Source organism: Saccopteryx bilineata, chromosome X (genome assembly GCF_036850765.1).
Source record: "Saccopteryx bilineata isolate mSacBil1 chromosome X, mSacBil1_pri_phased_curated, whole genome shotgun sequence".
Classification (NCBI taxonomy): Eukaryota; Metazoa; Chordata; class Mammalia; order Chiroptera; family Emballonuridae; genus Saccopteryx; species Saccopteryx bilineata.
The window spans coordinates 52,072,135-52,144,223 of record NC_089502.1 but is presented as its reverse complement, the minus strand read 5'-3'; the positions used below and the strand labels follow the sequence as shown (position 1 = coordinate 52,144,223).

At 35.0% G+C, this 72,089-nt stretch overlaps 2 protein-coding genes across 3 annotated transcripts; one reads left to right on the top strand and one right to left on the bottom strand.

The window, feature by feature from the left end:
- Nucleotides 1–12,653: 12,653 nt before the first annotated feature.
- FAM133A (family with sequence similarity 133 member A) lies at nucleotides 12,654–48,302 on the bottom strand. 2 transcript variants are annotated; one of them, XM_066250208.1, is made up of 3 exons: nucleotides 48,221–48,302; nucleotides 42,839–42,908; nucleotides 12,654–15,611 (listed from the first exon to the last, which is right to left on the bottom strand). In XM_066250208.1, exon 3 carries the CDS (start codon nucleotides 15,507–15,509, stop codon nucleotides 14,781–14,783), a length of 729 nt encoding a protein of 242 aa, XP_066106305.1. In that variant the 5' UTR covers nucleotides 15,510–15,611; nucleotides 42,839–42,908; nucleotides 48,221–48,302; the 3' UTR covers nucleotides 12,654–14,780. The 2 variants fall into 2 exon arrangements, with proteins under 2 accessions (XP_066106305.1, XP_066106304.1); XM_066250207.1 differs by lacking the exon at nucleotides 48,221–48,302 and adding an exon at nucleotides 43,700–43,763.
- On the top strand, nucleotides 43,964–46,572 carry NAP1L3 (nucleosome assembly protein 1 like 3). The gene has a single exon (XM_066250135.1). It carries the CDS (start codon nucleotides 44,274–44,276, stop codon nucleotides 45,753–45,755), a length of 1,482 nt encoding a protein of 493 aa, XP_066106232.1. The 5' UTR covers nucleotides 43,964–44,273; the 3' UTR covers nucleotides 45,756–46,572.
- Nucleotides 48,303–72,089: the final 23,787 nt, after the last annotated feature.

Below are 72,089 nucleotides of genomic sequence, written 5' to 3'. Positions count from 1 at the left end.
ACCTCTGCTCCCCATCTCCTTCTCTCTGCACAAACTCTGCACAAGCTGGCTTTTCCTTCAGCACTCCACCATCTTGACTGTCTCTCCTCTGCAATACTTATGGCAAGAACAGTGTGAGAGAACCCCTGGTCTGCCTTATGTATAGTGTAGAAATTAAAGCCTTTAAGCCAATATACAAATAAGGAAATCTCTGATACAAAGCTACTTATCTGAGGCATAAATGGGATTTGTCATAAGAGTGCACCATCCCCCATCATGCAACAGTCAAGGGTGTGGGGAAAAGCTTAGTTTTGAGAAGATCTTAGTATTAGAAGGACGTTGAAATGATCTTAGTATTAAAAAGGTGGGAAAGGCTTAGTCTTAAAACTAAGCCTTAGGCTATAAGGACTTTGCCAGATTATAGCCTGTCTCCCACATCCAATGCAAACTATAAGCGAGCAAACATTTACATCATATTTACAAACTTATTTGACCAACAGTAGTCCGGCATTATCAGCTTAACCTGGAGACTTGTTAGAATGCAAATTCTTAGGGACCACCTAGTCTTATTTACTGAGAAGCTTTTTGCATAGTACACAGTAATATGTGTTTTAATAAACTTTCCATGTAATTCTGATGCACACTGATGTTTGAGAACCACTGTAATTAGAGGAAAGAGGTCAAAGTCCTGGATAAATGGAAATGTTGGGATGAATTTATTATATGTAATCTTCTCAATTCTGTAGAAGTTGAACTCTGGAAGTCAAAGACAACAATAAGGAATGTTGTAGTGTATTTGGGTTTCCTGATGTCAATGGCAATAATAGGATACTGGTATGGTAGAGGTGCAGTAGCAATATTTAAGTATCACAAACAATGTGTTGCAATTTCTCAGTAAAAGAAGAAATGTAATAATAATCAGAGTATTTTGGCATACAGCAAACCGTGGCCTAGAAATTAAATAGACTTACAGCCTATTAAGTTGCTAGTGGATAATAAAGATGAGAAAATGTCAAATCTATTTACTAGTCTAACTTGAGTCACCAAAGTGGGGACCATGACTTCTCCAAATTCTCAACTTGAATTGGGTCAAAGCCGTGACCGCTTCTTCTCCAATGATACCCACAGCCATTAACCCAAAAAACTACACTGAGGGAAGAAAACTACTCTGGCTTTTTTACATTAGTAGCTACTTGCCTGGGATTTTGGCTGATGCCTAGAGACAAAATTGCCAGTATAGTTTACATGTCAAAGTAGGAGCCTCAATGAAATCAGGGGAGGAATAGATTCTTCTCCAACATCTATTTCACATTACACCTATTTAAAATGAAAACTTGTTCTGTTATGTCCCTGGCTGCAGAGTATATAGATAGCAAGAATAGCTCTATTAAATAACTGGCAGAATTTTTCAGTGGCTTCTTGTCTCATGGAGTTAAGTGGAAATACTTTATAGAATTGATCGAACTATAAAGTGAGGTTATGTCAAGTGAGAAGGCTATTGTGGTAGAAAAACAGCCTCATGGAGGACTATAATTGTAGAAAAAGTGAAGTGGGAGCCTCTTCTAAGAAAACAAAATAAAAATCCTTGAAGAATTTATAGGAATTAATGCCTTCATCAAAAAATTTAGAGATGCAAAAAAAAAAATTCATATTACACTCCCATTTATCACACTTATTTGACTGGTCCAGAAGCTAGATGGATCATAAAAAAATTACTGTTGATAATTGTAAATAATCAGGAGGTGATGTCAACTGTAGCTGTGGTTTCAGATGCCATACATTTACTGCAGCAAATGAACAAAACCCCTGGAATCATGCATACTGCTACTGACTTGTAAAATATTTTCCTTTATCTTCTAATAAGTTAAGAACACCAGAAACTGTTTATATTTACATGGAATAGACAATGATACATTGCTTGGTGGTTCTCTTTGCATTTGGGAGGTTGCTTTGATTGATCTTTTGGTAATCTGTAAAGCTTCTAATTTTAACTAGGTTCTAGAAAAAAAAGCTTTCTACATCATTTCCAAGTTTCAGTGCAACATGCTTTATAGCTAAGGCTGTATTATCAGAGATCCTAAAGGTATGAGAAGTTTCTGTGACAGAAAGAGATGTTAGCCTCTGGCAAACCCCAATGGGAAGATAATGGCTCAGAGCCCATTGGTTTGGGAGAAAAATCTTACACCAATTCATTTTTCTCTTAAAAACAGCTTCTGGATTAAGCATGGGCCCTAGAAGAAAATTCTTGTTCATATGAACTGGTGCTATTTGATTCGCCCAACCATGAATTTGGATGTTCACAGAAGCATTTCATTTCAAAAGGGAAGTCATATATAGCTGGGCTAAACAGATCTGGAATAAAATGTAAAAATTTTGTGCAGATAACTTAATCATGTGATAATTAAATAGAATACATGTACTTATGTTCATTGCAGCATTATTTATAATAGCCAAGATTTGGAAGCAGTCCAAGTGCCCATCAGTAGATGAATGAATTAAAAAGTTGTGGTATATTTACACAATGAAATACTATTCTGTTTTAAAAAGGAAATTTTTACCTTTTTTGACAGCATGAGTGGACCTGGAGAGTACTATGTTAAGTGAAATAAGCCAGTCAGAGAAAGACAAATACCATATGATTTCACTTATATGTAGACTCTAATGAACAAAATAAACTGACAAACAAAATAGAAATAGACTCATAGATATGGAGAACAGACTGACAGTTGTCAGCGGGCATGAAGGTTTGGGAGATGGGTGAAGAATGTGAAGAAATTAAGCAAAGAAAAGAAACTTCAAAGACCTAGACAATAGTATGGGGATTAGAAGAGAAAAAGGGGATAGGAGAGATAGATGAGAATAAAGGGGAGATTTATTGTGATGGAAAGAGACTTGACATGGGGTTGTGAACACACAATACAATATACAGGTGATGTATTATACTATTGTACCACTGAAATATATATATAATTTTATTAACCAATATCACCCCAACAAATTCAATAAAAAAGTATGTCCACACAAAAACTTGCACACTGATGTTTATAGCAACTTTATTCATGATAAGCAAAACTTGGAAGCAACTAAGATATCCTTCAGTAGGTGACTGAATAAATAATTTGTGAAACATCAAAAAACAAAGTATTATTCAGCGATTAAAAATAAATGAACTCTCAAGCCTTAAAATGCCTATTACTAAGTAAAAAACACAATCTGAAAAGTCAACATACTATATAATTCCATGTGTATGTCATTATGAAAAAAACCAAACAAACATTCTATGAAGACAATGAAAAGTCAGTGGTTTTCAGGAATTGGGACAAGGGGAGTAATAAGTTGGCAGAGCACAGAGGATTTTTTGGGTAGTAAAACTACTCTGTATAACATAAAGGTGGATATATTTCTTCAAATCCACTGACTGTACACCAAGATTGTCATCTAATGTAAACTATGGGTAATAAAAATGTGTCACTGTAGGTTCATAATTGCAACAAAGTACCATTTTTGGTGCTGGATGTTGACAATTGGGGAAGTTGTGTGTGTATATGGCGACAGGTGGTATACGTGAAATCTTTCTCCTTCCAGTCAATTTTGCTGGCAACTTATAACTGATTTACAAGTCTATTAATTATGAGTAGATATCAAAGATGCTTTGGGTACCTGGTTATATGCCTTTACCACCTCTCCCTCAAACACATCTACTATCTTATGATTAGTTAATAAGGAGGAAAAGCATAGGCCTGATCGGAGTGGTATGCAATACCACACAAAACAGTGGTTTTAAATCTTTTTATCCTTGAGGACTGATGAAAATAGGAGAATTATTTCAGGGACCGTTCAGGCAGAAATCATCCTGAGCATAAGTGGATTTGACTAAGATCATTGGGTCTATAATTTTTATACAACATTAAGGTTGTTAACTATTTCACAGACTGGCAAGAAATTTCTGACAGACCGGTTCACAGACAAGAGATTGAAAAACACTGACCTAAAGGATTGTTTGTGAAAGTCACTTGTGAAGGGAAATCTTTTCAGTGTGCAAAATATTCTGCAGCATATTAGACTTTGTATAACGGTGGAGAAATGAGAATAGGGAAATCAGTGACAAGGGATTCACATTGCAGGTTGGGGAGCAGTATTTGCACAGACCTCTATAAGTGAGCTAAGTGTGAAGAAATTCATAGCTTATGCAAATAATGATCAGATAATGATCAGAGGGCATCTATAGTAGAGAAGGGTCTAACTAATCATATGAGCAAAATTATCTGCTCTTTTGTTTTATTTATTTATTTATTTATATTTTTCTGAAGTGAGAAGCAGAGAGATAGACAGACTCCCACATACACCCGAGTAGGATCCATTTGGCATGCCCATCAGGCTGTGATGCTGTGCCCATCTGGGGAGTTGCTCCATTGCAACCGGAGCCATTCTTGTGCCTGAGGCAAAGGCCGTGGAGCCATCCTCAGTGCACAGGCCAACTTTGCTCCAGTGGAGCCTTGGCTGCAGGAGGGGAAGAAAGAGACAGAGAGGAAGGAGAGGTGGAGGGTAGAGAAGCAAATGGGTGCCTCTCCTGTGTGCCCTGGTCAGGAATCGAACCCAGGACTTTCACATGCTAGGCTGTTGCTCTCCCACGGAGCCAACTGGCTAGGGCCTATGACCGACTCCATTGATTAGTCAAGCACTTTCTCCAGTAACTCTTATGCATATTCAACAGGTCTATGTAGAAAGTATACATGGTGATTGGAATAGTGACTATATAAGGGTTCAAAAATGTGATATTTTCTGTACCAGACTTGACTTGGTTACCACCACTTTTGAGTGCCCAACCTGCTCACAGAAAAGACTTATAATAAGCACTGAATATGGTAAAATTTCCAGTGCATGAACAGGCTGTCTGATACCAGAGTGATTATACTGAACCACTCCTCTTATGGAGGAGACAACACTTTGTCCTTGATGGGACAGGCAAATATTCTAGATATTGATTTCTCTGTCTGTAAAGATTGTGCCAGAACAACTATTCATGGACTTATAAAATGCTTTAATTTATTGACATGGTATCTCACATAATATTATTTCTAACTAAGAAATACATTTTATAGCAATGAGCTCATTCCCGCAGAATTCACTGGTTTTACTATGTGCTTTATAAGATTGGCTGAAGATTCATTTGTTATGACAATTAGGAGAAGACAACATGCAAGTTTAAAATGCTTTCCTAAAAGGTGCCATATATACTCTAAACCAGTGGCCAGTAAATGGTGTTTTTCTTCCATAGTTAGGAATTAAGTGGTGGGTGGAGGTGGCCTTTCCTACTATTAAAGCTCATAACATATTAAAAAAAACCCACTTGATTCCATTCCTACAATTATGCTTGGTACATTTCAAAATCCCAGTGTACAATGGAATGATATTTCCACCAGGAAACAAATTCATGGATGGGAAGCTGAGCCCACTTTGTAAACATTTTTAAGCTCTTTATGCCACTAAACTAATAGACAATGAAGAGAGTTACTGTATTGGACTAGGTAATTAATTCTAATTTTAAGGGGAAAATGGGTTGCTGCTACACGTGGGTCAAAGAGAATTATGTTTGGAATCCAGAGGCTTCACAGTTGGTCAAGTGTGTAACAAGAAGTGGTACCTCTAGTTACTCCCCTGCCCAACTATCCTCATAAGTGGACATTGCAACAACTGGAAAAAGGAATGACCACGTGACTCAGATCCTTCAGGAATAAAGGCTTGTGACACCCAAACAGATAAAGAACCTCATCCATCCAGGTGCTGAAAGAAGGTAAAAGGAGCACAGAAAAGGACAGGAAAGGCAGCTATGGTTACCAACTGAGCCTCATGAATAGTTAGAGAGGGGGAAATGTAGCACTAAGCTTTATGTTTTTTTTTTCTCTTTCCCTACATATCACTACTATTTTAATAAATAACATTTGTAGTGGTTAATGTTTTTAGGTGAAGTATTATCAAAGTGATATTACCTGCAATATGTTAGCTTGTGTGACTTCACTCACTCCCTTTGGTGGAGACATAAAATTTTCACTCAGAGGAAGGACCAGAGGGGATGCTGAAGTACAAAAGAAGTGGGCAGTGCTAAGTAACTTTCATTTGCCCCTCTACCTCCACCCTCCACCCTTCTTAATTTGCTCTGTGTCCCAGGAGGCTGACCTATATGGACTATATTAATGAGATCCTATGACTTCTGATTTCCAGTTGGATTCAGCTAATGAGAAACCACAATAGGTAATCAGAAGCAAGGAAGGAAATGAGATAAGGGTATCTGTTCTCTGAAATGTTAGCCCAGGCTGACTATGACTATTCTCTGCTCGTGGTGGCCTTCTATACACAACTCTCACCTTCACAGTTCTTGTCCCTACGGGCATAGAAGGAATAACTCATTGGTAATAGCTCCAGTTTGCTGCACTATGTCTTGTGGTTCACTTAAACACTGTCAACACCTTTATAAATAGCCTTTTATTAAATAAGCCCTTTCAGATCATCCTAATTTGTGTGTGTCATTTGTTAAATGATTTGGTCCCTAATTGATACAATTCTCCTTGGTAGTGCTCTTTGTACATCCTAATATCTATGGCAGGGTGGATGTGAGCCATATATCTATATGCAATTTTCTATACATGTGCATATATAAATATATATTAGGGATAAATAAAATTTGTCCTGTTACTTGATTACAAGTGTGTTTTAGAATTTTATTGTTAAAGATTTATACAAAACTACTGTTGGGCATATAGAAAACATACTTATGGGAGTCTTAGTTAGGTCTAGAAATATGTGACAATCAGGCAGAAATTGACTGCTTAATAGCCATAGAATATTTTAAGTTTCAAATTTTGGTAAATATTTATTTCTCTATTTTTACTTTGTTTACATGTACTGAAATATTATTGAGATTGTTTTGAACTATACTTAGTCATGGATTTTATTTACTCATTTGTGATATATTTAATGAGGATTTTAACTACTGTTGACTGGTAAAATTTTTACTGAGTAAATAGGTTATAATAAAGGAAAACATGTTCTTATAGATTTTATCTGAAGATCTAGGTAAATTAATCCTATGAAGGTTGAAGTAGAAAGTAAATGTAATACATTTCAAAACAAATTTAGCTAAACTAATTGAATGTAGATAGGAATATGATGTGGATGGGTTGAAAAGAATATATATTGATAACAAAATAATTATGTTTTGTTCGGTACAAAATAAGAGGATTACAGTTATCTCTGTAGAAGGAGATAATCCGTATCATGAAGAGAAGACAAGAGAAAATGAAGTCTTAAAAAATACAGACTTATTTTACTATTTGCATTTTGGTGATAGATCAACATGAATACCTACACACATATGTAGGGGGTGCAATATTAGGATGCCAGATATATTTGTTGCTTTTAGAAATAAAATAAGTAGGAGTGGTTTAGGAGCTGAAGTTTAAAACCTAAATTTTTCATTAATTATCTTGTTTGATTGTAGGGTTGCTTGAGACAACCTGTCTCCAAGGCATGCACATTTAATCTCCACATGTTCTAAATTTGGCATTACCATTTTGCACCTAAGTTTGCAAATAAAGTTCATGAAAGAATTGCAGCATCAATTAATCAAAACCCAGTAATTTAGGCCATACCCATTTAATAACCCTTACTGGTATATCATTAATGGCAACTATATAACTATGTTTATGTAAAATGTTTTGCATCTATGATCTGGCATAGATTCTGAGTTGGAATGGGAGGAGCTAATCTTATGGCTATCAATGAACAGTTGCTACTGTTTATGTATAGAAAATAAGCTTAGTAATACCTATATAAGAAGGGAGTACCAAGTCCAGAGACACATAAGTATATTAAACCTTATTTTATATATATGTGACAACAATATTGCCATGAGGTTGGAGAAGAGATAACATGAGATTCCTTTGTTTGGTGTGAGACTTGATTACCTACAGTAGTTCTTCAGAAAATTGGGGGTTGGGTGATGTTGTGCTTTGGCTACACTATGTATTTGAATCCTGTACATTTTGATACAATGCTGTCAAAGGAAAACGAAGGAGCAACAGGTACAAATATTTTAATTTTTAGCATAAACTAAAAGTTTCTGGAGATATTCTTTAAAATCAATTCTGTAAAACAGGTTTTTCAGGAAACTACTTTGTAGTTAGATTTAACTAAAAAAAATAAAATAAATGCCTTCCTGAGTCATTACATTATTATCTAAAGTTCTTTCATGAAATTGCACAGTCTGAAACTATTCAGGCTGGAACACTGACTTCACAATCTGCAGACCTGTCACGCAGCCAATGTACAAACCAAATATCAGTACTCAAACTTCAAAGTTTTTCTCCTTGTATGGAGAATAACCTGCTTTTATAAGGCTATATGTTCACTGGCTATTCTTAGTATTATTTGAAATATTTCATTAAAAATTAAAATAAAGTCTATGCAAATGTCTGATGGCTTGATATAACCATTTTTATTTTTGTTTTGTATTTTTTTTAATTTTTTTATTTATTCATTTTAGAGAGGAGAGACAGAGAGACAGAGAGAGAGGAGAGAGAGAGACAGGGGGAGGAGCTGGAAGCATCAACTCCCATATGTGCCTTGACCAGGCAAGCCCAGGGTTTTGAACCGGCGACCTCAGCATTTCCAGGTCGACGCTTTATCCACTGCGCCACCACAGGTCAGGCTGTTTTGTATTTTTATGAAGTTAGAAGTAGGGAGGCAGTCAAACAGACTCCTGCATGTGCTCAACCAGCTTCTACCAGGAATGCCCACCAGGGGATGATACTCTGCCCACCTGGGGCATTGTTCCCTTGTGGCTGGAGCCATTCTAGCTCCTGAGGCAAAGGCCATGGAGCTGTCCTCAGCGCCCTGGCCAACTTTGTTTCAATGGAGCCTTGGCTGCAGGAGGAAAAAAGATAGAAAGGAGAGGAAGAAAGGTAGAGAAGAAGATGGATGCTTCTCTTGTGTGCCCTAGCCTGGAATCAAACCCAGGACTTCCACATGCTAGGCTGACACTCTACTGCTGAGGCAAGGGGCCAGGGCCTTATAACCATTTTAAGTGATACAAATTTTTACTTTAATGGCTATTCAGTTAGTTTCTAGTTATATTTCATACATTTCCATGGAGCTATGGTATTTTGAATTTTCAGTAAGATAGCAGAATAGGCGACCATTTTGTGGTATATAAAATAATTCTATAAACTTTATTTCAGGTCAAATTCAAGAACAAAATCAAAATTTACTTACCTCACATGGGCAAAAATGCTCAATTAACTAGCAAGAAGATAATTTATAATAACATTATTAATAATGATAATCATTTGATTTTAGTAAACAGTTTCTGAGAAATGATAGCTGAGAATACCATATAGTTCATCTTTTTTCTTTTTTTTTTAAGGTAAGGAAACTGAAGATAATAGTGAGGCAGACTCTCACATGCGTCCCAACCGGGATCCACCAGGCAACCCTATCTTGGACCAATACTCTAGTATTGAGCTATTTTTAGCACCTGAGGCTGATGTGCTTCAACAGAGCTATCCTCAGTTCAATATGGTAATTTATTGGAGTGAATTTTCACATATCTATAGTGTTCTTGAAACTATGTTCTACTGTTGCCAACTTTCTGAGAACAAAATCATACTTACTCACCTTGTGTTGTTATTAGCCTACATCATAAAATTTGGTACAGTTTCTCTCTCATGAATCTTTATTTGAATATTTTATGTCCATAAAACATAATCCCTCAAATAGCCTACAATATTTTAAGCAGTGTAAATCAGTTTAATGATGCCCAACACTTCTAAGTATGGAGGTGCTGTTTCTGCTGATTCCAGCAGAAATTTTGTAGGATGCACTAAATTTTCTTTCATATCATCTTGGTTTACTTAGTCCTTGATACATGCTTCAAAATGAATGAACTCTGAAAATATTATGGTAAGTGAAGGGAATGAAAGAAGAAAACTATAAAAGATCACATCTTTTATAATTCCATTTATATGCAATGTCCAGAATAGGGAAAACTATAGAGACAGAAATATGTCAATAGTGCCTTAGGACTGGGAAGGCCTGGACACAGTAGGGAAGAGAGAATGTGGAGTTTCTTTTAGAGGAGATTAAAATATACTATTACTGATTGTGGTTTTGCTTTTATGCATCTATAAATATACTAAAAAACCATTGATATTTTTATTTTATTTTATTTATTTATTTTGTGGGAGAAACAGAGAGAGGGACAGATAGGGACGGACAGACAGGAAGGGAGAGAGATGAGAAGCATCAATTCTTTGTTGCGGCATCTTAGTTGTTTTGTTCATTGATTGCTTTCTCATATGTGGCCTGACTGGGGTGCTACAGCAGACCAAGTAACCACTTGTTCAAGCCAGCGACCTTGGACTCATGCTGGTGAGCCTTTCTCAACCCAAATCAGTCTGTGCTCAAGCCAGCAACTTTGGTGTTTCGAACCTGGGTCCTCCATGTCTCAGTCCTACGCTCTATCCTCTGAGCTACCACCTGGTCAGTCGCATTGATACTTCTAAAAGATAAATCACATGGTATGTGAATTATAGTCCAATAAGTTGTTTAAAATGTGAGGTGACGGACTTATACATAGCATTTGATATATTGTATTTATTCAGATTCTTTCTTCCAGGGCCTGACAAATTAATTTAGTTTAATGAAAATCATGAAAAGCCTATCAGTGGCAAAACACTGTGCACCATCAATGCAAAAAATAAAAGACGATGGCCCTGGCTGGTTGGCTCAGTGGTAGAGTGTCGGCCTGGCGTGCAGAGGTCCCAGGTTCGATTCCCGGCCAGGGCACACAGGAGAAGCGCCCATCTGCTTCTCCATCCCTCCCCCTCTCCTTCCTCTCTGTTTCTCTCTTCCCCTCCCGCAGCCGAGGCTCCATTGGAGCAAAGATGGCCCCGGTGCTGGGGATGGCTCCTTGGCCTCTGCCCCAAGAGCTAGAGTGGCTCTGGTCGCGGCAGAGTGACGCCCCGGAGGGGCAGAGCATCGCCCCCTGGTGGGCAGAGCATTGCCCCCTGGTGGGCGTGTTGGGTGGATCCTGGTAGGGCGCATGCGGGAGTCTGTCTGACTGTCTCTCCCCGTTTCCAGCTTCGGAAAAATACAAAAAAAAAATTAAAAATAAATAAATAAATAAATAAATAAATAAATAAATAAATAAAAGACAAAACAGCCATTACCTTTAAGGAAGTTAAAATGCAATCGTGATGATGATATAATATTGATGATGCTGATGATGATAAGAGAAAAAACTTAAAATACCATTTATTGAGCACTTACTATGTGCCAGGAACTGTGTTAAATTCTTTCAATGTTATTCTGTCTTATTTATATAATAATCCTAGAAATAGATAATTAAAAAATATTTTTCCTGATTTTGTATCTGAGAAAATTGATACACAATGAGGTTAAAACTAACTTAATTAAGGTTATACATTAAGAAACGATACACCAAGAATTTCAACCTGGTGCTTTGCCAAGAGCCAGTGCTCTTAATAATTATAACAAAATACACAATAGAAGGTAGATTAAGGTAAGAATCATGAAAAAGTCAAGTAAAACTGATAGAGCCATTTGAAGATAGAACACATCTTGTTCGCAGCTCAGTACGGGTTAAGAAAATCAGTTCAGCTCTGAAGTGCATAGCTATGTTTGAATGTTGGGCTACAATTTCCATGATCATGAAGTAGTATTAGCCTACATCATATCAAATATTGTTCTGTAAACTAAATATGGTTAAACAGGAAATAACTACAGAGTTACAATGTCAAATGTATGCTTTTCTCAAGAAGAATTTATAATAAATAAAGGAATTATCACAAGATATAAAACTAGAACCTCAAGTTTTATTCATTCTCTTTATCTCCAATCTAATCCTTTTTCAGCGTGAGATCTTTCAAATTCTTTTTGTGTTTGCAATTACATTCCTAATCTAGATCGTATTGATTTTTTCTCCTCTCACATCTACTTTCTTATTGAGTTTCCTTCTGCTTTCCTTTCCACGGTCTATGTTAGTTGAATGTTCTGGCTAAAGTTATTATTGTTATGATTCACATAAAGCAAATCACTAATAATAATTTTAGTGCTTTTTGCATAAGGGAAAATTATTTTGTCAATATGGAGTTTATATATTACATGTTCACCTAAATCTCTTTAGCCTACTGTTCTCTACATATTTTCATATCACTCTTCTCTGCCATATCACATTGACTTACATCTAAAAAGCAGCATTCCTCTTCTTCATCAAGTCACCACTGAGTGTTTTTCATATTTCCTTCCCAATTCCTTTACTGGAAGATCATTTTGGCTATAATCAGAGAAATAATGAAGCTTTACTTCCTTGTCTGTCAGCATTGCTGATAAACATGAAATATTATGCTAGACCATTCTCTTCTTCAGTCATTACATTAAAAAATGCAAATGAAATTTGCATTTCCTTCTACTATGCAAAAACGATCACCTCTGAATCAATCTCCAGATTACAGAAAGATGTAATGGAAGATTTTATGTGAATAATGAAATAAACATTTTAGAGCTCTATGTTATTATTAGTCAGATTAGGTTAGATGATGTATGTTGTGGTACCAAAAAAGACTCCAAATCTCAGTGGCTTAACACATAACAGTTTATTTACTACTCTGAAAACAATCACTGCAAGTCCATCAGCTCTTCTGGGGAGGTCTTTTATAAACATTGACAAGAGATCCAGGTTGCCTCCATCTTGTAGGTACCCAGTTTGGAGAACGTTGCTTTCAGGTCACAGTGGCAGATAAAGAGAGCTGGAGGTTCCATGCAGGACTTTCTGTGGCTCTGGTATAGAAACGACACATCACTTCTATTTACAATGTCTCTGTAAACCCTCTGCTAGAAGTAATTAAGTGGCATTGCCTAACTACAAAGGGCTGGGAAGTGACAGAAGTACATTTGATAAGCTGTTAATGCCTTTGCCACATTCTACGAATAATATAAGCTTTTTCATATTTTAACGAACAACAACTTTTGAAAAACTCTATATGGATACAAAATATCCCTTAAATATAATAAATTTATCAGCATATAGATATATATATTTTAGAAAACATAATGTTATGAAGCTTCAAGGTGATCTAACATGGTATTACATTTATAATTTTCCACAAACCTTACTGAGAGGTTTTGTTATTTCCACTCCAAACATTTGAGAAACCAATATGTTATTTATCTACTAGACGTCTTTTATATATGTAGCAATTTTAACAGCCTGTGATTCAAGGGAGCTGGCACAAAATCAGCAATTTAAAAAAAATAGCAATTGACTCTCTCATCACAGCAAAATATTTTGTACATATGACGTTACAATTAGCCCATCTGCTGTAACAGAAATTCTTTGTAACATTGATTTATAAATCACATTACTCTGATATATAAAAGTGTAAAGTAAAAATAATTTTCAACTCATTTCAGCTTCAGTGGTTATCATGAATCAGCAACACAAATGAGGCACCAAATCTTAGTAAAATACGACATAGGAAGATCAATTATATTATCTTCCATATTTAACTTCTATTTTAATTCAATATTAATGTTTAAGACAACAAACATTAAATCAGCATATTTACTATAATTGTGGCAGTAGTTTTATGTAACAAGACACAGCATACTAGAGGTCTGGCACTCATCTTGCTTACAATAAACCAGCTTCAATATGAAGGCATTACATATTTTTTAAAAACCTTCTTTTTACATGTTCAATATTTTGGCAAGTGTGAAATTAAACACAGTAATGAAATTAATATAGTAAGATTAAGAAATTACAGACTTGAAACTTGTATTTTAAGAATAAATCATATAAAAAAAGGATTACTGGTTATATAGAATATCCCTGGATAATCAAAAATTAATAATATAAAACATGCAAAATATTTCAGAATCTTTATTAATCAAAAAATACCAGGGTCTATTTAAAATTTTTCCCTTCCAAAGGGTATCAAAGTTAATGCAAACCTTATAACACTCTAATGTTAAAGACTATTCAATACTGTTGAATTAGAGGTAAATTTTATATAATTGGGGGCTTACTTATACTGTTAAGCTGCTGTCTTTCTTGTTCACTTCAAACAGCATACAACGTACAAGAATTTCATTAAGTAAGAAAAGAATGGCTGCTGCACTGGCAAAAATAGAATGTGTAAGGATCAAAGGCACACTATTCAGCTAGCCAAAGTGATAGCAAACTCTTTTTTCCCCCACAAGCCCTTTCCCCATGTAAACAAAAGTTTTTAAGGAGAAAAGTAAAGTAAACTAAACTTATCTTCAAAAGTAAGGATTTTGAGATATCAGTGTTAAGTCTATGCTTCAAAAATGTCAATTATAGTTGTCTGGATATTTTGGATTATATTTAAACATGTGTCCAAATTAAATAATTTTAAAATTAGATATATTTTTGTCAAAATTATTACTAAAACATTTTACTTTAATTCCAAACGTTTTAACCACTAGTATGACAACAGGGTTTTAGCTGTCAGCGCAATTAAACACTGGAAGAAAAAACACACAAAGTCCAATATTTAAGCTACAGGCAACAATTATAGCCTTTTCTGGCACAGTGGCATTTGATTGGCAACTCAAAGCCCAGGAATAGTTCTATTATTAACACAGGGAAACTCATGCATTTTGGTAAATAGGCCTAACATTCACTGTTGAATTTTCTATTAGACCTTACTTTTTTAAAGAAAAATCTTGCTTTTTGTTGTCTTGATGTTATCCTCACTTGTGACTTAACTCGACTTCTTCTTCTTCTTTTTACCATGTTTCTTGTGATGTTTCTTCTTCTTCTTCTTTGCTTTTTCCATTGTTTTTTCTCGGTCTTCATGTCTTCTCTTCTTTTTGGCTTGTACCTCATCTTCATAATCTGATTCTGATGAGGACTCTGATGATAAAGGTTTATCCTCATGGTAAGACTTCTTTCTTTTTCTGCTGGCACTTCTAATATACTCTTCTTTCTCTGTTTCATCCTTTGACTTCTTTTTCTTTTTTTCATATTCCTTGCTATCTGATTCAGAATCAGATGTAGAGCTTTCTGATGATTTGTGTGAATGCTTCTTCTTCTTCTTTCTCTTTTTTCCTCGTTTCTTTTTCTCAACCTCAGAATCTGAAGAACTGCTGGAAGAATCAGAACTTGATGAAGAAGATGAAGATTGATAATACTTCTTTTTTTTCTTTCTCTTTCTTTCTCTTTTTTTGGATGAACCTTCATTTCCACTTAATGCTTTCTCTCTGCTTTGTTCTAGTTCTTTCTTCCAATTCTCATTCATTTTTTCTTCAAATTCTGCTAATGCCTTGGAGCCTTTCTTTTTACTTTCTATTTTTTTCTTCACTTCTTCCCAGGTGGGCCTTGGTCGATTCAGATAATCTTGTATTGTTGGGCCTACAGGTTGAGATGGGCCCCTCCATCTGGCCATGGCTATAGGATTCATATAAGCTACACGATTATCTCGCTTGCCCATGCTGCCAAATGGTTCCACAGAAGACTTTCAGTTGCTAAGGAGAATAAGGTTACACACTCTCCTTAAATTCTTCATCTGCTGGTACACTAAGTGAGCTCTATTCTGTGAGAGAAGCAAATAACATAATTACAAAACAACTTTAATATAAATCAATATAAACACATAAGCTTAATTGTTCATTGCTATCACATAGTACAGTAGAACATTTCAAACTCTTAGAACTTTGGAACAAGTAATATACATAATTAATATTTTTGCATACTTTAGACATTGTGGTACAAATAAACATAAAGTGTTTTATATACCTCACATAAAGTTCTGTTATCTAAATTTTTAATAACTTTTTTTCCTTTCATATTGTATAACATGTACCATTTTTTTGTTATGCTTTACATGGTATAAAAAGAGACAGAAATTTTTATTGCAAACTTCTGTACTAAGCAGACATCTTTGACTTAAAAATGTACAGCACAATCTACTCCATTCTTTAAAAGAAATCTAGAAATTCAGAAACACTTGAAAAAAATCTTTCTCACTCAACTCTCAAATCCAATTTTGCTGCTTAAAACTCCACAGCAGGTCTCATATCCATTCATTTTTCTCCAAATACATTGTTATCAAGTTAATCCAGGCAATATCATCTCTCACTTGGACTATTAATCTTAGTATCTACTAAGTGTTTATTTTCTGCCAGAGACTGCTTAGTGTTTTGCAATGAATTATCTCATTAAATTTCAAGACTAATATCATGAGGTTAATTCTATTATTATCACTAATTCACAGATGGAGAAACTCAGGCTTTGTGAATTTTAGCGACTTACATTAAGTAACAACTAATAAATGTCAGAACTTGAATTCAACCAAGGCAGCCAGACCCTGAACCCTCCACACCTAACACAACATTACATTGCCTCCTTATATCAACTTCTTCAATGATTGCCTTATTTCTACCCTTGCTCCTTTCCATTCCATCAGAAGAATTTTAAAATACTCCAGTGGATTTACATTTTAATAAGAATCAAATTCAAATTCTTTTTGTGTGTGTGACAGAGACAGAGAGAGACAGAGAGAGGAACAGATAGGGACAGACAGACAGAAAGGGAGAGAAATGAGAAGCATCAAGTCTTCATTTTGGCTCCTTAGTTGTTCACTGATTGCTTTCTCACATGTGCCTTGACTGGGGGCTACAGCAGACCGAGTGAACCCCTGCTCAAGCCAGCAACCTTGAGCTCAAGCCAGACAAGCCCATGCTGGTGACCTCGGGGTTTCAAACCTGGATCCTCCACGTCCCAGTCTGATGCTCTGTCCACTGTGCCACTGCCTGGTCAGGCTCACATCCAAACTCTTATAAAGGTCCTATATGAATTGTTCTCTTTATATCTTTTACTTTCAGTCACTCATCTTCTCCAGTCTTCTCTTGCTTTATGGAATATGCTATGATCCAAGCTTAGCCACCATGGCCAGTTCCAACATCATCCTTCGTGTCTACTTTAAATGTCAAGTCATCAGAAAGGCAACTACTAGGTTGAACTATATAGACTGCTAAATCATATAAGACAAACAGTGAAATACCCACAATTTCATATGGCTCAACCTTATGCAAAAGTAGGTTGCCTCTGAATTTACCACTCATCTTCATGATTCTATATCCCAGTTTTTTATTTATTTTATTGATAAAACTTAATAAATTGATGATGATTTTATTTGTGTGACTGTTTGGATGTGTGTTTTGTGTGTGCATCCACTACTAAATATAAGCCCAAGAAGGGTAAAGATATATTTTATTTATCATGGTGTTTCCAGTAAGTAACACAGTATTTGGACTGCACAAACTACTCAATAAATATTTTGTCAATAATAAAAAAATAAGTGGATAGATGGATAGGTAACTCTGGAGGAGAGGGGAATTCAGAAAAGCCTCCTGGAGTTGGTAATGTCTGCATAAGATTTTGAAGATTTACTTGGGAAATGAGAAATGAAGGATATTCCTGGTGAAGAAAATAATATATAAACAAACAAAAACAAACAAACAAACAAAACTGGAATCTAAAAGAAGAGCATGCATTTAATGTTGATAAAGCCTAAAGTGCAAGTGAGCAGTTTCAGGAGGTGAGGTTGCATAGACAGAAAATAGACTGTGGTCATGGAGGCCCTCTTCGGTCATTTTAAAATCTTGGATTTTGTACAATAGTTGTTGGGAAACCAATAAGGTCTTTTAAATGGAAGGAAAAGATAATCAGCTATATCATAATTTTTTTGTCAGTCTCCATATTGAATCTGACCTTTTAAATCAACCAAACATACCTACTTATCATAAACTCAATGCCACAGATGTTACAGTGGCTCTTAATGATAGTGTCATGCATTTCATTTGCTTGTTCATGTTCATTTTCTCCTTCTCCTTCAATTGTGTTCATCTCCTCTTAGGTCTTTCTGTCTTTTTCATTCTTACTTCTACTTTAAAGATCTGTTAAATATCATTGTTCCCTTCACTTGATCAACAAAATCCCTTAAGGTTTTTTAGTTTATATTCAAGTTGCTGGTTCTCTTTAATACTGGAAATTTAGAATTTCATAATCCATTCAAATATCACTTTCTTGAGATTTAGTCCTGATATCAGACAGAAAGATGAGCAGAAACCAGTTTACAAAGGCTTTGAATGCGATGCTAAGGAGGTTCAAATTTGTTCTATGGGATGCATAGTGAAGCTAATAGAAATACATTGACTATTTTAAGCAGGAGTGATACGGTTTGAGGGTCAAAGAGACACTATTTTTATTTTACAATGTGAAAGATGAGTTAGAAACAGTTAAGATTAAGGGCAATGAGATCACTTAAGTATTTACACCAACAAGAGATAAGAGTCTGACCTAAAAAGAGTGGCATTATGAATGAAGATTGAGAAATATGAGACACATTGAGAGTATTCAATTGAAAATAATGACCAATTGTTTACAAAGGCTGAGGGGCAGAAAGGAATCTAGATCAAGGTTCCGGATTGAGAACTAAATAAAAGTCAATGCTGAAAACTAGGTAATATAAGTCTTCGGTTTCATTTCTTTAACCCTGCTAGTAAGTCTGTTTCAGGGCTCGCAGCAGATGACTAACCGCAAAGAAATGTCTGATGTCACAAGCCGAGAACTCCTGGCAAACTTCCATAAAAGACAATTCTTGGTCCAGCAGCCAATGGGCTAAATGCCCCATGACCCTTCCTACCTCCCTCCCCAAAACCCTTAAAACCCGGTCCCAGACTATACCTGGCACATGACTCTCCCTTGCTAGTCAGCCTGGTAGGGTTTCTTTCTTTCTTTCTTTCTTTCTTTCTTTCTTTCTTTCTTTCTTTCTTTCTTTCTTTCTTTCTTTCTTTCAATAAAGCCTGTTACACTGGTCTTTTCAGACTCCCTTGGATTTTAACAATAAGAAATAGCATAGACTTTGAGAAAAGGTCTAAGTTTTGTATTAGATTCATAAAGTTTAAGATGCTTGTGAAACATCCAAATAAATCTTTATGTAGGAAATTGGGTATATAGGTATTGGCAATCTAGAATGTGACCTGAGTTAGAAATATAGGATCAGAAGTTACTGAATGATGGCTAAAGTTGTGACAGAAAATTAATTTACCTTGTGGAGAATTTCAAATGAAAAAGAAGTCAGAACAATTGATGCAATTTAACTACAGTATACAAGAAGTTCGCAGAGAAAATGAAGCCTACAAAAAACACTCTCGAAAATTAGCTAGAGTGCTAACTCTAGGGAAAAAAAGTAATAATGACAAAACTACAAGGGGTAGAATAGCTAACACAAGACCAATGATGTGGGAGGCCTTCAGAAATACAGAATCTGTGTTCGTTTCTCCTAAGCTAAATCACATTGAAACAAGAGAAAAAGTACAACAACAAAGCTCAAATTTTATTTAAGTGTTGTGGCTTACCTTCTTCTTCTATAATAGAAGAAAAACTTGATTGTCTGTATCTCTATTTTATGAACTATGCTAATTTTTTATAAAGATTACATATAAACTGTGACTATCCTATTAGTAATCTGGGTGTTATAATAGTTATTTGTTCATTCATTCCTACAGAAACCCCCTTTTGATCATATTATATTCTGTGCCAGACATCATGTTATAGACCATGGATACTATGGCATTTTAGTAAAGGCAAATAGTCATTACACAAATATCAAATATCAAACAGATGAGTACATAATTATACTCATGTGATTGGAATGATGAAGGAAAAATACAGGATGCTATGAAAGGTACAATGAGGGATCTAATTCAGAACGGATGGTTAACTCTGAGACACTAACATAATCTCAGACCTAATGGATAAACTCCTTCTAGCCAGAAGAAGGAGTTAAATAAGACAGGAATAATTTAAAAAGACAAAGGTGATTGAATGTTCTAAGAAGAAGGAATAGCAGATGTTAAGGCCCTGGAGCACATCTAGAAAATATATAAAATTATTTTAATTAAATCAATTGCATATTAAGTTTGAATTATCTGTTACTTGAGTGACAAATATAAATTATTTACAGATGGTATTCAGCACACTGTGTTGACTACAATGTGACTTCTATGTGACATGGCTAATTCATCATCAACACAGTTCACGCTATGATTATTTCTAAAGTCATAGAAATGAATCTTTCCTTCACACATTTCTGAAACTGTGAAAAGTCTAAGAGTATGTATAGTTTAAAGAAAAGAATAAAGGCCCTCAGGGCCCCTTTACCACTTTGTCCTGGTCAAAAAGCCTTGAACAAAATAATTTGCATAGTGTCAGTGTCAGTGTTTTAAGAAACCTTCTGTAGAAAATCATTGTATACATAAGGACCAAATTTGACTAAGTATACTTCAAGAAAGTACTTATTGTGTTAGTGCATTTGAAAAGTTTTGCATAAGCCCTAGTGATATTTTTGAGTTTAGCTTGACAACTAATTTTGACCTATAATGTATGTTTACATGTGTTAAGATGTAGCTAAGATGATGTAACCAAAATGTCCCAGAAGCACTGCAAATTCCAGTTCTACTAATGAAGGGGCCATCTTGCATTAACCAAAGCTAATTGAAATCTAATTTCTTTCCATATATGTGATATGACTTCTATTAAATTATACCTCAAAAATAAGGTTTTTCACATATCTTTTTCTCATTGATCCAGTTCCTATTTAACAAATGTTTCCTAACCCTTGACAAGATCTCTCAAGTCACAAAGGATGGTACATCAGTGTTTTTATTTGTTTGTTTATTTTTTGTTTTGTTTTATCATTCAGCATGTAAAACCAATTTCATTCACACTAGACCAGGATATAAACAGAATATCATTTACATATTATATATTAGACTTTCAAAGTGAGATAGAACTGTACCTTCCATTTATTCTTTATAATTTTATCTACATTTTAGTATTAAAGTGATATGCTATTATAGGATAATTAGATGCTTCTGGAAACAACAGTGTGTGTATCCAAATTGATTTTAGTTTAAAATCTGTCAACTTTCCTCTAGGATTTAGTTGCACCAGGATATACTTGTCTTCTCTTCTAACAACTTATAAAAAATAAGGTAAGCATAGGTAGCAAAATATCAGGAGAATTTCTTACTATTTTCCTAGAGAACACAGTTTAAAACATATGCATGGCTTTAAATACCATTACCTGATATTACATGTATCAAGTCTTCAATCACTACCTTCTCCACCTTGCCACCCCCCATATAATGTATTTCTAAAAACAGAATAGAGAATGTATGCATTTTTATGAACATATTGGGTATAAAATAACTAAAAACTTCATAGTTATTTATTGACCCTGGGTACAATTACATGTCACATCTCTTCTCACATTAGAAATGACTACATATGTATATTTTCTAAAAATTCAACAGCAAGAGCACATAGACTTCTGTTGAAATAAATAATTTATAGATGCTTATTGAAAACAATAGTAAGGTGTGCTCAGAAATGTCAGACACTGAAAATCTGAATTGCCATTAATTTATTATGCTGAAATCAGAGGGAACTACTGAGTCATGATGCCTGATTTGAAAAAAACTATGTGGAAGAGATAACTCAGAACTTTTCCTCAGGGTGAGAAAAAATAGTTCTCAGTTGAAGAAAGAGCATTGAGTATAAATAGATTTGACAAAGGCAGATAAAGTATCTTAGGAAATTCACTAGGAAGACTATATTAACTTCACTGATGCAGCAAATCATCACTAGAGTTCATTACGATTCGAGTTGAAGGCCCAGCTTCCCCATTTACTTGTTAAGTGCTATCCTACAATAATATAACTTCTCTGTGTCTCAGCTCTCATATCTAAAAATTCAGCTGATATATGATCATTTTTTTTTATAATCCATCTCCTGCTCCCAGGTTCAGTGAAATACTCTTTGGCCATAGTTTGAAAATTGTAAAAGGCTATATAAATGTAAATACTTTATGTTCTTATGATTATTATCATGAATCTTATAATAATAATTATAATTATTCAGTATTCATCTTGAACACACATGTACCATTCCAAATGGTTTACATGAATTATCTCATATAATTCTCACAACTCCATGAATTATTTTCTCTGTTTGACAGATGAGGAAATTTAGTTTCAGGAAGTTTAAATAACTTGTCCAAGGTCTCATAACTTGTACATGCTAGAACCAACATTGGACCCCTAACAGCCTGATATAAAGCCTGCATTATTAAAAAATGTTGTAGTACTCCTGACCAGGCGGTGGCACAGTGGATGGAGCGTCGGGCTGGGATGCGGAGGACCCGCCAGCTTGAGCGTGGGCTCATCTGGTTTGAGCCAGGGCTCACCAGCTTGGACCCAAGGTCGCTGGCTTGAGTGGGGGGTTACTCGGTCCGCTGTAGCCCCGTGGTCAGGGCACATGTGAGAGAGCAGTTGGTGAGCAACTGGGATGTTGCAGCGAGAATCTGGTGGTTGATGCTTCTCATCTCGCTCTGTTCCTGTCTGTTGCTATCTGTCCCTCTCTCTGACTCTCTCTCTCTCTCTCTCTCTCTCTCTGTTAAAAAAAAAGAATGTTGTAGTATGAAAAGTGGCTGGAAATTCTAGCTAAGGAATCTAACAAAAGTAAGATGGTTATTTGTAACCGTATATCTATCCTTAAAGTTCAGAAAGTCACAGGACAAATGCTCCCCTGAAAGGGCAGAAGGAAGTCTTATGTTAATAAGATTTAAGTTGGTTGCAAATATCAGCTTCTATAAATTGGGACCACTGAAGTAGACGTTTCATTACTTTTCCATACTCTGTAAGCTCTACTAAGAGTTTCTTTCTTTTTACTCCAAATTTATTGCTATCTATCTCTTTTCCCTAATATAGTTATATATGTTTCTGCCATTTATATTCGTAGATAGTCATTTGTAATTTCCCTTTTCCTTACTGGATTTCAGATGTCTAAAGAGTAAAAGCTATAACATTGTCCAGACTACCATGCTATATCCACTGCTTCAGTATACATTCTGAGTCTCAGAATTTACTAACCTGACACTTAACATGTCACCACTTATTCTTACCAATTTATTATAACATTGCCAGAAGCAGTTGTCATGCAGTACTCATGAATACAGAAAAGTTTCACATTAGGAAGTTAGCTATTTCAATTAGACTCTACTGACTTTTATTCACCCTTGACTGACATTAAAATGATATATAGTTATTATATATAATTACCTAAATCAGGAATCTGAAGATTCTAATACATTTGTTTGATTTACTCCAAACTGTGAAACTCCAGATACCTGTTTTTCTCTATGGAAGAAGTCAATTCTAACTTGAAATCCCTCAGCAACCCTGAATATGAACACAGAGATTATTTATTCAATCCCTTAAATTTTCTAATAAAGAGATCTATCAAAATCTTTTAATCTATTTGACTTAAAGTATTATAAAATGTATGCTCATAAAATTCTTAATCATGGAAATAAACATGATACCCTAAAAATTAGAGATACACATAAAATGTTTATGGTATGCTGGAATGGAAGAATACTGGCTTTTCATCAGTTTTACTAATCTAGTAAATATTAGAAAAAATCATGGCTCTATAACTTTATTTTGACCATAATATAATTTAAAATAGAAAAACATCTTAAACTAATGTTTAATCTATATAGCATAAAATATACCATCTGAATGTAGGTGATTTAGTTATTTACTCAACAAACATTTATTGAAATCTTACTATGAGGCAGGCACTAGTGTTAAACAATACAGATAATATCCATGATTGCATGAGGCTTACATTTTAGAAGAAAGAGAACTAATCAAGACTTTAATTGAAAATACTGGGCATGGGAGAGCTAGAGAAGCAAATTAAATGATATAATGAAAAAATGCATGGCCAAATCCAGAATGTGGGATGTTCTATAAAACAAACAGTTAATCTTTTCTAAAATTACATGGGGAGAAATGAAGATTGTTCTAGAATAAAGATTTAAAAAGACAAAATAAATGCCCTGTGTGAACCTTGATTTTATCCTGGTTCAATAAAAAAAAAGCTATATGAAGTTTCTTTTTGGAGTAATGAAAATATTTTAAAATTACATTATGGTGGTTATATAACTTTTGTAAATTTGCATTAAATCATTGAATCTTGCATTTAAAATGAAAATTACACTATAAATAGGCTTTTAAAATTTTTGAGTGGAATCTAGGAACACCAAATGTTAATGGGTATTAGATGATACCAGAGAATTATTTTTAATACTTTAAGTGTTATAATAAGGAGATTATGGGAGATAAATGCCCTTACTTTGAAAAGATACATACTGAGACACCTCTCCCCCTTCCTATCTGTCTGTCCCTATTTGTTCCTCTCTCTGTCTCTGTAAAAAAGAAAAAAAACATGCTGAAATATCTGCATATGTAGCATCAAGAAGTCTGTAACTTTCACATTTTGCAGCAAAACAGAAAAAATAAATGTAACAAATTGATAAAATTTCTTGACTCTAGATTGTGGGTATATAGGTTTTCACTGAAAAAGTCTTCCAAGTGTTTTATGTGTTTGAAAACTTCCTAATAAAAAGGTTAGAAAATATACTTATTTTTAAGAGAAAGAGAAAGAAGAAAGAAGACCATTGTAGATTTTTTTTTTTTTTACAGAGACAGAGAGTCAGAGAGAGGGACAGACAGGAACGGAGAGAGATGAGAAGCATCAATCATCAGTTTTTCATTGTGACACCTTAGTTGTTCATTGATTGCTTTCTCATATGTGCCTTGACTGTGGGCCCTCAGCAGATCAAGTAACCCCTTGCTCAAACCAGCGACACTGGATCCAAGCTGGTGAGCTTTGCTCAAACCAGATGAGCCCGCGCTCAAGCTGGTGACCTCAGGGTCTCAAACCCGGGTTGTCCGCATCCCAGTCCGACGCTCTATCTACTGTGCCACCACCTGGTCAGGCACCATTGTAGAATATTAAGGAGTAATATGGTCTTTCTTTTTGACCATCTTACCAAAGAAATTTGACCTACTTACTGTATGATTTGGTCAGTAGAACAGAAATCACTCAATTGCTGAAAACTAAAATACTGATTATGAAGCCACAAATAGACTTGGCCTAATGTTCTAGCTGTAGTTGTTTAAATAGTAGTCATGCAACTCACCTTTTCATTCTGCTTCCTATATGTTCCATCTTTTACATTTAAACTTTGGCTGTTTCACTTTTGTCGTGGGCAACACATAAAATCCCTAATGCTCTTGTTTATTGGATAGAGCGTTGGCCTGACATATGAACGTCCTGGACTTGATTCCCAGACAGGGCACACAAGAGAAGTGTCCATCTGCTTTTCTTCACCTTCCTTTTACCTTCTATCCCTCTTCCCCTCCCACAGCCAGTGACTTGGTTCTTTGGATTGTGAACCCCAGGTACTGAGCCTAGCTAGGTTGGTCCCAGCATATCAGCCTCTGGTGTTTAAAATAGCTAGGTTGATTTTAGCATCAGCCTCAGATGAGGGTTGGGTGGATCCTTCTCGGGGTGCATGCAGTAATCTGTCTCACTATCTCTTCTTCTCTCACTTAAAAAAATGCCCCCCCTAATGACTGTCACCTCAGGGTTGAGTACAACCCCTCAGACAGTGTGTGAGGCATAGTGGCTTTTTCCAGCTCTGCCTTCTTGTCCTCCAGTCTTATCCTGTAGCCACACACCATTCCTGGTACTCATGCAAAGAGTTTTGAACAGAGTAAAAAGAGACATGCTCATATTCATATTTTAGGACAATCATTCTAAAAAAAATAAGAAAAGAAAAATCAGTCTCTCTACTACCTGGAAAATAGATAGGAAATAAGTATGACTGAATACAGAAAGAATGCTAATCTAGGTGAGAGGTGATGTTTACCTTGACCAGGTTGGGGTTCGGATGCCATGGTTTTTAAACAACAACCTTAACAGAGCATCATACTGTATGGCAAGTGTGGAGCAATTGAATTTCTTTTTGACAGAGACAGAGAGAGAGTCAGAGAGAGAGAGAGAGATAGATAGGGACAGACAGACAGGAATGGAGAGAGATGAGAAGCATCAATTATTAGTTTTTTGTTGCAACACCTTAGTTGTTCATTGATTGCTTTCTCATATGTGCATTGACTGTGGGGTTAAAGCATACTGAGTAACCCCTTGCTCAAGCCAGCGACCCTGGGTCCAAGCTGGGGAGCTTTGCTCAAACCAGATGAGCCCGTGCTCATGCTGGCGTCCCCAGGGTCTCGAACCTGAGTCGTCCGCATCCCAGTCTGACACTCTATCCACTGCGCCACCAGCTGGTAAGGCATAGCCACTGAAAATTTTAAGCGGGGAAGTGACATGATCCTATATTCATTTTTACAATATTACTTTGCCCCCTTGAATGGAGAAATGATTAGTGTGCTAAGAAAAAAATACAGGATTATAGTTTAGGTAGTAGTCCAGGTATGATAGTTTATAATGAAGTGGTGGCAATAGATAAAGATGGTCTGGACTAGGATGTCGGCACTAGAGTAGGGGACAAAAAACAGATATGAGGTACTATTTTGGAGGTAGAATGAAGAAGACTCATTGATTGATTGGATATGGGGTAATAGAGAAAAAGGAATCAAGAGTGATTACCAATTATCAGGAATTTGGCAGAAGGAGATGCCATTTATTGAGATGGGACTCACTAAAAAAGATTAATGGTAAAGGGTGGGAGACCAAATTAATTTTTTACATATTATTTTTTAGATGCATGTCAGTTATGCAAGTGGAGATTTGGAACAGGCAGTTGAGTATATAGATGCTAGGTTCAAGAGTCATCTACATTACACTTCAGTTACTTTAGACTCTGACACTAAAGAAAGAATTTCATTACAGCAGTAATAATAATTTGTTATTACCTGTGGTATGAAACACATTAGAGGTGATAAGTATATCTTTTTGTTTATTTGAATTAATGTAGTCAGTTTCAGTCCCTGTTTTCCTATAACTGTAAACACATAATTAATGTAATGAAAAAATATTCATTAATCTATATGCTTTGTCTTTACAAGACTAATGTAGTATAGCATGTGTTTTTGACTGAATTGGCATAGCTGTTATCACCAGGTTTTTGGAGTTAGAAGTACCTGGAATACAAATTTTCATGAAAATATACACGTGGTAGAACTTAACCAGCTAAATGAGAAGATTATGAAATCTTCTCCTCAAAAGGCACTACAAACCTGGATAAAATTAACAGAAGCAACCATGAATTCACTCTGGAAATTAATCAAAACCATAAATCCATCTGAGAAAAAGTTTATTCTTGAAAAATCACTGATGTCGGAGGAGTACAAAGGTAGGAATTAGGTGCTAGAGATGCTGCATAGTCCACACCCCTAGTTAATTCAGCTCAGAGGTTCTGCAAAGACTTATACACTGAAAACCACAAAATATTGCTGAGAGAAATTAAAGAATATATAAATAAACAGAAACATTCCAATCTCTTGGATTAAAAGGCTCAGTATTAAGAAGTCAATTCTCTCCAAATTGATGGATAGACTAAATGCAACCCTTATTAAAATCCCAGACTTTTTTGCAGAAATTTCCATGGACAAGCTAATTTTAAAATTTATCTGGAAATACAAGGGGTCAAAATAGCAGAAACAAACTTGAAAATTTGGGACAAAATTGGAGGAATTACACATCCAATCTCTAAACTCAAAATAAAGACACAATTAATCAAAACAGTATAGTATTGGCACAAAGATTACCATATAAGTAGGACATAATTGAAAGTATAGAAATAAAACCTTACATTTATGGTCAATTTATTTCTGACAAAGGTACTAAGATAATTAAAAGGGGAAAATGATAGTCTTTTCAACAAATGGTGATGGGATCATTGGACACTCATGTTAAAAAAATAAAGAAAATAGACTCTTTCTTCACACCATATATAAAAAAATAACTCAAAATGGATCACAGACCCAAATTTAAGAGTTAAAACTATAAAACTACTAGAAGAAAATTTATGTGAAAAATTTCTTGACCTCAAATTAGGCAGACAGATCTTGATTACAGTAATAAAAGCATAATACATGGAAAAAAAAACTTAATATATTGGACTTTTTAAACTTTTACTCCTCAAAATCACTACTAATAAAAATGTATATATAAATCTAAGATTAAAAGAAAGTATTTGTATATCATAGATCTAATAAATGGCTATAAATACAGAATATTGGAATAACCCTTACAACTCAATAATTATTTGGAAGACAAAAACTCAAAAAATAAGCAAATAATTTAAATAGACATTTCACCAAAAATATATAAATGGCAGAAAAGGATATGAAATGATGTGCAACACCATTAGTGATTTAGGGTAATGTAAATCAAAATCCCAACAAAAAAGTACTGTGTATCCATGAGAATGGCTATAATCAAAAAGACAAATGATACTAAGTGTTGCAAAGATACAAAAAAAGTGAACCACTTGTGCATTGCTGGTAGGAATATAACATGGTACAGCTAATTTGGAAAATATTTTGGCAGTTTCTTAATAAGTTAAACATAAATTTTCCATATAACAATAATTTTATTCTTAAGAATCTAACCCTGAGAAATGAAAATATATGTCCACACAGAGGCATGTATATAAATACACTAGCATTACTCATAATAGTAGGGAAAAAAAAGTAAAAAGTATCCAAACGTCCATCACTTAGCAAATGGATGAACAAAATGTGACATACCTATATAATAGAGTAGTCTCAATCAATTTAATAGAACAAGTTCTTGATACATGCTACAGCATAAATATACCTCAAAAATATGCTTAGTGAAAGAAGCTAGACACAATTGAACATATTGTATGATTCTATTTATATAAAATGTACGGCAAATTTATAAAGAAAAAAACAGAAAAGTATTTGTTTAAGCTTTGGTGTAGAGGCAGGGATTAACTGCTAATGGGTTTCAGAAAACTTTTCTGAATGATGGAATAATTTTAAAAATGAATTATGAAGTGATGGTTGCAGAACTCTATAAATATAATAAATTTATTGAATTATACACTAAAAAGAGTGAATATTACAGTGTGTGTATTATAGTTCAACAACTCTATTAAAAAGACAGGGATATAGTAAATGTAAGAATTTGCTAGACTTCTTTTTAGGCCTCTTTATGCCTATTGTGTGCAGCAATTTTCATAATTCCTCTATCTACATTAGGGGTAGTCAACCTTTTTATACCTACCTCCCACTTTTGTATCTCTGTCAGGAGTAAAATTTTCTAACTGCCCACCGGTTCCACAGTAATAGTGATTTATAAAGTAGGGAAGTAACTTTACTTTATAAAATTTATAAAGCAGAGTTACAGCAAGTTAAAGCATATAATAATAATTACTTACCAAGTACTTTATGTTAGATTTTCGCTAAGTTTGGCAGAATAAATCTTTATAAGACAACTTACTATAGTTAAATCTATCTTTTTATTTATACTTTGGTTGCCCTGCTACTGCCCACCATGAAAGCTGGAACACCCACTAGTGGGCAGTAGGGACCAGGTTGACTACCACTGATCTACACTAATATCCCTTACACACCAATGAATCACAAGCCTATTTCTCCAGCCCAGACTGCTAAGCTTTTTTCCAATTCTAATCTCATATATCCAGTTACCTGTTATACTACTCCTTGGAAAATAATTTACTCTTCATCCCCATCTCTTAATTCAATAAGCTTTGCTTCTCAATATTTCCATAACTAGTAGTGGCACCTATAGCTGTTTCGTATTTCTCACAATTTCAGTGTTGCTTTCAATCACACTACTTTTATTCCCACATTAAATGAGGAACCTATTCAAACTTATTTTTCTCCAAAGCATCTCTTAAATTTTCCCTTTCCACTCTGAAATCAAGCATCTTAGTATGTCTTGCTGACTTTAGATCCTTATATATAGCTACTAAAGCAATCTACTTCAAGACTATTTTTCACATCACTACTATTCTTGAAAACCTATAGCACATATTCAGATGTATGTTTTTCAAACAAAATCATAAGCTGAAAAAATATTTAAACAAATAGCAACCATGAAATATACCATCTACATATAAGCATAGCAAATACCTTGTTGAATATAACTCCTGATCTATTAATGTGTATTTGTCTCCTTTATTTGAAAACAAACTAAATTCATATACACAGTATTTTGTCACCTGTTTTCAAGACTGAAAAGTATATTTTGACCATCTTTCTAAGTCAAAAAAATGTTCATTATTGTGAATAGAAGATTATTGTTCCCTGATGTAGATGGACTTTATTTTATCAAATTATTGCTGTTCTCTCTCATATTAAATCTAAAATTTTAAAGTTCTCTTTCAAAGTTTTTCCAAACCCATATTCGCTGTTACCATCTCTTATTCTTTTCCTAAAGTGAATTCTTCATCAAAGACAAGGCAGTCTATTTTTACCTCACAAATATGTAGTTACTTCTTGCTTTTTATATCTTCATATACCTCTAGCACTAATGTATAACATTTTCACATTATTTTTTTACATATAAATAATTGGTGTATATATTTTTAGTTTTTCTTTTCTATGAACATGAAAACACATATCCATGCACATCCTCTATGTGCAACTATACTTTTTATATAAATGGGATTATACTGAAGATACTATTCACAACTTGCCTTTTTCATTTGACACCATAATGTGGAGAGCATTTGTATATGGTGAGTACCACTATTTTGTTCTCAGTTACCAAGGCAGATGTGTTCTCAAGTTTTCATTTGTAGCATTTTACAAAACAATTAATTGATTCAATAACTGGTTTTAGCAAAAAAAAAAACCCTTGACTTTCTGTGAAGAAATATTTGAATAATGAATTAGGAAATTTGTTTTTGAATATTCTAAAACAAAGGAAAATGCAATGATATGTAGGTGGTGCTTAATTCAAACAACAAAGCTCTGATAACAAAGAAAAAATCTAGTACTTTCAAGTAGCCTATGAAAAGATTAAATTATTTCATTTCATTGAGGTAAGAACTCTTAACATGATATCTATCATCTTAAAAATTTAAGTGTATAATATATTATTGCTGACTATAGATAAAATGTAGTTCAACAGATCTCTAGTGATTGGTCATGTTACTTAATTAAAACTTTATGAGTAGCCATTTTTATGATATCCAGAGTACAATTTATTGAGTGGAGGTACCCTGATATTTTGATGTATATTTCCCTTTAAAGGCCTTTTATTTGTAGACTTTTCAGATATTTATTTCCTAGAAATCTTGCTTTATGAAAGGAAATACAGCTGTTCCCTGGTATCTTCAGGGTATTGGTCCCACCTCTTTCTCCTCAAAGGATACCCAAATGCAGATGCTCAAATCTTTAATATGAAATAGCATAGTATTTGCACATAGCCTGTATTTTCATATAGGCTACACAGCAGGGTATGCTTACACATCATTTCATTCACATGGATTCTGAACAGTGCTCTGCTCAAGGCAAATGCAAGTTTTGCTATTTGGAATTTTCTGGGTTTTCCAAGTATTTTTGATCCATGGCTGGTTGAATCTGTGGATGCAGAACCCACAGATACAAAGGGCTGACTGTATTAATGAAAGGGGAGGGTTAAGTAAACAGAAATTTCAATTTAATGTCAAATACAGATCCTCATTCAATTCCAGAATTTTTCTTCTAATGACTCTACATGGCCTCCGAGCTATTGAAGTTGTCCCATTCAGAAGTTGTCTGCTAAATCACTAATTCTTTAAATACTGACACTCTATTAAACTAATATAGTTTGCTGCATGACAGTGATGCACCAGTAAATTTGGTGTATTGAGGGTACAATTGTTATATAAAAGTAGGATGTAATTAAAGGTTAAAAATTGCTTTTACTTCAGCAGTAACTAAAAACAGTCCTGCTATCAGGAAATCAGAAGTCCATTGTTTTAAGTAGTTAGTTTATTAATAATAAGTGTGTTCTTGTGCATAGCAATATTCTGTGTAAGGATGGAGGATTAGACAGAAGAAAATATCTCAGTCCTTGTGCTAGGATATTTAAAAGACGAAAGATTTATGTGATCTGAAGAGAAACCAGAGTCTTGCACTAGGATATTTAAAAAGTACCTAGGAAAAAAAGATGTATGTGTACAGACAGGAAATGACCAATGTGGCTCTGTTATGTTTATCAAAAAGCCCACACAAACATAATGTTGCCCATGTAAAAATGTTCTAAAGGAAAGGAAGTATTAACTAACTAAATTACATTGGGTATGCATTCCTGGAGAAGATAAATTCAATAATGAAGTTAGAATTCACTCAGCATCTAGCATGTTCTAAGTGTTTTGTATGTATTATATAACTTAAATCTCACTATATCTCTATAAATTAGGCACTATTATTATTCTCATTTTATAGATGAAGAATCTGAGGCAAAGTGTGTTAAAAAAATTTGCACAAAGTCACTGGAAGGTAAAAGACACCGTTTATACTTATATACACTGGTGTGATTCCGGACAGTGGAGTATCATTAATATTTTGAGATTAGAGCAGGGCTGTAAATATTTTTTAGGAAGATTTCTCAAACAATTATGTATAACATATATTAAAAGCTAGAGAATGATTTGGAAGCTGTTGCAAGGAGATTGGTCATTTAGTAAAAATAATTTATGTAATTCTTTCTATTGTTTTTAACCTTTCTTCTAGACAAGGCTAGACACAGTCCTACGATGTCAGCTAATGAAATTGTGCCAATTAGAGCATTTGGTTACATTAAATAGACAATTATTAGTTAGTCATATAAATGAACATTAGTCATAAAAGAAGACAAACAAACCTGCTCATCATTAAAATTTTGAAATTTTGGTACATCCATTTTAAAAGAGTCACTAAAACAAGGTAAAGAGTCTGGAGAACTTATGGTTGCGTTTTTTACTCTTATTCTGTCTTAAGCAGATTTTCTTTTAAATTAATTTTTTATTTTTTATTTATTCATTTTAGAGAGGAGAGGGAGAGAGAGAAAGAGAGAGAGAGAGAGAGAGAGAGAGAGAGAGAGAGAGAGAGGAAAGACAGAGAGAGAGAAGGAGGTGAGAAGCTGGAAGCATCAACTCCCATATGTGCCTTGACCAGGCAAGCCCAAGGTTTGGAACCGGCGACCTCAGCATTTCCAGGTCGACGCTTTATCCACTACACCACCACAGGCCAGGCCCTAAGCAGATTTTCTGATAACTAAAATAGTAATGAGTTCTCTTGGCATCCCACTTAGTCACTTGTAGTCAGTCATGATACAATTTCTTCACTTCTCTTTTATTGTTAAGATAACAGTGAAGTTTCAGTTATCTTCACTTTGAAATTATTAACATTAGATTTGCTGAAGCACTAGTCTTTAAAACATGCCAAGAATATATTTTAATTGAAAAGCCTGCTACAATGGAGAATAACTAAACCAAGGATATTAGTTCTGACTTTAGCAATGAAATATGACTTTGGGTCACGGCAAAATTCAACTTGTTTTCTAAGTTGAAATGCAATGGTGCACATATAAATCACATCAACTGAAGCTGAATGAATTCATTAGCCTTGGCCCTGGATCCTATTTAAATGGGATGGGAATCCTTATGTGGCCCTGTGACTGGTATAATATTAGACAACACATATTGAGCTTTTATGTATCTGTTGAATAATTTACAGTGATTATCCCCCTATATAACAACCTGATGGGGATGTTCTTGTCATTATCCTCTTTTTATAGATAAGGAAACTGAGCGTTGGAGATGTGTGACTTGTCCAGGGTCATATGGACTGTAAGTGGAAAGATTTAAATCCAGGCAGTCTGACCCCAGAGCCTATGCTTTTGTTTGAATCTCACAGGAAAACAGATCTAATCATCATAGTACATCTTTCTGGGTATCAGTTTTACTCAGAGACAGGGAATCTTATATAAAAACTGATGTCAATAAATTGTAAAATGCAAACAAGTCAAATACTGAAAAAAAAGGATAGATTTCAAAAGGCTTTCCTTCTTTCAATGGGTAGCTTCAGACCATATCTTTAGGCTCCTCAAAGTACAGGTTCCTCTGCTGCTAGGTCTACTTAAATGGAAAAATTCTTAGGATATTTTTCATTTACTTGTGGGTTGAATACATTGGTATTTACTTTAAGCTCTGACCTCCCAGTGTTTGGCTGTTAACCAAATAAAGTCATTAGGCATGTTAGAATTAATAAAAACAATCTTTTACATTAAATTAATTTGTCTTAGTAAACTTTGCCAGTTCAACTAAAATTTGTGTAAGCCAGAGGAATCTGAGGACTGGTGTTGCTAAACATATTAATAAGCATGAGAACATAACTATTGCCAGAGAAATGGAAGAGTGGCTATGTCTGCCACTTAATTCCAGTTCCAGCACCTCTGCCCAGCTCATTCACTTTTGTTCACTGAAGATCATATAGTAGAACATTAAGAACTCAACATCTGGTATCAAACACTCTGGTTTCATATTTGGGCTATTCTAATTATAAACTATGTAACCTTCAGTAGGTTATGCACTTAGTATAGAATACTAAGGATAAAAAGATAGTATCTTTTAAGGATAGTATGAGGATGATAATAAAACATTGAATGGATTTGTTAAAATGAAATAGTAAAAGTAAAACAAACATCTGGCCTCACCAGGCAGTGGTTCAGTAGATAGAGAATCAGACTCGGATGCAGAGGACCCAAGTTTGAAGCCCTGAGGTTGCTGGCTTGAGCACGGGCTCATCCGGCTTGAAGGTGGGCTCAAAAGCTTAAGCACGGGGTCGCTGGCTTGAGCGTGGGATCATAGATATTACCCCATGGTCAATAGCTTGAGCCCAAAGGTCGCTGGCTTGAGCAAGGAGTCATTCATCTCTGCTATAGACCCCGGGCCAAGGCACATTTGAGAAAGCAATCAATGAACAACTGAGGTGCAGTGAAGGATTGATGCTTCTCATCTCTCTCCCTTCCTGTCTGTCTATTCTTATCTGTCCCTCTGTCTGTCTCTGTCACATACACAAAAAAGTAAAGCATCTGGTCCAATGTCTGATACATTGAAAGTGATAGTTAATATTATTCAGTGACAACTATGAACGCTTATTATGTAATACTTAGGGTAATGATCAATTACTAGAGGATCAGAGCAATCTTTACTTACTCTTTAGTCTGCCAGCTAAAATCATTAATATTTGTAAAAATGGTTTTTAAATGTGTAATAGTATATGTAAAAATGTGTTAACTGTAGGATTGTTTGTAGTGACAAATACCTGGAAACACCTAGAATATCCATCAATACGGAAGGCCTGTTTCCTCAGTTTGTATAAGAACGTTGGAGATTATCTCTAAAATCCCTTTTGCCTCCAACAAAAACAATATTTTCACACAGCTGTTAGCTAGACTTAAGATTATTATTCTTAGCAATAGAAAAGGAAAATCTAATTTAATAGGTGGGTATTTAAAATTAAGTTACAATGCATAGTAATGTAAACTTAACTAACATAAAATGTTTAAAAACTTATGTTGTTAATATAAAAAAAAGAAGTCATTACTTAACACATTCAGATTTATTATATGAGATATATATATGTATATCTATATATATGTGTGTGTATATATATGTATATAGTTTGTTGTATGCAAATTTTATACTCTCAATCGTCATAATGGGATAGAAAATAAATAGTATCAAAATTAAACATGAGGCCTTGGCCCATTTGCTCAGTGGATAGAGTGTCGGCCCAGTATGTGGAAGTTCTGGCTTTGATCCCTGGTCAGGGCACACATGAGAAGAGACCAGCTGCTTTTCTTCCCTTCCCTCTGCCCCTTCTCTCTCTTCCCCTTTCACAGTCAGTGGCTAAACTGGTTTGAGTGTCAGCCCTGGGAGCTGAGGATAGAGCTCAGTTGGTTAGAGTGTTTGCCCCAGACTAGGGTTGCTGCGTGGATCCTGGTTGGGGCACATGTAGGAGTCTGTCTCTTTATCTCCCCTCCTCTCACTTAAAAAAAATAAAAATAAATAAGTAAACATGAGATACAATAAATTTAAGGTTTAGATAATACAGATTGCATAATTTAGGACCATCAGAAAATTCGAAAGCTCTCAAGAAAGAAAGGGATTACTTAGTGTGTGGTGTATAGTATTAAAATAATACTTGGTTTGAAGTTACATGAAAAATTATGTTCATTTCTTTCCCTTTGAGATAAAATGAAATATTCTGTAGATAGATAATAAGCAGAGTGAGTGGCTATTTAACCTTAGAGCTATCAGAACCTAACATTATTATTATATAAGAGTTGCCAACATCCATGATATTTTCAGCCTGATATATAGTAGAATTGGAAAGTCTTTATTCGTAGATTCTTATCCTGCTTCCAAAACAAAAGTCACAGCTTCATCAGAAAGAAATGTCAAGTGGCTTAAAACTATGTAACAAGAACGATTTCTTCATACACCATCTTATACATAATAATATTAAGAAAAACAGAAACAATATTGAGCTTGAGTTCTATGTTCAGTATTAGACCCATTTTACAGAGGGAGAGTAGAGGTAACAAAAGTGAGGTAACCCAACCAATACAACTAGTAAGTCAAAACCAGAATTCAAGCCCAGCAATTCTGTCTCCTGAATGTGTATTAAAATCACTTGGGTTATAAAGTTTCAAAAAAAGAAAGCAAATGTTCACACTTGATTATTATTGGAATTCTTTTTTAAGCTTAAGAAAAGCTTTTGTGGCCCTGGCCGGTTGGCTCAGTGGTAGAGCGTCGGCCTGGCGTGCGGGGGACCCGGGTTTGATTCCTGGCCAGGGCACATAGGAAAAGCGACCATTTGCTTCTCCACCCCCCCCCCTTCCTCTCTGTCTCTCTCTCTTGCCCTCCCGCAGCCAAGGTTCCATTGGAGCAAAGATGGCCTGGGCGCTGGGGATGGCTCCCTGGCCTTTGCCCCAGGCGCTAGAGTGGCTCTGGTCCTGGCAGAGCGACGCCCCGGAGGGGCAGAGCATCGCCCCCTGGTGGGCAGAGCGTTGCCCCTGGTGGGCGTGCCTGGTGGATCCCGGTCGGGCGCATGCGGGAGTCTGTCTGACTGTCTCTCCCCGTTTCCAGCTTCAGAAAAATACAAAAAAGAAAAAAAAGAAAAAGAAAAGCTTTTGTAAATTGTGTGTATGTTGTTTGATACAAAAATGATCATTACCTCTGAAGAGCTGTTGAATATGTATTTGTTCTCACTCCAATATGTGCAGTATTGTAGGACTCATTTTTTTTTCTCAGAGGGTATACTTAAATATAATTGGATATTCTGGATGAAAATTATAGGAAATATCAATTTGGGCTTCTTAAAATATAATACAAAATTTAGAAATAGTTACTGCCACATGTATATATGTCCATGAGTATTCACCATTCAAATCCTTCAAAATTTTCCTCCCTTTTAGTAGAATTGAATAAAATGCTTCTAAACTTCAATAAAAAAGGTTTCCTTCATTTGAATTTTAGTGTGGGAGTTATTCAAGTGAGTACTATGGGCAAGAGTCTTGAAGGCCTCTATAAAAGTGTTTCTCTGTGATGTGAATTTACATTTGTGGTAAAATTTATGCTATTTTTAAGTTAATAGCTAGCATTAAAACAAACATTTCAATTAACAATTTTTTTTCTGCCATTGCATTAATTGCAATTGCTTTTTTAAACTGTACGCAGTTTAGGCTATAGTGCCAGATATGTAATTTATAAATATTTATTTTAAAAATCAAACGGTATAGCTCTATACTATGTTCTATTCATCTATGTATGTCTTTATTTTTTCAATGATTATGGAACAAGAAAATTTTGCTTTGAAAATCTCAGAGTGAAAGAATAACCATGTTTTACTACTATTCTTTTTTGACCGTTATTTATTAGCAGCTTAAAAATACTTTCTGTTTACTTTTTAGCAAACAGGACTCTCTCATCAGAGGTGAAAAAAATAGTTTATTATTTGTACTCTAGCTACCATTTGGGCTGTAGATAGCCACATACTGGCAACTTCACAAAATAGAAAAGCATTTGTTTCTTGCTTTGATTTAATTTCTAGGTTACAAATGCTGTGGTTTTTTTGTCCCTTTCTCTTAGATATTTGAAAGCAGAAATGAAAGGCTGAGGACAAAGATCCATCTTCTATAACTGTCTCTACTGTAATAAAATTTTGTTATTCTGCAATTTGGCTCTTGTTCCCTCCCAAATATATCTAAAAAATATTTGTCAATTAGGTGATTAAAATAAGTCTACAATAGAACCAAATAGAGCGTCCAACATACATTCACACATATATGGACAACTAATTTTGATGAAGGTGCAAAGGTAATTCAGTAGAGAGACAACAATCTTTCAACAAACAATGCTGGGAAAATTTAATATCCACATGTAAAAAAAATAATTTCAATCTATACCTTGTACCACATACAAAAATAGATCAGATTAAATGTAAAACCTAAAGTATAAAACTTCTAAAAAACATAGAATAATATATTTGTGACCTTGGGCTAGGCAAAGATTTCTGAGAGCTGATACCAGAAACATGATCCATAAAAGAAAAAATATATATATTAAACTTCATCAAAATTGCAAGCTTCTGCTCTTTGAAAAACTGTGAAAGTCACTAATAGGAGGATGAAAAGAAAATCCATGGCCTGGGAGAAAATATTTGTACAATTTACATCTAATAAAGGAATTGTATTGAAAGTATATAAAATATTCTCAAAATTCAATAGTGACACAATAACCCAACAGAAAAATGAGCAAAATATGAATAGACATTTCATCAAAAAAGATATATGGATGGTAAATCAGTATAAAAAAAAAGATGTGCACCATCATTAGTCATTAGGAAAATGCAAAGTAAAACCACAATGAGATACTACTATATACGTATTAGAATGGCTACATTTAAAAAGATTGACCATACCAAGTGTTGACACTCCTGGTGGGAAGGCAAAATTGTACAAGCACTTTGGAAAACAGGTAATTTCTTATAAAGTGAAATACACCTACTGTGTGATCCAGTCATTCCACTCCTAGGTATTTTTTTAAAGAAATGAAAACATATGGTCATACAAAGACTTACACACAAATGAACATAGAAGCTTTATTCGTAGTAGCCCAAAATTTGAAACACAATGTTCATCAACAAAATGTGGTATATCCAAGCAATGGATAACTACTTAGTGACAAAATAAGAAAATGACTCTTCATGCATACAACAACATGGATGCATCTCAAAATGCTAAGTGAAAAAAGACAAGAAAAAGAAGGATATAATGTATGATTCCATTTATACAACACTTTAGAAAATGTAAACTAATCTACAGAAATAGAGATTAGATCATTTGCTGCCTAGGGACAAGGGGAAGGATTACAAAGAGGAATGAAGAGACTATCAAAAACGATGAAATATTTTATTATCTTGATTGTGGTGATGACCTCACTGGTATGTAGATTGATCAAAACTTATCAGATTGTACATTTTATGTGCAGTTGTACCAATTATACTTCAATAAACCTTTTATAAAAAAATTAACTTGTTTAAATCATATAAAACCTGTCTAGATACAGAAACAAAAAACAGTAACATATTTATAAGTCAAAATATAAATGAACTTGCAATGTTTGACTTCTTAAATATCTACCTCAAAAGATAATGCTGCAGCGCTTGTCACTGTGTATTACTTTAGTGTGTTTGTGTGGCAGGGGCGATGGAGAGAACTGTGTAAATGTTCATTACTGTGAAGGTGTCTGAGTATACCAATATATTATGTGTTAGGCATCATTTCATATAGAAGTACAAATATTTCACTCCCCAATATCATAAAATAATGGAACAGAAACCATGTGATTATGTAATTTATAGATAACCTAATGAAAAAAATAAGCTTATTGTCTATGCTAGAACTAATTATTATAAAAATACTTATGGTAGAAATATAAGGTATTATGCATAAATTCAATTCATTATATAAAGAAAATACATATTTTCCTTTAGGTACCTGCCATTATAAAATGAGCAGACTGAAAAAGAGCTACAAAAAATAAGAGTGTTATTAGATTCTTAAGGTAGTGCATACACATTAAAAGCAGACCGTTGGGTTGGAATAATATTCCATTGTATATATGTACCACAGCTTTTATCCACTCGTCTATTGATGGACACTTGGGCTGCTTCCATAGCTTGGCTATCGTAAATGACGCTGCAATGAACATAGGGAGGGGTACATACAGGGGTGGGCAAAAGATGGTTAAATTACCAGCCATCATTACCTAAAAGATAAATTATAAGTAAGGATACAAAATAATAATGATAATAATAAGACAAATAATAAAAAGTAATACCAAAATAATAAATAAATAATAATACAAGAATAAACTCTGTTTCACGTACTCACAACTGTAAACCTACTTTGCCCACCCTTGTATATTCTTTTGAATTAGTGTTTACAAAGGGGAGGGGGGTTAGGGGACTGGGTAAAAAAGGCGAACGAATTGAGAAGTACAGATCGAAGGTTATAAAATAATTTAAAAAATCGTGGCGATATAAACTACAGCATAGGAAATATAGTCAATAATATAGTAATAACTATGTGTGGTCCCAGGTGGGTACTAAAAATATCAAGGGAAATACTTTGTAAAGGATACAATTGTCTAAGTACTATGCTGTACAACTGAAACTAATACAAAATAATATTAAATGTAAGCTGTAACTTTAAAAAAAGTAGACCACAGTGGTTAGAAGAAGTAACATATCATCTCTGGCTTGTGAAAAATAAAAATAAAACAAATTTCCAAATTGAAAATCTGAAAAGTTTATTAATATATTATCTTGTTTTTTTTCTTTTTTTTCCCCATTCCATTCCAAACTTTTCTGTATCAGTTTAAGTGATTAAGTACTGATACTTGAAAAGTATCTAAACAACCTTCTAAGTAAATCATTTTAGCATGAAAGCTGTAATTGAGTAATATTTGTCCAATATCATTAAGTCAAAAAAGAGTATTTTCTAAGAGTCACAATTGCCTCAAAGCACGGTCAACATTATTTTACCTTTAGGATTTCATCACCACTTAATTTCTTTCTTAAATCAGTGGAAAAACAAGCAAAGAATATGATTAGGCAACTTTCAAATGGACAAAAAATATACATATGGAAAGACATTTAATCTTATTACTAATCTAAGAAATACAAATACATAATAATAAAAAGTTAATTTGAAGATGTTTATTAAAAATGTGGATTCTGATCTCTTTTCTGTGTACTCTGAGACACTTTTAATTTCATATTTTGATTTCAATGCACTTCCTGACTTTTTATTCAGTGTATATAATTTTGACAAAATATGAAGTTATTTAAAAACTGTTTCATTATTTGCTTGCAAAAATGTATTCACTAACAGATCAGAAAATTCAGAAACAACCAAGCAATTCAGTTAATATGATAAAGGTGGTATTTCTCATATGTGTAAGACAGAAAGGTTATCAAATAAATGGTACTAAAAAAATTAGCTACCTAATAAAATTATATATGTATATGTATTTTTAAAATTTGGATCCCCAACTAATTGTTTACTGCATAACACTAATTCCTGATGTTACAAAATTTAAAAGGCATTTTAAACCATTAAAATACTATAAAATATAAGAACATTCATTAAAAAGAGAGATCTATCATTTTAAATAAAAATAAGTTGCAGAATAATATTTATGGCATAACTCCATTGATTTAAATAATTGTTTCCATACTATATGTTTTGAATAAAAGTATGAAATGAAGGAATACTCACCCAGTAAATTCTAATCACCGTTAAGTCACCATCCTCTACCACAGGTGCCTGGCACATCCAGGCACAACATATATTAGCAGAATGACTAAATAAATGACCTCATATGATTCTTGGTGGGACTGTAAATTGAGATAACTTTTCTGGAGAGAAGTTTGGGAATACGTATCAAAGAAAAAGAATGAGCATACAATTTATTCCAACACTTCCATTTCTAAAAATTCATCCTATGACTAATTGTCACAAGTGCACATAGTAGGTATGCAGAGCTAATATTTTTACAACAGGGAAAATTGTGTATGTTAGAGAAAAGGTAGTATGGGAAGTATATGCCTTTACAATGGAAATCTGGTCAAATAAAATAAGGTAAATATTTCCATGGAATATGATTTTTTAAAATAAGATAATGATCATTTACCATAAAGATACAGCTAAAATTAATTGATAAGTGACCAGATTACAAACTATAATGTGATGTCACATAGTAAAACAGTAAATTTAAATAGACAGGTATATGTACAAATTAGTTTCAGGAAGGAAATGCATCAAAATGCTAATGCTGGTTATTATTTGTTTGCTAAGACTGTGTATTTTCACCATTACTGGAATTTGCTATATTGTATTTTTCCTTTAAGATGCTTACATACTTTGACAATCAGAAATAAAAAATAAAAGTAAATTCATTTACAAAATAGAAAATAAGTGTTTCCTAACACATACAGGACTAAATGACAAAGCACAAATCCTCTAATAAAGGGTAACATAAAGGTTAATGTAACTTTAATATTTTTATTCACCTGAAATGAATAATTTATTATATTTTATATTTTGATTTACTATTTGTATTCTATGAAGAGGCTTGCTTAGATAGAGGATGTGATTAATTAGGTTATTTTCTACATTAGTATATCAAATCACCTCTGTGGATTTTTCTGCTTCCATAGATATAATAAAACATCATCCAATTAAGTCTTATAAAAGACTACTTTCTGTGAATTTTTATTCATACACAGATAGGTAATTCTTGTTATTCATAAAAATGGGCTAAAACACGTTCCTTACCTTTCAATGAAAAGTAAACACTGGTCTTTTTGGTTGTACCAAGGGAGTTGTTCTGTAGCAGAAAAGAATCCTGTAAATAAAAATAACACAATCCTGTTTTAAACTTCATTTTGCAAAAGCTTATTCACACATTAATGGACTTGTAAATCATACTGCAGTTTGGCTAGAATTTCATAATTTTAGAAGGAAACTGGTAGCAGATGACAATGTCAACTATATTCTGACAGAGGATGCATTTTCACTAGCACAAATTCCCCCTCCCGTCCTCCTGTTCCTGGAATTAAAAACTGCTGCAAAGAAAGTATAGAACAAACAAAACAGTCTGCTTTTAAATAATAGTACCTAACATTTGAATACGCTTTAATTTTATCTACAAGCTTTTAAGCATTGAGAAGGGCTACGTGGCAAGTCAGCAGTAACATTAGGTCCATTATATACCAGCTAGAAAAGAGAAATATAATTTAAAAAAATGGTGTAACTGACTCACGGTAACATAGGTTCTCAAACCTTGTAGATGGATATAAACCAGGCTTGCCAAGCATCACAGACAGCCCTTATTAAAACTGCTACGTGGAACGCAATCTGCCTGGTTTCTAGCCCCTCCTCCTTTGCCCAATAAACGACTGCCCCTTTATTTCAGTGTAAAAAGACATGGTCATAGAATATTTCGATAAAGAGATTTTTAAAAATCATACATAATCACATCACCCAATGATGCCATTTAGAGTATTTTCATCCAATTTTTTTAAAAAAACAGATTTTTGTGAGAGCCCCCTTACAAACCAAACAGGAATTCTGGATGAGCGGATGGGAAAAGGAAACTTCTTTTCCCTTGTTACGAACTATGGCTAGTATTTTTACCTCTTATCTAAGCTTTTTTTAAATATAAATTATATAAAATATAAAGATAGAATTTTGAGGGGAAAAACGTCTTCCAGGGGTGTGAGCCTCTGCTACCAAGGAGCTTCTGGGAAGGTGGGCAGAAACTGGAGGGGTGGGTGGAGCATTTGGACAATCATTGGGCTAAGAGCTTGTCAATCAAGCATGTCCAGCAAGTAAGATGCGAGCTAAAGGCACACTGGGAGCTAAACTAAGGGGTGGTAGGGCAAAAAGGGGAGGGGGCTTGCGACCTGAACGGCGGAGAGATCTCGGGGTCTCACACTGCACCATTCAGCAGCGGCACGCCTCTGTCTGTCGCAGCAGCAATCGGGAGGGGGTTGCCGCCGCTCTCGCCCAGGCCTCTGTTGCCACTGCTGCCGCCGGGTGATCGCCGCTGCCCATCCCCGCCAGCCCTGCGCTGCTGCTGCCTTTGTCGCTGCCGCCTCTTCATCCCGAGCCTCCGCCACCCAAGCATCCGTGAGTCATTTTCGGCCCTTCTCCGGGCGCGCGGTTTCAGCGGTAGTTGCTACCTTAAGAGGCTTGCATACTTGCAAAAATGGCAGAAGCGGATCTTAACTTGGTCTCGGAACCAGCCGCCGAGGGGGTTTCTGAAGAGGTGATGGCTAGCTCGTCTAGTGATTCCGGGGAGGAATCTGACAGCAGTAGCTCTAGCAGCAGCACGGGTTGCAGCAGCAGCAGCAGCACCACCACCAGCAGCAGCAGCAGCAGCAGCAGCAGCAGCACCAGCAGCACCAGCAGCACCGGCGGCGGCAGCAGCTGCAGCCATTCATATAAAAAGAGGTTACCTGAGCCTTCTAGAAGGGCGCGGCGGGCTCGGTCGGGTGAAAGTTTCTTGGATCGGCTGCCTCAGGCCGTTCGAAATCGTGTGCAGGCGCTCAGAAATATCCAAAATCAATGTGACAAGGTAGACGTCTTATTCTTAAAGGCAATTCATGGTCTTGAAAGAAAATATTGCGAACTCAATAAGCCTCTATATGATCGGCGATTTCAAATCATAAATGCAGAGTATGAACCTACAAAAGCAGAATGTGAATGGAATTCAGATGACGAAGTGTTCAGCGGTGATGAGGAGGTGCAGGAAGACAGCCCTAGTGAAATGCCTGCTTTAGAGGGTGACGAAGAAAACGACCCTAAGGAAAAACCCGAGGTAAAGGCTGAAGAAAATGAGATTCCGAAAGAAATTCCGGAGGCAAATGCCGGAGAAAAAGCAGAGTCTAAAGATCTGGAGGCAAAGCCTGAAATGAAGGAAGAGCCTAAAGAAGTCCCCCAGGCAAAGGCAGAAGATAATGAACAGCCTAAAGCAGCAGAGGCTAACGCAGGGGCTGAAGTAAAAGAGGCTCCTAGAAGAGCTCCTGAGGTCAGGCCTAAAGAAAGAGTGAATCTGAAAAGAGCTCGTAAGGGAAAGCCAAAGAAAGAAGATCCTAAAGGCGTCCCTGACTATTGGCTGACTGTTTTAAAGAATGTTGACAAGCTCGGGCCCATGATTCAGAAGTATGATGAGCCCATTCTTAAATTCTTGTCAGATGTTAGCCTGAAGTTCTCAAAACCTGGCCAGCCTATAAGTTACACGTTTTATTTTTCTTTTCGGCCCAATCCATACTTCAGAAATGAGGTACTGACCAAGACATATATAATAAAGTCAATGCCAGATCACAATGATCCCTTCTTCTCTTGGGGATGGGGAATCCACGATTGCAAAGGCTGTAAGATAGACTGGCGGAGGGGTAGGAATGTTACCGTGACAACCACCCACAGTCGCACAACTGCCACAGGAGAAATTGAAATCCAGCCAAGAGTCGTTCCTAATGCATCATTCTTCCATTTCTTTAGCCCTCCTGAGATTCCTGAGATTGGAAACCTGGACCCGAGAGAAGATGCTATACTTGATGAGGACTTTGAAATTGGTGAAATTTTACATGATAACGTCATCCTCAAGTCAGTCTATTACTATACAGGAGAAGTTAAGCGTTTCTATCACAATGGTAAAGAACGTAGAAACAGGAAATACCGAAAATAAAGAGCCTACCTGAAAGAATTTTCAAGGTCTCAAAAGTTTAAGAAAAAAGTGAAACAGCCTTGAAATAAAACCTGCCCTATAACCCCATTAGTATTCTTGACAGTCTTGTGTTTTTGTATTTTCTTGGTGGACTAAAAAATTGTCTTAAAGTGTTTCAGTATCAATTATAATATAACCTGTTGTAGTGTAGTAATAGTCTTCAAAAACTGTAAACTGCTGTTATGTAAAGCATGTTAATTTGGTACTACAGTTTTGATTTTTGTGAAGTCCTTTTGTCATGTTCTTATTCAAATGTATCTGTAACAACTGTCAGAATTGTTAACTGAGAAAAAAAAATATCTGCTTGAACAAAAAAAAAAATTTCTGATGTACTAACGCAAGTGCTTTTTTTTTTTTCCAGCCCGGAACACTAAGGGTTTAAATCTGCTTGCACTAGCTGTGCATTCATTACTTTGCTATAGAAATACAGTACTTAATATTAACTAGAATGCTGCATTGTGAAATTTCACTGCTTGAAAAAATATTAGTATATATTTAAGAATGCCCATCCAGACTATATGTGATATGAGTATAACTTTCTGTAACAGTGGTCTATAAATTTAATCATAATGAAGTAATTGTTTACCTCTGAGGTATTAATATGACAGTATGTTTAAAAGTTTCCTCATCTTATATTGTGCAACTGTAAAGTTACCACATTTTTTTGTAATATGTACTACTTTGCCTTTCACTGAAAATAATCACTTTACATCATTTGATATTTTTCATGTACTTCCATTGCAGCCTAAAATAAATAAATGTCAAATAAAATATATAATGATGCAAAAACCTAGCATTGTCTAATTATAAAAAAATAGTACTTATTGTAAAAAAGTAGAAAGTACTGAAGAAAACGAATTTTAAAAATATAAGTGTTATAGCATTATTCTACATTTCCCCAGATCTTAGCTCTTCTTTGGAGGATACACATTCAAGTGATTAGAAAGATATGGGACAGGGGAGAATATAAGAAAAGGGAGAAAGAAGAAAAGGGAAGGTGGAAGGGGGAGAGAAAATGGAGGAAGGTGGAAGAAGAGAAAGTGGAGAGGGAAAGAAGAGAAAGGTAAGTAAAATGAGGAGGGGGATGAGTAAAAAATGGGAGGGAAGTATAAAGAGAAGAGGATGGGAAGGAGGAGGAAGGGAAAGGGGAGGAAGAGAATAGGGAAGAAAGGGGTGGAGGGGAGAAGGGAGGAAGGGAAACCAGAGGAGGGTGAGAAAAGGAAAGGATGGGAGTGGGTAGGGATGGGAAGAAAGGGAGGGGGCAGGGATGGGAAGAAGGGGAGGGGGCAGAAGATCCTCACCCACAAAGGCCTTCTGTATAAGGTGTTGCTTTTACTTTCAAGAGAAGGATAGGTCCATGACCCAGGACCATGCTCCACCCTGACTGGGGAGCAGGTCACACTGCCAAGTGTGGCATATTTTTGCCTATAGAAAACAGCATCCTCTCACCTCTTCTGCACAATGCAGTTAGTTACAAGGTAATTAGATATTAAGATTTTGGTTTGAAATTAGTGTGAGGCAGAGGGCCCATAAACTCAGTTTACCAGAGGGCTTTTGCACTTGGAACAAAGGCACAGGCACAACAAATAATAAAGTGCTATCTTATTTCACCATTTTCCACATATATTTTCCTTCAAGACCTTACAGGAAAGAGATGTGGTAGGAGGAAGATAGGATTTGGAAATTTCTGGGTCTCTAGGCAATAAAATTACATAACAGTTTTTTCCAAATCCCACCATACATAGTTTACTATTTTGCATTTATCCTTGCTTAATAGTCCCCACTCCCATATCTATAAATATAAAAGTGTTACAAGCCATGATCTATTATAAATGTTTAAATATTTAAGGTGTAAGGATTCATACAAAATCAGGAATCAAGTGATTGGTTTTAGCCATACCATTGCACTTTTTTTTTTTTGCGAGTGCCTTTTTTCCCCTGAGGTTTTTGCATCCATCACAAACAGGTATAGCAGCAGATCTACTTATATGCCAGGCCCAAAACGAAGACTATAATATATATGGTGTGCCTGGCTCACTGCTACAGAGGTTCTCAAGTCAGATATATACTGTGCTTGCCAGACATCACACGCAACAGAGCCCTTAAAAGTTCTATATGCAATGCAACACCCTTATTGCATCTTAGATCACTTACCGATTTATTTTAGCCCCTTCCTTCCCGCTCTGTATTTTCCAATATTAAAGGAACGAGTGCCATTATAGAATATTTGCGAAATAGAAGCAGAAATGCAGAAAATAAAAATCATTCAAAAGCACACTATAGTAAAATCTGCCCTGTAGGTAAATTGATACATTTCCCCCCAGTCCATCTCTTTTATCACAAGTTCATGGCTCAAATCACAATGTGAATTCAAGTTGGGTGTGTGAAAGAAGATAATTGGAAAGACAGCTTATTGATATTTTTACCTTTTCAGTTTAAGCCTGGGGGACGGGGAGCAGGTCCCAGGGATTTTTTCATCAGTAAAGCTAGGATTCCGGAAACGCAAGCGGTTTGTTAGGGGCTACGACCACCTTGGCTATTGGAAGTGGGTGGATAGAGCCCGGGAAACCCGTTGGAGTTACACAATCATTGGGCTACGGTTTGTCCATCATATTTGCTCAACCAATGAATCATGTCAGAAGGAGGAGCCGACTAAGAACACCGCTCATCCAAAGGGAGCCAGGGCATGAGAATACATTTTATGGTCTTTTCCCGCACCTTCTTCCTAGTACACTGATTTTGTTAGCTGCAATTCAAGGCTGAGGTGCTGAATCTTTCACTGCTCCTAACCCTACCGGGGACGTCGTCGTCTCCTCCTGCCCGTCCGCTGCAGTCGTCACCACCTCCCCCTTTGTGAGTTCTTTCCCATCCAGGCGTCCAGGACAGTCATTCTAAAAGTTTACTGTTTTCCTCTAATGTGGCAGACTTGGGTGTCTAGACGCTTTCCTAGGCAGCAGGGGGTAATGGTAGAAAGTGCCGAATTAAGTGAAGAAAGTGACAACACACATAATCAGATGATGCAAATACTCAATTCTGCGACGACCCTAGGGATGCCGATGTCCTTGCCTTCAAAAAGCATCAGGGACCATGGGATAAGATAGAAGCCTGATTTGAAAAGGAATTGCAGCTTTTTATGCCCTCACTTGAATGTAGGATCTAATGAACACAATAAACTGAGGAACCAAATAGAAATCAGAGGCAGGGTCACAGGGAACAGATAGACAGTTGTCAGAGAGAAGGGGAAAGAGGGCTGGATCAAAGAAGGTGAAGAGATTAGCTAAAAAAAATGTATGTACATAACACATATATAGACAACAGGGTAGGAATAGCCAGAGGGAAAGGGGGGTGGATGGAGGGGAAAGGGGAGAAGAGGGGGAATAAGGCTGAGAGAGAGACTTCATGGAACATGGGGGGACATTATTAGTGTGTAGCTGGTGTTATATTGAGTGGGAACCTTGAAACCATGGCAACAACAATACATTGAAATAATAATAATAATTAAGAAAATAACAGAAAAGGAATTGCAGGCTGCTGGAAAAAAGTATAAATCCTCACTTGATGAGGTGTTTGTACCCACTGGCCCATGTATTAAAACAACCTGCAGTATAATAACCTAACAGTTATGCATTACTTCAAATTTTATGTTTTGCAGGTTTTGCAGAGTATATTTTTAAATTTCAACAGTGAAATAATTTAAATATTAAAACATGGAATTTGACCCTGACCAGGCGGTGGCACATTGTGGTACTGGGACGCGGAGGACTCAAGTTCCATACCCCTAGGTAGCCAGCTTAAGCGCAGGCTCATCTAGTTTGAGCAAAGCTCACCAGCTTGATCCCAAGGTCACTGGCTTGAGCAAGGGATTACTCGGTCTGCTGAAGGCCTACAGTCAAGGCACATATGAGAAAGCAATCCATAACTAAGGTGTCGCAAGGAAGAATTGATGCTTCTCATCTCTCTCCCATCCTGTCTGTCCCTATCTCTCCCTCTCTCTCTGGTTCTCTGTCTCTGTCTAAAAAAAAAATAAAGGCAAAAAATGGAATTTGAAGTGGTTTTTTTTTTCAGGAGATACAGAACAAAGCAAATTCTCTAAAGCATCTTTGTTAATTATGTAGTTTAATCCTTATGATGTCTTTTTTCATATAGCTTTTAGATATTAAATGGGAAACTTATTAGAACTCTTCACTAAAGTTAATACTTGGGAGAAAAAAGCATACTTCAAGAGCCTTCTTAAGTGTGTATTTGATCTCCACCTCAGAAACAGGAAGGGTTTAAATCAACTTGCCCCACATGTGCTTTATTTATTATGGTATAATACATTCCAAAACTTTACATTTGAATAAAGTAGCGTTAAATAGAGTTAAGAATAAATAGAGTTAAGAATTTTTAAGTACACATTAACATCAAGTTTTCTAGACTGTGTTTTTGAATTTTGCATGACACAGATTTAAAACTAAAGGATAAACCTAATAAAACTGTTATTCACCCCTGCAGTGCTAATAAAAGTTGGTGTTTTTCTTAACTTTTACTCATGATTTATATAAATTAAGGGGATTAAGTGCATTTTCTTTGCACTACCCTTCACTGACAGTTGTCACTTTATTATTTTGTTTCATCTTCTGATAATCAAATATGTTCATTATAGAAACTTTGGAAAATATACAGAAAAGTATAAACCTTAAAGAATTACATGGACAAGAAATATCTGTATCTACCTTTATTAACATGGTAACTACTATTCCATCCTTTTTGCTTCTCATTTAATATATTCTGGAACCCTTCTATATTAGTTCATGTAAACTTCATTTTTTTTAAACATACACTAAAAATGGATATACATAAATTTATTCCATCGATTTTTTATGATAAGAAATAAGGTTAAGAGCACCTTTTTTATTTTTATTTTTATTTTTGTATTTTTCTGAAGCTGGAAACAGGGAGGCAGTCAGACAGACTCCCGCATGCGTTTGACCGGGATCCACCAGGCACGCCCACCAGGGGGCAGAGGATGCTCTGCCCATCCGGGGTGTCGCTCTGTTGCGACCAGAGCCATTCTAGTGCCTGAGGCAGAGGCCATGGAGCCATCCCCAGCGCCGGGGCCATCTTTGCTCCAATGGAGCCTTGGCTGCAGGAGGGGAAGAGAGAGACAGAGAGGAAGGAAAGGAGGAGGGGTGGAGAAGCAGATGGGAACCCAGGACTTCCACACGCCAGGCCGACGCTCTACCACTGAGCCAACCGGCCAGGGCCAAGAGCACCTTTTTTAATTGATTAGTAATTGTAAGCACTGTCTTTTAATTAAGGGGAAATGTTGCATATGTTGAAACATTTTCCTATTTGATTTTTTCAATATTTTTTTCTTTTTCCATGCAGAAGAGTTTTAATGTTAATATACAGTAGTCACATTTATCCCCCCCCCCACACACACATACGTTATGGATTTTGAGTATTAGACTTAGAAAGGCCTTTCCACTTTAAGATAAATTTCTTTTTAATTTTTCACATTTTCTTACAATATTCTAATGGATTCATTTAAAACTTTAGTCCTTCTGGAATGATTTTGAAGTAAAGATTGAGGTAGCTATACCACTTTTTTTTTTTCTCTCGACACAATTAACCAGTTGTTTCATCATCATTTATGGAATATTGAAGATCCAATGTAATTAGTTTCCGTCTTTACTACATAATACATTTCCTGTGTTTGGGCCTATTTCTGGAGTGTTTAGTTCGGAAGTATTATTCTTGTGTCAGTATAAATCTTTTACACATAAATTTCTCATATACACTTATTTTCCAAAAAAAAATAGTTCTACATAAAACTTGTTTTTAGTAGTTTTTGGTTATTTTTCTCTATTGAGTTTTCCGGATGAACCTCAGAATCACTTTTTTATTTTTTCAGGCTCCACCTTTATTGAGGTTTATTTGAATTTATAGACTCACAGAGAGTAAAGAATTTCATGTTTTCCATCTTCTGATATAAACACAAGATGTTTTTCCATGTAATCAAGCATTTCTTTATATCCTTCAGAAAATTCATAAAGTCTACTTATTAAAATAGGATTTTAATAATATTCAGAACTTTTTAATCAGTTTCTTCTTACTTTGGCTGCATTTTGCTTCTATGTTTTGCTTCTTATTTTTAAATGATTTGTGCTGAAGCTTTGCCCTTTTTTTCTTTTTTAAATTTGGGGGCAACTGTTTGCTGAATGTGAAGAGGTGGAAGGAACTAATCGTGAGTATCTCAGAGCTTCAATTAAAGTTTGCCCCATATCATCCTCTCCAAATTGCTGTATCTTCTGCTGGAAGCCATCTCTCTCCACATATTTACAGCGTTCTCTTCTTAGACTTCACTTCACTATGGCCAGCTTTAGAATAAAGCAGTAGGGCTCCATGACTCAGGGAAATGTCTTGAATGAAAGGTGTTCTGTAGCAATTTTGTATTTAATTTTTGCTCAATTAACTGGCTAGTATCTGTAGAGTTACTTCTTGCTTATCTTGCTTATCTTTCTCTTCATATTAAATCAGATTCTAGAAGATCTCATAAAATGATGATGTGCTGGTATATAATTCCTCCTTTACTCTAGCTTTTGCTTTATTTTATGTTTGGTGCTGGTTCCCTATGGGGTCATTTCTTTCTGCTTTCAATATCTGCCATGGGGTCTAAATCAAATGTTCAGGGCCTGAACATTTAAGGGAATCTGTGCACTGCCTGACACCTGTGAAAGCAAGCAATGACTCATAGTCCCCCATTTTCTTTGGTTTAATATTTTTATTGCAACTGGACAATGCTTTTTCCAGTGTCTGGCTTGGGGTTGTGACTATTTCTTTGATTTGATGATTTTTTCATCAAAAGTGATTCTGAACCTCAGAATCACTTTTTTTCAGGTTCCCTCCTTATTGAGGTTTATTTGAATTTATAGACTCATTTACAGAGTTTTTATTCAGATGATTCTTATGTGCTGGCAGGATTGAGAACCACAGAGCAACGCTGAGGTAAATCTCAAAGAGGGTAGCCTGACTAGGCGGTGGCACAGTGGATAGAGTGTCGGATTGGGACGCAGAGGACCCAGGTTTGAGGCCCCGAGGTCACCAGCATGAGCGTGGTCTTATCTGGTTTGAGCAAGGCTCACCAGCTTGAGCCCAAAGCCACTGGCTTGAGCAAGGGGTCACTTGCTCTGCTGTAGTCCCCCCTAATCAAGGCACATATGAGAAAACAATCAATGAACAACTAAGGTGCCACAATAAAAATTGATGTTTCCCATCTTTCTCCCTTTCTCTCTGTCTGTCCCTATCTGTCTCACTCTGCCTCTGTCAGAAAAGAAAAATAAAGAGGGTAGTATGCATTTTTCTCTAAATGTATTAACTTCAGAAAACTTTTTTTTGAAGTACAGCTATTCAGCTATTAATAACTTTCCTAATTGAACAGTGTTCTTGAAATTGGTAAATTTGATTTTGGCCTAATAGGTTAATTAACCCAGATTTAATAATAGGTAAAAGCATCTTTAATCAACATTTAAAAAACTTTTTAAAATTTTTATACAATTAAATATTGATAAGAAGTATTTTTTTTTTTTAAAGTATAAAAAGTTTATATGTACCCTTCACCCAGATGCCCCTAGTGGTAACAATAACATCTTAAATGACTGCAGGGGTAGTCAACCTTTTTATATCTACCGTCCACTTTTGTATCTCTGTTAGTAGTAAAATTTTCTAACCACCCACCAGTTCCACAGTAATGGTGATTTATAAAGTAGGGAAGTAATTTTACTTTATAAAATTTATAAAGCAGAGTTACAGCAAGTTAAAGCATATAACAAAAATTACTTACCAAGTACTTTATGTCAGATTTTCGCTGTTTGGCAGAATAAATCTTTATAAAACAACTTACTATAGTTAAATCTACCTTTTTATTTATACTTTGGTTGCTCCACTACTGCCCACCATAAAAGCTGAAACGCCCACTAGTGGGCGGTAGGGACCAGGTTGACTACCACTGGACTAGATTATAATACCAAAACCAGGAAATTGGTACACCTTGTAGACCTCATTCAGATTTTGTCAGATTTTATATGCATTCCTCTGTGTATGTATGTAGTTCAGTGCACTTTTTACCATATTTATCGAATTGTCACTACAGGCAAGATTCAGAAATATTTCATTACCATAAAGAAATACCCTTACACAAACCTCCTCCTTTCTTTTCCTAACTTTGTTAACCATTAACTTGTTCTCAATTTTGAAAAAAATATATAAAGCTGGTTATATAAATGAAATTATACAGTATGTAACCTTTTGAGATTGTCCAGTTTTCACTGAGCAAAGTAATCTTCAGACGCATTGAAGTTGTACCGGCATCAGTGGGTTGTTCTTTATATTGCTGAGTTGTATTCCAGTGTGTTTATAAGTGATCTGTGACTATTCAGTAGGAGAATAAAGCCAGATGGAAAGGAAACAAGACTGTCAGTATCCAGAACTTCCTATTGGAACAAAAGAAGAAATTATAAGTTCCCTTTACTTAAAAACTGAAAGTTTACTTTTATCAATAGAAAATGTTTACTCTGCACCAGGAATATACAAATTATTATTCATTTAATCCTTACTACAGTCATTAGAGCAAGTAGTGTTATTTGCTCTATTTAACAAATGAGGAACCTGAGGTACAGAGAGGTCACGCTACTTGTCAAACTTCACACACCTGACAAGTGACCAAGCAAGGCTTTAAACTTTGTGGTCTGACTCAGTTCTGTGTTTTTTTGGTTTTTTTTGGTAACAGAGAGAGAGAGACAGAGACAGAGACAGAGAGAGACAGATAGGGACAGATAAATAGGAAGGGAGAGAGATGAGAAACATCAATTCTTCATTGCAGCACCTTAGTTGTTCTTTGATTGCTTTCTCACATGTGCCTTGACTGGGGGTGGAGAGGGGGCTACAGCAGACCCAATGACCCCTTGTTCAAGCCAGTGACCTTGGGTCCAAGCTGGTGAGCCTTGATCAAACCATATGAGACCACACTCAAGCTGGTGACCTTGGGGTTTCGAACCTGGGTCCTCCACATCCCAGTTCGACAGTCTATCCACTGCATCACCACCTGGTCAGGCCAATTCTGTCTTCTTAACTCCTCTATAATATTACTTTTCTACCAAGCTATAACACTGAGAGAAACAGCTTCTTTATCCATACTCAGGAAGAGATAATGCCAAAAGAAAGCCCCAGAAGAAAGCAGTACAACCTAGAGTCTAGCAGTGATACCTCTTGAATCCACTTGGACCTCATGTCTGAGTAACTTTCTTAAAGTGCATAGCTTAGTGAGACCACTCAGTTAATGTTAGCCCCCAGGTCATATTCATTATACACAGGGGTATAATAAAATGAGAACTGGCTTAGTATATTTATATTTCAATTAAATGAAGGCTGATCCATTTCTATTAAAGATTTCTTTTAACTTTCCAACTTCTGATATTTTTACTGTTCCCTTTCTCTTTTCTTTTAGCTAGCAAAAATAAAGAACATTTAAGTTAGTAGATATAAGAGGAGAAAAGAAGCTAACAAAGCAATTTAGTCCTCACCATACTTGAGCAGGACCCAAAGGTATATTTATAGGATCTGGGCATTATAGAAGATGAATGGCTGGATTGGATATCTAATAGAGTTGGTATTGACTTCCATTTTTGTCACTTGTTGGTTGTTTGACCATATGCAAGTTGTTTAAACACATTAATCCTTGTTTTTCTTATCTATGAAATGAAGCTGTTACATTACTATTTTATAGCATTATTGAAAGGATTAAATGAAATATTCTTTATCAAACATTTAGCATAAGGTTGGGCATGTATCAATAGTAACCATTCAAATAATAATTATTATAGTTATTACTACAATTAGGATAAGTGAGTTTTACTTGTAATTCAAGGTAAAATTTTGTGATATTAAAGATGTTACCATGGGCTTTATTTAACTCATTTAGATTTGTCTGTCCTCAAGCAAAAAAAAATTCTTTTTTTCATGGATTTCCTGTAACTGTTTCTGTTCTTTCTTTAGCTTTTCCTTCCTAAATTGATAGCTCTAAACTGATCCCTGGTGAACTCCTACCTTCCTGCAGCATCTCTATATCTTAAGTCTATCAAGGTCATTTTGATTATTTATCCTTTTCTCCAAAGATCCTATACTTTATCCAATATGTTGCTTGATAAAAAGCCTATGCAATAAAGTCTTTTCCTTAGTAATGTTGAATACAAGTAGATCATTTCCAGAATGCAGGAATCCATTTCTATTTAAGATAAGGATTTACAAATTATTTCCAGTGTGGAATACTTTCCTCACAATTGTTTTAGTTTTGGCCAAGTTATTAGGAGGGGATACAGAAGACATGTTAATGTTTTGTTTTGTGGTTTTTTCCCATGTTTTCTAAAAATGTTCTTTGGATAGGAAATTTATTTTTAAGAGTTACTTGCAGAAGTATAAGAGAACTCAAGAGATGAAAGACAACAAATGCATTCTAAATGGCAACTACATAAAACATTGATGCCACACACCATAAGAAATGAAATTCGAGGAAAGTAATAATCTTTCAACTAATATTTTCTTTAAACTATCACCACTATTTACAACATCAGATAAAATATCAGAATGTTAGATCTGCTGAAATTGGTATTAACTCGCACCAGCCTGTATTGCTTTAAGGGAGAACATCTATTTAAATTTAATAAGTAATAAATATTATGTTAATAAGATGCATTACTTATAATTATTTAGGTGTATTTCAAGTTTTAATACAGTTCTTTATTTTTTGAATTGAAAAAAAAATTTTTTAAATGCATCAGAAAAAATAAATCACTTAAAAATTTTAAATTATTTTAGTTGCATTCAAAGTACAGAGAAAGCATTTTAACAAGTGTAATATACTTTTAAACACTGGAAGAGTTGGATTTTCACACCATAATTACCATGTCAGCAGGTTGCCAATTAATTGTTTGAAATTCTTTTGCACAAAGAATTACAGCTCTCTTTAATTAGGCTGAAGGGCTAGAGAAATAACTTAGCTATTTAAAAAATCTGTACAGATCATGAGGCTTTAGGGAAATGAATCTAGATTTTTCTTTTTTTTTTTTGGCTTGAACTTATACTAAAGGGAAAATCTCTAAGCAGTATATGGGAAAGTATCAGAAATTTTTCTAACTTTGGGAAATCCCTGGTTGAGTTTCTGAACAGCAGTTTTGGAAATAAGTTAGGTCTTTTCAAATGTTGTGTTTAGGCTTGTTTAACTTGTGTTATGAATACATATTTCTATAAGTATAATTATTAGTGATACAAATAAATTTACAAGACTCAACAAAACAAATGTTATGTATTATATACTACATTTATGAATAAGTCTTAACCTAGCAGTTCGATTTTTATTTCAAGACATTTTCATGAGAAAGCAAGATATCACAAATGTTATTAGCATACTTCAATTACCATAATATTTTAATGTGAAAATAGAATATTTAGTTATTTTATTTAATCTAGAAACACTTATTTGATACTAAATATGCCTTAAATCTCTACATTGTACTATTATCTTTTTCTTTTTTTTGTATTTTTCCGAAGTTGGAAACGGGGAGGCAGTCAGACAGACTCCTGCATGCGCCGGACTGGGATCCACCCGGCATGCCACCAGGGGGCGATGCTCTGCCCATCTTGGGGCATCGCTCTGCCGCAATCAGAGCCATGCTAGCGCCTGAGGCAGAGGCCACAGAGCCATCCTCAGTGCCCGGTCCAACTTTGCTCCAATGGAGCCTTGGCTGTGGGAGGGGAAGAGAGAGACAGAGAGGAAGGAGAGAGGGAGGGGTGGAGAAGCAGATGGGTGCTTCTCCTGTGTGCCCTGGCCAGGAATCGAACTAGGGCCTCCTGACGCCAGGCCGATGCTCTACCACTGAGCCAACCAGCCAGGGCCACTACTATTATCTTTTGAAGTGAACAAATAGTTTTGAGTGTATTAAAGTACAGTTGAGTCCAGGTTTTCTTTTTTCTTTTTTGAAAGATACAGAGAGAGAGAAAGAGAGAGAGGGACAGATATGGACAGACTGACAGGAAGGAAGAGAGATGAGAAGCATCCAGTCTTCCTTGCAGAACCTTAGTTATTCACTGATTGCTTTCTCATATGTGCCTTGACCAGGAGGCTCCAGCAGACCAAGTGACCTCTTGCTCAATCCAGCAATTTGGGCTTCAAGCCATCGACATTTGGGCTCAAGCTCATGACCATGCTCAAGCCAGCAGTCCTGCACTCAAGCCGGTGAGCCCATGCTCAGGCTGGCAACCTCAGTGTTTCATACTGGGGTCCTTTGCATCTCAGTCCAAAGCTCTATACACTGTGCCACTACCTGGTCAAGAGAATCCATGTTTTCTTATTCAGAGTAGATTAACAAATGTTTTCCCACAAAAAGTATATTAGGTGGTGTTTTAGAAAAAAATAGTGTAACTTGTCAATGTTTAAGATCTTTTATTTGCTCTGTCTTCTCTATCCAGCAACCTGCTTTGCAATAGTTTTCCTGAGGGTACCCTTAGTTAAACAAAGGTAGAAGAAAGAATACTGCATGACATTCTTCATTTGATTTTAGAACTTGTCTTGATAGTCTCAATTTAAAACCATACTAACACAATTTATAAAATAATGCATAAGGCAAATGTCAAACTTAGAAGAAAACTATTTGTTAAAGAAATGTGTAAGCAATTCATAAAAATATATTTTATGTATATATTAGTCTTTTAGCTAATAAATACGAAAAATACTCACTTGCAAAGTAAGAAGGTAAAAATTAACATAATGATATTTATATTCACCTGTTTAGTTGGCCAAATAAAAATTTAAAATTTTCCACCATTTTTGCATAATGTGAAGGAAATGCCCTGTTACATGCTGTAAATGAAAAAGTAAAATGGTATACATTTTCTGGAGTATTACTTGACAATACAAGGGGTCCTTGGGTTATGACACAGTTCCATTACTATGACAGTGAAATAACCTGAATTTTGGTGTAAGTCAAAATATACCCTAGCCTAAGTCACTTATCTGTCCTAACACAGTTGTACAATCATAATCTAGAACATAAAAACACAACTAAGTCAACTCTCTCACTCATATGCCACATTACTGCATATTCTTCAGCCATGCTCAACCAAACTAGTTCGCCCACATAGTCATAAATGCGACGCTGATGGCATGAGCTGAAATACTCCTGTCTCAATTTCTTTAAGTTTTTATGGGAGTGAGCATCGTAATCTTGAAACGTCATATGTCAAGGCTGTAGTAACCCAAGGATCCCCTCTACTTAATAAAAACTTATGTCAGGTTGACCTGGGGGGTGAACATACTGTACAGTGTACAGAGATGTGTTTTAGAATTGGGCACCCGAAACCTGTACAATTATGTTAACCATAGTCACCCCAATAAATTCAATTACAAAATAAAAAGAAGGTACCCTTTGAACCAGGAAAATGTTCAAGAAATATATCTTAATGAAATATATCATGAGCAAAACAATTTTACAATTATAAGAATGTTTATGTCAATGCTGCTTATTATACTGAACTGTTCAAAATAGTTTAAATATTCAAAAAGAAGAGATTCAATTTATAAGGTGTTATTTATTTATACAGTTGAATAACATAAAGACATTTAAAGTAATGATGTAGAGTTATACTGATATTGAAAGATCGCTAACATTAATTGTTTAATGAAAAATGTCTCAAAATATGGAAATGTATGCATATATATGTGAATGATATATAGCACACACAAATGTTAACTGGTTATACGTATTGGAGTTTTAGGTAATTTATGTTTATGATTTTGGCATTCTAAATTTTATATAATTATCAGGACTTACTGTTGTGATTGGAAAAAATGTATTGGGAGATACAGGGATATATTAGAATCATGAACAATTATGTGGAGCTGTGAAGTTAGAAAAAAGATAAAAAATTATGTAGGTACTCTATAGGCATGCATTTGAGCTATGCAATTTTGGATATTGATTTTTAAAATAGGGTATTAAAAGCATACACACAGTGTTGATCCCTTGACAGCGGTCACCTTAAGACAGAACACTTATTTCAGTAATGCTGATACTAATGGAATGTTAAAGATGATCTACTTCTCCATTTCATAGGTGAGAAATCTAGGGCTCATTGTGTCTAAATACCAGTCAAGGTCACACAACAGCTAGGTAGTAGGAGATTCACAAAACCATGCTGCTCTTCTTTTCCATTCCTTTGATAATTAACTATCATTATAAAACCAAGTTTTCCAATCTCTCTGACTTTCAATGGTTACTTTTACCTTTAATTCCCAAGTATTATCAACTTTTTTTCCTTTAAGTAACCTAATTAACCTAACCATGTAACCTAGTCTCTACCTTCTTTCCGTTCCCGGTATTTCTGAGAACTATTTCTCCTGGTTATATATATTCCAAAAAAAAAAAAAAAATGTGTATGCTTGTCACTTGTCAGTTGCTTTTTAGGGCAAGTTATTTAGACTTTTCTGCTCGTCATATTGTCCTATCTCAATACAAGTTCTCAATGCCTTTGGGCTCAAATTGAAACATTAGTTTTATCTGGGGTCCAAACTTCCTGGCCTTGTGACTGGAACTGTATCATCAGCTCTCCTAGTTCTGAGGCCTTTGAACTTGTACCAAAACTATGCCTTTGACTCTTCTGGGTATCCAGGTTGCTGACTGTAAGCTGCCTCTAAGTTGTGCAAGAAAGATCCTTATAATAAACCTCTTTACACAAATATATACATGAATATACACACATAAAAATATAAAATCTGCTTTTGGTACTGTTTCTGTAAGAAATCCTGACTATTGGCCCTGGCCGGTTGGCTCAGCGGTAGAGCGTCGGCCTGGCGTGCGGGGGACCCAGGTTCGATTCCCGGCCAGGGCACGTAGGAGAAGCGCCCATTTGCTTCTCCACTCCCACCCCCTCCTTCCTCTCTGTCTCTCTCTTCCCCTCCTGCAGCCAAGGCTCCATTGGAGCAAAGATGGCCCGGGCGCTGGGGATGGCTCCTTGGCCTCTGCCCCAGGCGCTGGAGTGGCTCTGGTCGTGGCGGAGCGACGCCCCGGAGGGGCAGAGCATCGCCCCCTGGTGGGCGTGCCGGGTGGATCCCGGTCGGGCGCATGCGGGAGTCTGTCTGACTGTCTCTCCCCGTTTCCAGCTTCAGAAAAATACAAAAAAAAAATTAAAAAAAAAAAAGAAAGAAAAAAAAAAAAAAAAAAAGAAATCCTGACTATTAACCAGTATCCTCATTTTTCTCTACAAGAACTCTTCTTTCCACCCCTAACTTGGGAACATTTTTTTTTCTTCTCTCTTGTAACCTGTGCAACATCAATTATGTAACTGGTTACCACCCTTCTGAAAGAGGTTAATATTGGTGAATCTTGGAGGTCCAACCTTCCCCACCATTCTAAGGAAGACTTAACTTTATATGTATGTATATATATTAAGAGTCCAGGCTCTACCAATACATAAGTAGTAGCCCTCTGTTCATTGTTTATTTTATGTTTTCCAGCAATTTCAATTTCTTTGACAATATTTAGTTCATTCTTGTACATCCTGGCATCATAGTTGGAAGTCAACTCTGGTTTAGCTGGCAAAGTTCTTCTCACTGATAAAGGGTAAATAAACCATAAGTTTCATCATTTCCATGTGGTAATGCTTCTGCTATACATATATATGAAACAAAACAAACAAACAAACAAACAGAAAAACTGGTTTTGGAATTTGACAGGCCTAAATTTAAGGCCAAGATGTGTGAAGCAACTTAGCAAAATTTCTCCATCAGTTTTTCATCAGCGAACAAGGATGATTATAGCACCTTGCAGCATAAGTTTGTATGGACTAAATAAGATAATGTGCACAATTCTTAACACAGGGTCTCTGTCACATAGTAAATAATTAATAAATTATAACTTTAAGTAGTACTAATAGTATTATTCAGCAGATTGAGATCAATGAAATTCTATCCCTACTCTTTATAGCTTGTTTCCTGGTCTCTAAGATATATTTTCTTTGTCTTGTATATGAAGTGATTTTCTGAAAAAAATAGCTCATTTTGTTTCTATCTATAGAGAAAACACACAAAGATTGGCAAGATTTGGGGTGGGTTTTTAGTAAATTAAGTTAATCTCTTAAGACCTGTGAGGAATCTAGGTAAAAAACACAAGAATGGATTATGGTACTAGAAGAAACAATTATATTAATTATTCTAAAGTGCATGCCTAAGAACTTCTATATAAAAATCCTGATCAAATATGAGGAATTGCAAATGTAATTTTCTAAAGTAGATAATCTTATCATTACCTATCATACAACAGTCCCGTCCTTGAGGAGTTTCTAAGCAGAAAAAAAGTTATTAATGATGTTACATTTCAGTTACTCAAGTAGATCATTGCTTGTATTTTAACAAAAGTAAAAATTCACACATGGACAGGGTTTAAATTTTTCCTATACATACATATGTGTATATTCTCAGAAAAAAAATGTGCATAGTATTAAACAGAAATCAAAATAGAACTAATTTTGATATTTACAATAATTTATACCTTTTTACATTCTTTGCCCTGGAAAACCCAAGACCTGTGATTCAAATATTATGTCTCCAGTTATTATGTCATTTTGACAGGGAGTCACTTTTAAAGCTAGAGGATATGTGGAGTATTTATTTGTTTTTGTAGTTAAATTGTGCATACAGGTTCCCCTCACTATGCAAAAGTAGAACATTCCTATTAAATCTTTCATAAGTCAAAATGGTATAAAGCAAAGAAACAATTACCATCAACTTATATAGAGATTTTTAAGTCTTCCCAGACCCCCAAAAATAACCTAGTAAATCATACTAAATCTGCTTAGTCATGTCCAGTTTTATACTAAGTGTAACACACTTATGAGCTCGTTAAGGTTTTTCTGACAGCTTAGGATACGTCTTGCTAATAGATGTGCAGAATGACTCCAGATAAAGCACAGGTGCTCACAGACACAGTTCAAAGCCACAGTGGCTTGATGCTGAGTGTAGTGCTTAGAGAAAGAGCTTGGCAGTGCTGCTATATGGCTCTCTGCAAAACAAATGTTGAATGCTTTTTTGCTTTTCACCTTTTTTGTAAAAGAAAAATGCTTTGGATTTCTTTCTGCTAGGGAAAACAGATATTAATGTAGGTATTTTATAGAAAAAATAAGTGGAATAACATAAACTTCTGAAAAGTAGATAATGCCTTTATATACATAGAGGAAAATGATTCATATCATTAAATTGAGTCTATTGTGAGATGCTTATTAGAAGTCAGAGAATTTACATTTTAGCAAAAAGACCAAAGTAGTAATTAATAATTTGTAGTTCACATATTCATAGACTTGGCAGTTCAAGTATATTTTCAATTTATTTGAAAAAAATCAATTTTACTATTACCTGCCTAAGCCATGATTTTGGTAACTTACATGAAAATACAGAAATGTTGTATGATAGTATATATTCTCTAGGCAAGTGAAACTAAACATTTCCATGAATATTTCATGAAAGAGATAATCTCTGTGAAAATATACTTCTATTGTCTGTTATCAACTTTGACTAAAAAGGTCTTATTTACTGTGACCCACTAAGATGATTTTGTAGAATAGGTGACACTGTGGTTTTCATCTGTAAAACCTTGCCATATCCAAAGTTGGGCTAGACCGGTGTTTCCCAACGTGGGGCCCACGCCCCACAGGGGGGCAATTCCATAGTTAAGGAGGGAAATTTGAAAATGGACTCCACACGACTTTAACTCTTTTGCCCCGGGGCCATTTAAATACAATGCTAGATATCGGTACCAAATTTAACAAAAAATGCAATTCTTAAATAATTGCGGTAAATAATTATTAAGTATAATTTCGTTTGACGAGACCAAAATATCAACTGGGTGATTGGCGTTGTCAAGTAAACTTCGTCCTGGGTTCACCACGGAGCGTGCCATCTGCCACGGGGAACCCCAGACGTTTTAAAAACTAGCTAAACAACGCAGTTATTCTCACCTAATTGGCCCATCGCAACTTCTGTAGTGTTTCACATCATTCAGTTGGTGTTAATTTGAAATAAGTGTCAGTCAAAACTGTTGTAAAAGTGTTGATTTAGTAAATATACATATATATATTGTATAGATATAATTGGTAAGTATTTGATTTTATTTTTTATCAATATTAAACACTTTATTAAGTACTTCTTGCATCGGGGCTAGAAAGCAATAATATTTTATAAATATTATTGGGGCTATAATAGTGCATGCACGACAATTTTAATTTTAGAAGCATAACTTTCCAGAAAATTTTGTCAAGTGGAAAAAATATAGATACCTTTTGATTTGCGGTGGTAGTGTAGTAAATGTGTTATATACATTTAAATAAATATGAATTTTTAGTATACGTTTACTCTATGTCACATTGAATATATTTTAACACATATTTTAATATTAGTTTTTAATTGATCTTATTTTTATTATAGCCCATAGTAAAACGAGTGGTGCAAGCAATAAAAAAACTCGTCAATATTCGGAGGAATATTTAAAATTTGGGTTCATACCCGCTGTTCACGATGAGCGGATTCCTTTTTGTCTTTTATGCCAGCAATGCTTGACCAACGAATCAATGAAACGAGGTCGTCTTGAGGCGCATTTGAAGGTGAAACATAGTGCTCATATTAATTCAGATTTGAGTTACTTTAAAACTTTAAAGAAAAATTTTGAAAAAAGAACAACATTAAAGTCTCTATTTACTGCTCATACTTCAACTAATAATCGTGTTCTTGAGGCTAGTTATCAAATTTCTTTATTCATCGCTAAAACTGGAGAAAATCACACTATAGGAGAGAATTTAATAAAACCGTCAATATCAGCATTTCTTAAAACGGTTCTTGAAAAAGATGATAAAGGTGTAAAAGCTATGCCACTCAGTAACAATTCTGTTATCAGAAGATTAGACAAAATGAGTGAGGATATTGAAAAACAACTTATGGAAAAGCTGAAAACAAGAAAATTCTCCTTGCAAATGGATGAATCAACTTTGAGAGACAGTGAGGCAGTATTGATAACTTACGTAGGATATATTGATAAAGGACATTTTGCTGAAGAAATGTTGTTCTGTAAAAGATTAGAAAGCACCACTACCTCCAAAGATATATATATAATAAGCTAAAAAACTACTTAGACGTCAATGATATACCAATGAAAAATATAACATCTTGTGCTGGAGATGGTGCTCCCAATATGATGGGCAAGAAAAATGCTGCTTAAAATTGATGAAAGATGCGAATCCAGAAATGATTCTTGTGCATTGTGTTATTCATAGGGAAAACTTGGTAGCTAAAAACATCTCGCCTGTTCTGAATGAAGTATTACATACAGTAATAAAGTGTGTTATTGCTATTAAAGCTAGTGCCAAATGTGAGCGTCTTTTCAGGCTATTTTGTGAAGAACAAAATGAAGACCATGTGAGACTTTTACTTCATACTGAAGTAAGATGGCTATCTAAAGGAAACTGTTTGAAAAGATTTATGGAACTGTTTGATACTCTTAGTGATTTTTTAAGCGACAAACCTGAAATGAAGTATCTGTTAACAATAGATGGTAAAGCATTTGTGAGTTATTTAGCCGATATCTTTGAAAAACTAAATATATTAAATAAGCAACTTCAAGGAACAAATAAAACTCTTGTCTATGCAAAAGCAAAGATATTTGGTTTCATTACCAATATTGAGTTATGTCAGAAACATATTAACAACAAAAACTTTAAACAGTTTCATTGGCTCCAAAAATGTGAAGTAACTGATACCACTTTACTTGTTATTGTCAATCATTTGAATATTCTATCGGCTGATTTAAAAGAAAGATTTTCTGATTTAAAACAAATTGATTTCCCAACATGGATGATGCAGCCAATGTTAGTGGATTTGTCTGATATATCAAATATGCAGTATCAAGAAGAACTCGCAGAATTGCAAAATGATGAGTCAGTTAAAGCTTTATTTAATATCAAAGGAGCGATGGCATGGCTTTGTGAGGAAACAGAAATCAAATATCCAAATTCAACCAAATGTGCAAGAAAACTACTGCTACCGTTTCCATCTTCATTTTTAGCTGAATGTGGATTTAGTGCTGTAAATGATTTACTGGTAAAAAAAAAGAAATCGGCTGGATATAACACATCGTGGAGACTTGAGACTAAAGCTAACCAAATTGGAACCTAATATAAAATCTCTGTGCAGCAAGCATCAAGCGCAAGGATCACACTAAATTAAAATAATAAATTCATATAGAAAAATCTGTATTAAAATTATTTGGAATTTAAATTTCTGTTTTTCATTATATGTTTTGAAATTTTACTTACTGTGTTTTGTTAACAATTTCATAGTGATTTCTTCCTAGAACCTATCATTGTTTATTAAGTGAACAAATCAATTTTTAATGTTAAAAATTATGTATATTACATGGGGGGGACATAAAAATTTTAGAAAGGTTAAGGTGGGGCATGGCACAAAAAAGGTTGGGAAACACTGGGCTAGACCATGGAAAATCAAGACAACTGAGTATATTATTATTATTATTTTTTTTTTTTTACAGAGGCAGAGATATACAGGGACAGACAGACAGGAACGGAGAGAGATGAGAAGCATCAATCATCAGTTTCTCGTTGCGCATTGCGATTTCTTAGTTGTTCATTGATTGCTTTCTCACATGTGCCTTGACCGCGGGCCTTCAGCAGACCGAGTAACCCTCTGCTGGAGCCAGCGACCTTGTGTCTAAACTGGTGAGCTCTTTGCTCAAGCCAGATGAGCCCGCGCTCTAGTTGGCGACCTCGGGGTCTCAAAACTGGGTCTTCTGCATCCCAGTTTGACGCTCTATCCACTGCGCCACCACCTGGTCAGGCGAGTATATTATTTTTATCCTATTATCTAGTGTGTGTTGCTGTGTGGATGTAGTTTAATTATCAAAATGACAGCTTACCTTCTCTAAATCCTCTAATACTTCCATTATAAGTATATTCTATTTCACAGAAGTATTCCCATTAATGGAATATACTGTGAGGAAATGAATCTTTTCCTAGAGGCTGGGACTCAAGATCTTTTTCAAAGTCTCTACTGCACAAATCTACATAGAGATTTGCATGCAAGTTGAATATTTTCACATTAGAAGCATATCATAGAAACAAGTCCCATCAATATTACTCTTTGGCTTCTTTCCTCTTTGAACAGCTCTTTGTAAGTGACTGGCTTTTAGTAAAGGGAAAACTTGAATATTTAGAGAGCAACATTCATGGAGATACCTAGTGTGAAGGAGAAGAGTGTTCCAGGCAGTGATTATTATCCAACTGAGTGAGATAGCTTCTTTCACAAACAAAGGTAATAAAGTACATGTATAAGAACATAGATAGGCATTTCATATTTCTCTGTCTCTCTGGAAGTCACAATATTCTTGTAATTTCTCTGTAGTCACATATTTTCCATCTTGTTGGCACTTAGATCTGCATATACAATTTTTGTAAGAACTACGGTAGGACGCATTATCTGAAGGCTTGTTTTTCATGGTTTCAGTTATTTACCGTCAACCATGGTTCAAAAATATTAATAAAAAATTCTAAATATATATATATTAATATATAATATGTATATGAATTTATATGTAATATATATATATTTAATTGACCACTATTCTGAGTAACATGATGAAATCACATGCTCTCTAGGTCCATTCCTTCTGGGGCAGAAATCATTCACTTGTCCAATGTCTCCACACTGTATACCCATTCCTTAGTCACTTACACTGTTCAAATATTGCAGTGATTGTGTTCAGCTAAATCTTATTTTATTTCATATTGACCCCAAAGTGCAAGAATAGTGATGCTGGTATTTGGATATGGCCAACAGAAGCTGTAAAGTCATTTCTTTATGTGGAAAGGTAAAAGTTCTCGATGAAAGAAAGAAAGAAAGAAAGAAAGAAAGAAAGAAAGAAAGAAAGAAAGAAAGAAAGAAAGAAAGAAAGAAAGAAAGAAAAAATGTACGCTGAAGTTGCTAAGCTCTACAGTAAGAATGAATATTTTATACATGAAGTTATGAAGAAGGAAAAAGAAATTTGCATTTGATTGCTGAGAGGGATACCTCAATCATATAGCTTTGATCAGACTTATTATTATAATTGTTTTATCTTATTGTTGTTATTAATCTCTTACTCTGCTTAACTTTGAAGTTAAACTTTATCATAGCTATACATGCATAGGAAAAAAATATAGTAAATATAGGATGCAGTACTATTTGTGGTTTCAGATATTCATTGGGGGTCTCAGAATGTATCTGCTATGGGTAAAGGGGGGGCTGCTCTACTGGATAATCTTTAATAATATGACATAAAGACTTCCTAATCTGACAGCACCTTATCTGACCCAGAATGTATAAGCAAATTCTTCATATACCTCCTGCAATTTGCTGCTGCTTTTGAAATGTACTTGAATGCCTGAAATATAAAGGACAAAATAATTGACTGGCAGACACTTGATCCTGCCATGATTATGTGCGTTTGACAAGATTTTAACCTCTGAACTCAAGGAATCAACACTTATTAATCTAATTCCTGTGAATCTGTTAAGAAGATAAACTTGAGCCAAAAATATGTTAGGCATGTTTTATTTATATGAACAAAGTCCCAGTATATTTATATGGGTAGTAGAATTATACAAATAAATAAATAATACTATTTGGTGAGTGATTACTATTAGATTTTTTTTTTGGTGTTGAGTTTTATAAGTTCCTTATAAGTTTTGTATATTAAGCCCTTATCAGATGTATCAACAAATCTGTCCTCCCATTCAGTTTGTTGGGGTTTTTTTGTTGTTGTTGAAGATTTTCTTTATTGTACAAAACATTTTCAATTTGATGTAATTCCATTTGTTTGTTTGTTTCCCTTGCCCAATCTGATGTATCAGAAAAAAATATTGCTATGAGAAATATCTGATGTTTTATTGCCAATGTTTTCTTCTGGAATTTTTATGGTTTTGAGTCTAACATTTAAGTATTTAATTTATTTTGAATTTATTTTTCTGTATGATGTAAGAGGTGATCTAGTTTCATTTTTTTGTACATATCTGTCCAATTTTCCCAACAACTGTTTATTGAATAAACTATATTTACCCATTGCACATTTTTTAAATCAAGTGAGAGGCAGGGAGGTGGAGAGACAGGCTCCTGCATATGCCCCAATAGGGATCCATCCAGCAGCACCCAATTTGCGTCTGATCTTCTGCCCATCTGAAGCTGCTGCTCTGTTGCTTGGCAACCAAGCTATTTTAGCGACTGAGGTGAGACCACAAAGCCATCATCAGTGTCCGAAGGGAAGAGAGGGGGAGGGATAGAGAAGCAGATATTCAATTCTCCTGTGTGCTTTGACTGGAAATCAAACCAGGACTTCCGATTACTGGGCCAACATTCTACTGCTGAGCAAAATGGCCAGGGCCACCTATTGTACATTTTAAGGCACATAGACTGTAGAGTCTAATTGTCTGAAGTGAATTCCAACTTGGTTACCTACCAATTGTATAACATTGAAAAAATACTTAGCTTTTTAAATCTCAGTTTCTTTGTCTATCAAAAAGGAAATATAATAATTGCTTTATATGGTTAGTGTGCTTCTGTGTGTCTCAAAGAATATAACCATGTATTTAATCTACTTAAATTTGTTAAGTGAATGAGTGCTTCTCTACCCAAATTTTTTCAAATGAATCATCTTAACTTATTGCTGAAATTTTAAAATTTAGACCCTGGGATTACTAACCAGTATAATTAAAGATTTTTACTAGTTGGCCTTAAATGTTGCCCTTGTTTAGTATAATATTCTGCATGGCTTGCAATTTGTCTTTTTTTTCTTTTTTAACTAAATCAATAAAATTGTCACAGCTGCAGTTATTTTTATTGCATACTTACTAGGTGTCCAGCACAAAAGAAATATGTAGAATATGGAAGAAGTATAAACTGCAGTGGTTATACTTAATGAGCTCAGCATCTAATTAAGGAAGCAGGGACCAAATCATATAAGCATGAAAAATTACAGAGCTATACAAAAATATCTGATCAATGTGAAAGAAACTATTAGCAGTAATTACTTGAGTTAGAAAGGGGGGTTTTTCTGTCAGTACTCTTCATCACATGTTGTTATTACTGTTTTTACAGTGCTTATTATTTTAATAAAATTGATAAAAAATCAAATTCATCATTAAAATATGATATATAAATATATAATTTATAGCTGAATTATATTTTAACACGTAATATAAGTGTATTTTGAAGAAGGGAGTGAGCTTCGTTCACTCATTATTTACGTGGAAAACATATATGAAACATGTATCCAAAACCATGAATAGGGCCTTTGCCCTACGAAAATCCTATAGTGGGTTAGGAAGACAAGCAAGCAAATACAGTAAAATTGGATAGGAGTTATAATTTGGTTATGTATGTGGTGTGCATGTGAACGCACAGGAGCAGAGAGAGAGCTTCAGAGTCCTATTCATTAAATCACTTACAATTCTGTGCTGGGCTCTGTATCAAAGAGATTCTTTCTGTAAGAGTACATTAGAGAAGAGCAATGCAAGGTGCTTTGATGTAGCTTGGAAAGACTGCATAAGCAAACAAACCTATTTCATCCTGCCTACATCATTATTTGTTTAAAAAATAATACCTCAGTTCTAGTATGCCCAGAATGTTTTGTGCTGAGCTACTTACTTTTCTTTCACAATGACCAGTTCACCTGATGGCCAGAGTACTTTCATCTAAGTCCTAGAGCTGACTCTCCAGAGTCCTTCCTATCAGCTGATATGCTTCTGGGAAAGATAAAATACACAGATAGTATACATTTCACACAGAGAAATTGGGTTTGTCTCATGTCCTCAATAATTCTATTCATAGTTGTTGCAACAAAAATGTTGGTATGATTAAAAATCAATTAAGTCCTAGCTGAGTACTTATTCATTTTAGTCAATATCTGGCACAACAAAATTCTGTTCTAGCATGTTGCCAAGAGATTTAACCTAGATAAATTGCAGTCATTTCTCTATATATTTTCTATAAATATCTAGATATAGATAGTGAAAAAAATAGACATTTTATGTTAGTTTTATTCCACTCATAAATTAGTTTGGTTTGAAATACATTGCATATAAAGAATTTTTTGGAATAAATACCTTTGAAGAAAAGATTTCTGAGATTTTCATAACCCAATCATAATTCCCCTCTGAAAGTGTACATTGAATATAATTGACAGAATATTATGGGTTTTTAAAGATTTTAATTATTCATTTTAGAGGAGAGAGAGAGAGAGAGAGAGAGAGAGAGAGAGAGAGAGAGAAGGGAAGAAGCAGAAAGCTCCTTTGACCAGGTAAGCCCAGGGTTTTGAACCAGTGACCTCAACATTCTAGATTGATGTTTTATCCACTGTGCCACCACAGGTCAGGCCAGAATATTATTCTTTTTGGCAGAAGATATATAAGGTAGTTCAATTACATAATGGCTCAACATGGGGAATAAAGGTTCTAGTGGTTTTTTTCATGAGAAACTATATAATAGGATAAAAGTTAAACCTAAAGCCAGTTGATTCAGTTTAATCATCAGCTAGAGTAAGTTTGTTTTTACTGTTAGTAGTGAACTTCTGCACTCTTTTCTACCGGAGTAAAACCAGCATTAAAAGCTTTAGTTTGGCGAATAAAACAGATAATAATTTTTATTCACACTGGTTCTAAGTATAGAATGAGTTACAGATACACTTTAACACAAACCTGGTGATCCATTGGTTTTTTTGCCTATAAATTACAGGTTCAGGATTCTTGATTGTGTTGATTTTGTAAATGTACTTACAGTTCATTAAATCTTCATCGATGTTATTACCTGCAATATATATATATATATGTATGTATATATATAAATGCAATTCAATATTATTTAACCTCTATAAAGAAAAGAATTCTGCCTGACCTGTGGTGGCACAGTGGATAAAGCATTGACCTGGGAATGCTGAGGTCGTCGGTTAGAAACCCTGGGCCTGCCTGGTCAGGGCACATATGGGAGTTGATGCTTCCAGCTCTTCCCCCCTTCTCTCTCTCTGTCTCTCTCTCCTCTTTAAAAATGAATAAATAAAATAAAATTTAAAAAAAAGAAAGGAATTCTGTTATATACACCAACATGGATGAATCTTAAGGACATGCTAATTAAAATAAGCCAGTCATATAGAAAAAAAAATATTGCATGATTTGACTTAT

Coding starts and splice junctions, on each gene's coding strand:
- FAM133A (XM_066250208.1), bottom strand. CDS start 15,509: ATGGGCAAGCGAGATAATCGTGTAGCTTATATGAATCCTATAGCCATG.
- NAP1L3 (XM_066250135.1), top strand. CDS start 44,274: ATGGCAGAAGCGGATCTTAACTTGGTCTCGGAACCAGCCGCCGAGGGG.